Source organism: Gobio gobio, assembly GCF_949357685.1.
Source record: "Gobio gobio genome assembly, chromosome: 3".
Lineage (NCBI taxonomy): Eukaryota > Metazoa > Chordata > Actinopteri > Cypriniformes > Gobionidae > Gobio > Gobio gobio.
This window is the reverse complement of record NC_137099.1, coordinates 16,494,697-16,566,785: the sequence shown is the minus strand read 5'-3', so window position 1 is coordinate 16,566,785 and position 72,089 is coordinate 16,494,697. Positions and strand designations below refer to the sequence as shown.

Genomic DNA, 72,089 nt, shown 5'->3' with positions numbered 1-72,089 from the left:
AAGAGGTTAAGTGCTCACGGAAGAGATTTTGTATGTTGTCAACGAATCAGCGTTTCGGATGGCGGTGGGAAGATCGTTCCACCAGCTGGGAACGTTGAACGTTTTAAGAAGAGCTTATTTAATTTCTAAATAAGTTGATGTAAATCTTAAAATGTAAACAGCACATCATTTCAACATTTACTGTCCTGATCCATCCCTATGCAAAGCATGCATGGGAACTAGAAATCGACTGCCCAGTTTCAGTCAATGCAATAGAAAAGAATCATGTAGTCCCAACACAAATGGTTTATGTTAACTTAACATTTTACTAATTTAATTTAACGTAATACAATTGAGTGTAACTTCAACGATTTTCAACCCACTTTGTATTGTTACAATGTCGGTAATATATTTAACAATGTTTGCTTGTTCTCCGTTGTTACTTGGACCGAGAAATTCACGATTAATTATCAGCAAAAGACTTTTGGGAGTTCCAGGGCTTTCACAAGTTCACACTTGCATATAATTTACGGAGAGTAAATTTAAATGCGTATTTGGCGTGCTGTCCCGGGGGGAGGGCTTCGAGCTTGGAATTTGGACCGAATCCAGAGTACCCCCCGTTTATGTAAATGGTTGTAACTAAAAGTGTGGAGAAGGGGTGGTGGAGGGATGCTGGTAGACTGTCAACGAACAGAGGTAAGACTTCTGCGTAAATATATATACCTCTTATTGTTGATTAGCTGAGTGCTCTCCACTTGTGTCAATTATCTGAACATGCTCCTCCCGAACCTTGTAAATAAAACATCATTTCGTGAAAACTACAGATTGCACTTCCGTATTTTTGTATCACTGCCCAGTGACAGTTGGTTTGACTGAGGGTTATAAACAGAACAATTATTGTAAGGCTGTGTGTCCACCAACACGTTTTTTCGACTAGCAAATTTCTTGCACCCGGGAATGTTAGTCAAAACCACAATGATTAAAAGTTTGCTAAGGAGTATTTTTTACTAAAGCAAGGCTCTATTTGACTCTAGTAAGCTTATCCATAACTAACTGGTGGAGTGGCCTTGGACGGCAAACACACCCAGTGCATTATGGGTGTTGAAGTTTTCCGACCTATTTGCCGAAAGGCAACAGCTTTTTTTCTCTGTTTCCGCTAGTTTAGGCAGCCAAGTTTTATTGGAAGTGCCCCTTTAAGTTATTTTAAATGACATTGAATGTAAAATAATGTATCAAGAATGTGTTTTGCTTGTTTGTTTGGCATACTTTTTGCACGCCTTTTTTAAAAATGTATTGGTTTATCTTTGTATTGCACCTTTCAGAACAAGCTTTTATACCCTCTAACAAAAGTATGAGGCTTTAAACATTTGCTGTAATATAGTTTTGTGTAATTATCTGGCTTAAGTGTGTTTTTTAAAGCTTGTTATCACAAAACTGATAGTGTGTAATAATTGATTGTCTGAGAGAGTAGTTATTGTTTGGATTTTGTCACTTTTTGTGGAAGCTGCTAGAATAGCTGCTGAATGTTTTATTGCATATTTTTAATATGCTCAAACTTTCTTTAAAAGAGTTTCTTTAAAAAAATGAGAAAAATAATGAACTTAATCCATTTTGGAATAAGGCTGTAACATAACAAAATGTGGAAAAAGTAAAGCGCTGTGAATACTTTCCAGATGTACTGTATATGGAAAAGTATCAATTTTTTTTCAACTTGTGTCATGAACGAATAAACAATGTAACTTGGCAGAATACTAGGTTTAAGTTCATTAGCCTAGAACTTTAGTTGTACTGCTAAAAGGACAATTTATATGACACAAGCACCTCAAATAACAAAATAACACATACGACTGTTTTAGCAAAAATAAAAGCTGCATATTTCTGCTAAACCCTGGATAATGCCTTACCAGTCTTCCACAGTAATTGTGTTACTGTAAATGTTTTGTTTTTGCACACACATGTATTTATTGTCTATAATAGTCGACAAGACGCCACAGATGCGATAGAGATTAACCTGTGTTTAACCCCGGAACATTCCTGTGTGGTTGTTTGTTTTGGGTGCGTATCTTTGTTTTGAGGTTGTTTTAGAATCATGACCCTGATATCCTGTTCTGAGGGGCATGATTCAGTATAAATGTTTTGAGGTGAAGATAAAGGGCTTAGGGTTTGGTTTACAGGGACATTGTGAGGGAAGAGAGAGCATCTGGCCTATCAGGAGGACTCCTAGCCTTCTGGTGCGACGGTCAAATCAGTCCCCCTAACAAGGTTGACCTCAGGCGGCAAATTAAGTTCCATAAATCGGATCAGAGGCCCGCCGTCGCTTTGGTGCCTAGAATATTGTAACACGTAATGCTGTCACCAGCTGGATGTACAGTGGGCTCCAAAAGTCTGAAACCACATTTACATTATGGGATTTTTCCTTCTCATTCTCAAGTTAAGGTTTAAAATGCATAAACACACACATATAGGATTCTATGTTTAATGTAATATACTACAATATAATATACAGATATATACACATAATTATTTACATAAGTATTTAGTACAAAAGCACAAAAAGAGAAACATTAGCTTTTGGTATGATGCAATACACAAATAATAACCCAAGCAAGTATGCAGCAACAAAAACATAACACACTTGTGCCTCCCCTAAATGAGAACTTGTTTATTGGCATAATAATTACAAAGGTGAAGGGTCTCTCTCTCTCTCTCTCTCTCTCTCTCTCTCTCTCTCTCTCTCTCTCCCCCTCCCTTTGGGGGGTTTAAATTCTTTGTCCTTGTTACCTCTTTCTCTCTCTCTCACACCCTCTGGGAGGTTTAAATTGTTTGTCCTTGCTCTCTCTCGCTCTCTCTCAGTCATTGGCCTGGCTGTGTTTCTGTATCCCTAATGAGACAGTCCTGTCCTAACCTGACACAGCAACTTACTTCTGGCTAACCACTAATGAGCAATATGAGGTGCTCCACTCGTTTATTTACACCCTCGTTCTCTCTCTCAGTCTCTCTCACCATTGCGCTCTCTCTCTTTCCAGCATCACAGACCCTGCAGAGGTTTTGGTGTGAGGTCAGAGGGACGGGAAATAAAAGGAGGCTGAATAAATGACAGGGCAAGTGGAAGTACCCCAGCAGTCATTACCCATGTGTACTGATACAGTCATCTCTGATTGGCCTGCAGAGATCTCACTCACAGAATGACTTCTAGCGTGTTGTGTTGTTTTTTGTTTGGCAAGCACGAGGCAATAACTCATGCGTTTGCTTTGGCTTAGGGCAGAACTTCATTTGACATGTGGGAAAATTAATTTACTTAAGAAATCTACTTCAGGCTACAGTAAACGCGCACAGAAGGCTGTGTTTTGTTGATTGGTGGAGTCTAAATGATATTGTCGTTATAAGATTGACTTGAAAGTATTCATCTGTAAATGTGTGTTAGGGTTAGCTTTCTGAAAATGTGAAAAACAATGCATGCGATAATTGACACTTGCCTTGATTAATTCAGGCTGAATCAAAAAGTCAATAGAACTCAAATTGGTCTGTTACAGCAGCAGCTCTTACTCTCTTTGAATGTTTGTGTATTGAAGCTGGATGAAAATACACTATATGGCCAAAAGGATGTGGACACCCTAATTAATGAGATTAGCTATTCCAGTCATTTTGGTGAGGTCAAATGTTAGCTTTCTACTTAGCTGCAACATTTTATGGAGGGTCATTTTCTGCTCCAAAATGCTAAGTTGTCATGTTTTTGTTCATCTCGATTTCTCACAACTTTTTAAAAAACTTTTTTTCTGGGCGAGATGGAGTGAACTGCACGACTGTGTCTCAATAATGCAGCCGTGCAGGGAAGACCAACTGCTGAGGTCAAGAATTTTGTTAAATAATACAGTCAATTTTGGTTTGTTTTTCACTAAACCCAATCGTATACTCCTAGAATAGTTGGAATATATACGGCACGTCACATTGGAACATTCTGTGATACTTGCGTCTTTTTTAAAAAGCTTGATGCTTGTCGCTATTCACTGCCATTATATGGACAAGCGCAAGCAATATATTTTTTCTACAAAGCCCCTCCCTCCCAAAAGCACAGTATACTCTGATTGGCTAGCTGATCCTGTGCGTTGTGATTGGCCGAATACCTCAAGGGTGTGACGGAAATGTAACACCCCCAAGCGGCAACCTCCCTAGTTTCTCTTGAAGCCAATACGGAAGGGACTTAAACTGCAGTTCATTGACTGGCCGCTAGAGACTCTCATTAAGCTCCATGTTAAAATGCCCAACTTTACAGCAGAAAAAAAAAACATGTTTACAGCCTGGTACAAATTGTGGTTTTGGTCTATACGGCTAATTTTTCTCTTCACCATCCACCCACATCCTGCCTCTTTGCCCATTTTCAGTTATCCGGGAGTGACGCGCTGCCAAGATAGGGAACGGCCGACTTTGAGGTTTCAAAAACTCTCTTCAGAAACCTATGGGTGACGTCACGGACACTACGTCCATATTTTTTTACAGTCTCTGAACACCGTAATTTCCGTAATTGTGAACTTCAGCTTCCAAAGCAACTAAAGACAGATAATAGGGTGTTTTAGCTTTCACATAGAAACACACAGCGTCTCATGACAACACTACTACGATAACTGAAGCCACGCCTTCTTTCTTTGCATAGGCATTTGGGTGGCATTATGTAAATATTTCCACAGAGTGATGTAGCTCAGTGAGGGAGAATTCAATCGAGGTGTTTTAGCTTGGTCTGCAGCTGGATCTATCTTTTAGATAGAATCAATCTTGTAAGATCTCTTGTGGGATACTTTGAGCTTTGTAACTCTGCAGATCTTATAGCTGCATGCACCAACAGCTACAATAACACACTAAAGAAAAAGGGAAACATGAAAACGCATCATATGACTCATACAATGCTGCATTTGATTAAAAACACAATAAAACTGCAATTTTGTGCAATATTTTTAATCATTTTTAAAGTAAAAAATGTCAATTTAATTTTACATTTTAAATTATATGACTGTTTTCTATTTTAATATATTGTAAAAATTGTATTATTTCTGTGATGGCAATGCTGAATTTTCAGCATCATTACACCAGCACATTTCATATATGCAGAGTTAGACAGACGTCAGTCACTGAGCACTGCGACCGAAACAGCAGTCACCTTTTACAGTTCCTTCTGAACCAAAACAACGAGCTTATGCTTTGTTCATGCCATAACTACTGTGATTTGGAAGAGATAGAAACCGGTGACATTATACTCGGAGCGGATCGTGACACGAATTTATGCGTTTCAATGGCGACACAATCAACGCCAAAATTAATCTGCAGCAGTCACAGGTCAGTGCTCTTTAAGTTTTTTGCGTTCATTATTATTGTAATGTTATGTGCTTTGAGACATGAGGTAACACCTGTCTCTCGTGAGGCTTTTGTTTGCTCCTTGCTAGGGGAGAGCGGGGCACTACCTAACACTTTTTGACATTCTCAGAATACACTTGGGGTTCAGAGTATTTCTTTTTTTCCCACATTCATTTCACACATGTCTAGTACAATTATGTGGTTTTGTTTAATTAATATAGTGTATACTTTTTTCTTGATATACCCCAAAAGAATGGAAGTGAAATGTGACAACATGCCCCATAGGCAGGGTACATTGTAACACGACCATATGACAGCTTTAGGAAGGATTAGTTCACTTCAAAATTAATATTCCCTGATAATGTACTCACCCCATCTCATCCAAGATGTTTATGTCTTTCTTTCTTCAGTCGAAAAGAAATTACGTTTTTTGAGGAAAACATTCCAGGATTTTTCTTCGCATACTGGTTTTCAATTGCAACCAACGGGTTGAAGGTCCAAATCAATGCAGTTTCAAAGTGCTTCGAAGGGCTTCAGACACTCTGCACGATCCCAGCCGAGGAATAGGGTCTTATCTAGTGAAACCATCTGCCATTTTCTAAAAAGAATAAACATTTATATACTTTTTAACCATGAATGCTCGACTTCTGTGTTGTTCTTCTTCACTGCGTATGCCGTCGGAATGTCGGAAAGGTCACGTGTGACGTAGGTGGAAGTACCAAACTAAGGGGTGCCGCTAAGGGGGGGAAGTTAGGACGATTCTAAGGGCCACTTTTGGGGGCACTTTTGGGGCCCCCAGAGATTGTTTTTATTAGTAGTAACAGTACTAGTAGTAATGTTATAGAAATTATAAATGTATAATCTACCAAAGAGTTACAAATATAACAAAATGATGGCTTATTTTTGCCTTTCCGGGAAAATCCAGCAAAACGCTCCACTCACGAGGCGCTCACGCTGACGGGTAAAACGACATTTGCTCAAATCCCACTCGACATGACATTTCTCTGTACTGGAGGCTACTATACTTGTTGTAGCCATTAAGAAAAGGTATTTCGTTTTATATTTATGTTTAAATATTATAATGTTATTTTGTATGTCTATCTATGTTGATTATGAAAAGTGATCAGCATGAGTGAGAAAGGACACATCATAAGATGTGCAATGTCAGGAGTGGGTCAGACAGACATGATTGACCACTTCATTAAGTTTTGTTTTGTAGAAAGCCTTTCTTTAAAGTCAATTTTGTTTTGTATACATTGTATCTTAATTTTAATCAATGTTTCATCAGCCAATTAGAACATTCTGGATTGAGCGAGCAGAGCTTAAATGGTCAGTATTATTAAATTGCAGACAAAGATTTTTGATAGCTAGGTTGGTGTGGTAGGGGGCCCAACATCATATTCTTTCATAGGGCCCAAAATTGCTAGCGGCGACCCTAAGGTCCAACCCAGTGTTGAAACAAACGTGCAAAGACTAAATCAAACGCCCTTTAAAAAAATAAAAGTTCAAAGAACAATGTCAGACAATTTTAAAGTTGGAGGAGAACATGAGATGGAGTTTTTCGGCACTGGGTCGGTACTTCCACCGACATCACGCGTTGGTTGACAACTGAATCAACCCGTGACAATCAACCTGTTGGTTGCAATTGAAATGCATTATGTGAAGAAAAATCCTGAAATATTTTCCTCAAAAAACTCAATTTCTTTTGACTGAAAGAAAGACATGAACATCTTGGATGAGATGGGGGGTGAGTATATTATCAGGAAATTTTCTTTTTAAAGTGAACTAATCCTTTAAAATGTTTAAAAAAATATTAACTAAAATATTTTGTCAATAAAATACAATTATCAACTTTTTCATATAAAATAATGCAATTTTCTAATAATTAATAATAAACTAATTATTGCGTTTGACAACAAACACTGCAAAACACATTAATTAAAAATAATTAATCATTTCTGAACATTGACTCGTCTTTATTCACTTTTTTTCTCGTGGCTTCTCAATAGAATGCATAAAAGTATAGAATAGAATAGCATAGTTCTAATAGTGGCTCATTGTAACAGTGTTACAACATGCCCCACCTGCACAACTGGTATTTAAACAGAGATGAAACATTAACTTCAGTAAGAAATGTACTTTTGCTATGGCTAAATAAATGTTCAGTGACATCTTCCAAAGATTTGTTTAATTTTGGTGCAATTTTTTCTCTATATAGTGTTATATTGTGATATAGTGATATAACAGCTAGTAAACAGTAATGCTGGCATGATGGCATGTGTGGAAAGTTTTAAAGGTCCCGTTTTTCCTGTGTTGTTGAAGCTTTGATTGTGTTTACAATCAATATAACATGTGTTCATGTTTCGCGTGTAAAAAAACACATTATTTTTCACACAATTTACTTATCTGTATACCGCTGTTTTCACTGTCCTAAAAACGGCCAGATGATTTCCTTGTTCTATGAAGTCCCTCCTTTAGAAATACGTAACGAGTTCTGATTGTGCCAGTGGTTCCCGTGTTGTGATTCGACAGCAGCTTAGCGCACGTTGTCACGCCTCTTACCATAACGGGAAGATGCATGCGCTCAATGTTATTGTAAACATGTCTATATTACCGTATCAATTTGAGCCGGAATCAGACCCGGGATGAAAATAACAGCGTCTCGACAACATGGCGACAAACACACTCTACAAACGCAACACTTCCTCTTCTCCACGTGGGAGAGCAACAAGACCACGCCCCCTTTTTTGCGTTTTCTTGTGGGCGGAGGTTAGTCAACAAACTGTTCAATTGACGTCATTAAAGCAGGAAGTACAGGGATGTAGTACAACCTGGCCGTTCGCTGTAGGCTTTGAAAGGGAACTTCTGTTAAATAAACTCGAACTTAAATATCTAAACTTAAATATCTCGCTTGGCATTGAACTTTGAGCTTTATAATTTTACAGGTATTGTTTATGCTCTAACAGCAACATTACACACTAACTAAAGTTTGAAAAATGGGATCACGAAGAACAGGACCTTTAAACCATGTGTGTTTACAACTACACTGTAAAAAAAATTCTTAAAAATAAGGCATAATGTACTGTATAAATATGAAAGAATTTTCCATATTGTTTTTTTACAGGTGTTTTACCTGTATTTTGAATTACACATTGCATTAATTTGTGTTTTAAGGGTTAACGGAAATTGCTTTAAGATTACAGGATAATGTCCTGGCAGAAAATTACCAGTACATTTTCCGTTTTTATTTTTTACAGTGTAAAAAAAAAAATATATATATATATATATATATATATATATATATATATATATATATATATATATATATATATATATATATATATATATATATATATATATATATATATATATATATATATATATATATATATATATATATATATATATATATATATATATATATATATATATATAGGTTGCTCTCCATTAAGTGTTCATGTGTTTTGAAGGAGGCATGGCTTTGGAGACGCACTAGAGGGAGGGTCAGGGTGGGATCTTGTGCTTTCAAATCTAGCTCGCTATTGCTAGCATCTCCTAAATTATTATATTGAATAATGTAAATATAAAAAAATAACATTATAAATGTCTTTGCTATTTTAACCAATTTTATTTTATTTCAAAAGGGGCAACTCCACAGAGACTGCACTACTGTCGGTCACCGAAGCCCTGCGGATAGCTAAAGCTGAGTCCAAATCATCAGTCCTCGTCCTCCTTGATCTATCTGCTGCCTTTGACACGGTCAATCATCAAATTCTTCTGTCCACCCTCTCATCACTGGGCATCACAGGGACTCCGCTCCATTGGTTTGAATCTTATCTCACAGGTAGGTCCTTCAAGGTTGCCTGGAGAGGAATCCCAAGCGCATCAACTGACCACGGGGGTTCCTCAGGGCTCAGTGCTTGGACCTATCCTTTTCTCAATTTACACTACTTCATTAGGTCCCATCATACAGGCACATGGCTTCTCATATCACTGCTATGCTGATGACACTCAGCTCTACCTTTCATTCCAACCAGACGACCCCACAGTAGCTGCACGAATCTCCAGCTGTCTGGCTGACATCTCTGCATGGATGAGTAAAAATCACCTACAGCTCAACCTGGCAAAGACTGAGTTCCTCATCTGTCCCACCAGTCCCACTATGCAACATGACTTCACCATCCAGTTAGGTTGTCCTTCAGAGAACCAGTTGTCCTTCAGAGAACACATTGCTAAGACAGCTCGCTCATGCAGGTTTGCGCTCTACAACATCAGGAAGATCAGACCGTTCCTAACAGAACACGCAACAAAGCTTCTTGTCCAGGCCCTGGTTATTTCTAGACTTGACTACTGCAATGCGCTTCTGGCTGGACTCCCCTCTTGTGCGATCCAAACACTTCGAATGATCCAGAATGCAGCGGCACGTCTGGTCTTCAACGAGCCCAAAAGGACCCACGTCACACCACTCTTCATCTCTCTGCACTGGCTACCACTCGCTGCTCGCATCAAGTTTAAGGCGCTGACGCTTGCCTACAGAGCCACCACGCGCTCAGCTCCTGCATACTTTGACTCGATTCTACAAATCCACAACCCCACTAGAAGCCTTCGTTCAGCCAATGAGCGAAGGCTTGTAGTACCATCACAGAGAGGCAAAAAATCCCTTTCCAGAACATTTTCATTCAACGTTCCCAGCTGGTGGAACGATCTGCCCACCGCCATCCGAAATGCTGATTCGTTGACAACATTCAAAAGTCAACTAAAAACTCATCTCTTCCATGAGCACTTAACCTCTTAAAAAAAAAAAAAAAAATTATTTCCTTTCCTCTTTCTCCTCCTCTTTCCCTCCCTACTCTAGCCTGTGCTACACTGAGAAATGTACACTGACTAAGTGTTTCAGGCACTTGTTGCGCTCACTCGACTCTTCACGACCAATCGCTTATTGTACCCCCAAGTTGTAAGTCGCTTTGGATAAAAGCGTCTGCTAAATGCATAAATGTATGTAAATGTATTTAACCAAGGAACCGGGACGTGTGAGGGAGTCACCTGTCGATGGCGTCATATCTGCGTTCCCCTCGGTTCCCTTTCGTTCAGTCACTACGACGTACGTTAGTGACTAACGAATGGGGGTTTCGCTTAGAAGCCAATCATCTTCATCGTATTCAACAGCGCCCAATGGCAGTGCCAATGCCATGGGCATGCGGAATTTGCATGCGTAACTCCGCCCCACCTCGTGGGTATATAAGGAAGTACGCTGCGAACATCGCATTATGTTTCTGCTTTGGAGCCAAGAGGATCTCTTCACTCCTACAAGCCTGAATTCTGAAGTCTTCTCTTCAGTCTTCGAGAGACCAGCGGTTCTCCAGGGTGTTGGTGTTACGGCGCGTTCCAGCGATCTCATGCTGCCTGCCTGCTGATCTGTGCAGTGATCTGCAACAGCTGTGTGTGTGTTTCCCTGGGCGCTTCGGCACTCTGCAGAGCTTTCCTCTCACAAAAAGAGCTTGCGCGTGGCACGTCTTTTTCAAGACGGTTCGCCCGTGCACTTCCGGGTGCGATCGATCTCCGTTGCTGTCTATGGGCACATTCACTGCTCGATGTGTTTGGGCTTCAGCACGTTCGGGCAGTGTTTGTGGATGCGTCATGTTCCCACTGCGGGAACGTGACCATCGCGATGTTGCGGTCGAGACTCAGTGATCTCCGTGAGGAGAGAGAGTCCCCTCTGCCACACCCCAATCTACCGTCTCCGAGTGAGGCGGTACTTTGGCTGGTGGCCAGGGTGACCTGAGTGCGGTGCCGTGGTATTAAGAACCCCGACGATCATTCCTCGGGCCACGCCCCCTCTTGCACATTGCTTAAACCCGCGAGTGTTGGACTGAAACAGCGGCCCGTCTCTGACGCCTCGTTCGTTTCGTTCACGCTCCAGATAGCAGTGAGATGTCGATCGCCGCATCCCAAGGTGGGCTGGAGTCCTTTGGGGATGACGATTAGGAGTTGTGCTCCGCCTCCGGGTGTGTCAGCGCTGCCTGATCCGACCTAAGGTTGACAGCCATGTTATCTCGGGCAGCCGCGAGTCTCGCGCTGGTGTGGAACTCCGCCCAGTCGCGAGTGCTCGTGGTTGCGCGATTGGTTTTTGGGGACGGCACCCGACAGCTGTTGGGCCCCGCCCCCAATGCCTTTCGCTCCCGAGGTGCATGAGGAGATCACGCGGTCCTGGAAGTCCCCGTGCTTCCCGCGATCGTTTGGTGGCCTCCTCCACCTTCTCTGCCCTTGATGGGGCCGCGGCCTAGGGTACACTGGGGCCCCCTCACCCCCACTGTTGAACTCTCTGTTGCGCACTACGGTGTCCACAGAGGGCTTGACGTGGCGTGGTGCGGCTGTCCTAAGCACCCTCCCAAAGCCTGTGGGCTCGTCTACTTCGGTGGCGTGGTCCTGCAGAGCTACGGGCAGGCCGCCGCCCCGTTGCACATGCACAAGGGTGGAGCCGACCCAGGGCTCTTCATTGAGCTGCGTGCCGCGACTGATCCCGCCCCCGGGCGGTGAAGGTGGCCACACGCTCCCTGGGTCGGGAGATGTCCGCAGCTGTGGTCCGGGAGAACACCTGGCCTTACCTGGTGATTTGGAGGACGTTGAGTGGGCCCGCCCCCTCAACTCACCCATATCCCAGGCTGGCCTCTTCGGCGGCGCGGCTGGGAACTGCGCCCAACAGTTCTCGGCCGCCCCAGAGCAGACTGAGGCTGTAACACGTACTGCCCCGGCGGCCAGCTGCTGCACCAGCCGCCGGCTCAGTCGCCTCAGTCCGCTCGCCGCCGAGGGCGCCCTCCCTCCTCCCGCCCGGCCCCAGCAGCAGCCTTCACCCGGGCCGCGCCGTGGAGGTGGTTGAGGATGACGCCCAGTCCGCTCCCCAGCCTGGTTAAACGCCACGCTGGAAGTGGACAACTCAGAGATGGGTTCCAGTTCTTCCCAGGGGATGGTAGCAGGGCCTCTCCTTCCCCCGGTGGAGGGCCGGGGGAAAATCCTTCCGCTGCTGGCCCCCGGGCTAGCAGCGCTTGGGAAGAACTCATGTTCCTGTCTCTGAGAACCCAGAGACCGGTGATGACAGTGCGCGCCACCCACGGGTCCCGCCACTCGCATCCCTCTCTGTCGCCAGCCTCCTGGCAGAGCAGACCCCAGTGGAACGCGCGTCCTTCCCTGGTCTCCTCTGTCAGGACGCAGCCGTTAACCGCACCCCCACACCGGGACGCCCAACAGCCTCCCTTGTCCGGGTCGGTAACGCTGCATCGCTGCCCCACTCCGGGTACACCTGTAGTCCGATTGACCCCGCTGGTGCAGTTCCTGGGAGCCTGGCTTCAGATTCAAGGGCTGTCCCGCTGGGTCGCGAAGACAGTCAGGTGCGGCTACGCGATTCAGTTCGCGCAGGTTCCTCCCCGCTTTCGGGGAGTCCGTTCCACTATGATCGGGGCTAATGCCCCCGTCATGCGAGCGGAGGTTGCCACCCTACTGGCGAAGGGTGCGATCGAACCTGTCCCTCCAGCCGAGGTGAATTCCGGGTGTTACAGCCCGTACTTCATTGTACCCAATAAGACCGGTGGGCTTGACCGATCCTGGACCTGCGCGTCTTGAACCGTTACCTCCACCGGTTTCCGTTCAAGATGTTGACAGCGAAACGCCTTTTCGAAAGCGTTCGTCCAGTCGATTGGTTGCAGCGATCGACCTGAAGGACGCCTACTTCCATGTCTCCATTCTACCTCGACACAGACCGTTCCTACGGTTTGTTTTCGAGGGGCGGGCATATCAGTACGCAGTTCTACCATTCGGGCTATCTCTGTCCCCTCGCGTCTTTACGAAGATTGCCGAGGCAGCCCTTGCGCCCCTTCGGCAGCACGGGGTTCGCATCCTGAATTACCTCGACAACTGGCTCATACTGGGTCACTCTCGAGAGCAGGTTTGCGGACACAGAGATTTGGTGCTCCATCACCTAGCCCGTCTGGGCCTTCGGGTCAACTGGGAGAAGAGCAAACTTTGCCCCGCGCAGAGGATCTCTTTTCTCGGTATGGATCGACTCGGTCGCCATGTGCGCGCTGCTTTCGAGCGAGCGCGCGCAGTCTCTGCTGACTTCCCTTCGACAAGTCGAGGGCAAGAGTGCGGTTCCACTGAATGGTTTCAGAGGCTCCTGGGGCATATGGCATCTGCAGCCGCGGTAACGCCGCTCAGATTGCTTCATATGAGACCGCTTCAGCACTGGCTACGCGATCGAGTCCCGAGATGGGCATGGCGGTCTGGCACGCTCCGGGTTCAAGTGACTCGGGCCTGCTTACAGACTCTCTCCCCGTGGTCGAACCTCAGTTTTCTACGGACCGGAGTGTCCTTAGAACGAGTTTCCAGGCATCTTGTTGTATCAACAAATGCGTCATCCATGGGCTGGGGTGCCATGTGCAATGGACAAGCAGCCGCGGGCTCCTGGATAGGACCCCAGCGCCTTCTGCATGTCAATTGCCTCGAGTTGCTGGCAGTACGGTTCGCCCTGCACCGCTTCCGAGCATTGCTGAAGGGTCAACATGTACTAGTCAGGACAGACGACACGGCCGGGCGGTCTACGCTCCCGCCGTATGTCTCAACTCGTCCGCCATCTCGTTTTTTGGAGTCAGAAGCATCTGAGGTCCCTTCATGCTGTCCACATCCCGGGAGTCCTGAACCGTGCAGCCTACGAGCTCACGGCTTCAGCCACTTCCTGGAGAATGGTGACTCCATCCCCAGACGGTCCAGCTGATATGGGAACGGTTCGGCGACGCACAGGTAGTCCTGTTGCCTCCCAGGACTCTTCCCATTGCTCCCTGTATTATTCCCTGACCTATGGTCGGCACGGATGCACTGGCGCACAGCTGGTTGTCGGGGCTACGCAATTTTGCGTTTCCCCCAGTGAGCCTTCTCGCACAGGTACTGTGCAAGATCAGGGAGGACAAGGAGCAGGTCATGTTGGTCGCCCCTTTGGCACGGCCGGACCTGGTTCTCAGAACTGCTACTCCTTGCGACAGCCCCTCCCTGGCCTATTCCTCTGAGACTCCTCACTCAGAGACGGGGCACCTTTTGGCACCCGCGTCCAGCGTTCTGGAAGCTCCACGTGTGGCTTCTGGACGGGACGCGGCTGGTTTGAGTAGCCTCCACCTGCGGTGGTCGCTACCATCACTTCCGCTAGGGCAGAGTCTACATGACACCTCTATGCATTGAAGTGGGACCTCTTCGTCACATGGTGCTCTTCCCGCCAGGAAGACCCCTGGAAATGCCCGATCGGGTCTGTGCTTCGTTTCTCCAGGAGGGGGTGGGACGAAGGCTGTCTCCTTCCACCCTTAAGTGTACGTGACCGCAATATCTGCCTACCACGATCTCCTGGGAGACAATAAGGTAAGTAGCAGCACGACCTGATCATCAGGTTCCTGAGGGGGGCGAGGAGACTGAATCTTCCTCGCTCTCCTCTCGTTCCCTCTTGGGACCTCTCAGTAGTCTTAAGTGCTCTGTAGAGGCCTCCCTTGAGCCTTTGCGGTCGGCCGAGATTAAGCTCTTGTCTATGAAGACGGCTCTGCTGACCGCATTGGCCTCGCTTAAGAGGGTCGGGGACCTGCAAGCATTTTCGGTTGACGAAGCGTGCCTTGAGTTCGGGCCGGCTAACTCTCACGTGATCCTGAGACCCCGGCTCGGATATGTGCCCAAGGTTCCTACCACTCCGTTCTGAGATCAGGTGGTGAACCTGCAAGCGCTGCCTTTGGAGGAGGCAGACCCAGCCTTGGCATTGCTCTGTCCAGTACGCGCTCTCCGCGCCTACGTAGACATGACGCAGTGTTTCAGGACCTCAGACCAGCTCTTTGTCTGTTATGGTGGAGAGCGGAAGGGAAGCGCTCTCTCAAAGCAGAGGCTGTCTCACTGGATAGTGGACACCATTGTTTTGGCACACCAGCAGCAAGGCCGACCATGTCCCCTTGGTGTGAGGGCACACTCCACCGGGAGTGTGGCCTCCTCTTGGGCTCTAGCGCATGGCGCCTCGCTAACAGACATCTGCAGAGCTGCAGGCTGGGCGACACCCAACACATTCGCCAGATTCTACAATCTCCGAGTGGAGCCAGTGTCCGACTATGTACTCGCCCCTACGGGTGGCCGGTAATGGGGCAGGCTCAGGTGTCTTCGCTTGCTCGCCATTCCACTCCCATGACTGGATACGTGCGATATTTTCCTCAGGTGAGCTCCCCGAGAGCCCTGAGCTCCTCCAGCACTGTCGACGCCGACATCAGTTCAGTCTGCCCTTTCGAGCCCAGACCCTCATGTCCGGCCAGGTGCTCCGTGTGCATGGTTCCCCTCCGGCGACCCCCACACGAGTATTCCCACCATAAGCCTCCTCAGTGAGCAGGTGTCTTTCCCTTGGCAAGTCCCTGCCACCCCTAGGGTTAAAAATCCACCTTCGGCTGGTACCCTAGAGATTTTCCATATGCAACCCTCAGCGGGTCATATGTGTATTCTCTAAGTCCTCCCTACGGTAGGCATCTTGGCATTCCCTCACTGGGATATGCTTCCCAGTGTACCTTGGTAATCCTGTGATAAGTGGGAGTCCTAGGGCCTTAAGTGGCGGGATCTCACACTTACGCAGGGCACTGGATGACAGCTGAGTGGCGCTGTTTTACAGGTTCCCCCATTCGTTAGTCACTAACGTACGTCGTAGTGACTGAACGAAAGGGAACGTCCGGTTACGTATGTAACCCTCGTTCCCTGAGGAGGGAACGGAGACGTACGTTTCCTTAGCCACGTCAGCTGTGCTGCCTGGAACGCGAGGAGTTCAGTCTTGGCTCCTGCAGCAGTAACATAATGCGATGTTCGCAGCGTACTTCCTTATATACCCACGAGGTGGGGCGGAGTTACGCATGCAAATTCCGCATGCCCATGGCATTGGCACTGCCATTGGGCGCTGTTGAATACGATGAAGATGATTGGCTTCTAAGCGAAACCCCCATTCGTTAGTCACTAACGTACGTCTCCGTTCCCTCCTCAGGGAACGAGGGTTACATACGTAACCGGACGTTTCCGGTTTTATTTTGCAGAAACGCTTTACTCTTACTACAGTGTGCAACAAATGTCATAGCAGCCACCGAGCGGACGCACAGAGTAACGTCATAACATCATTTTCAACACACTCAGATGTATCTAATATGATAAACAGAGCTGCGTTACCTCATACTCATGGCCGGAAAAGCGGAAATGGCGCCGGCGACTGTGGCATAATAAAAGTCCCACCGGCGACTATCCCATAATAAAGGTCCCGCTGCTCGCAAGGCTTGTGTTGCGCTCTTCTTATTAACAATCACTCCTGCTTGCTTCATACTACAGTAACGTTAATAGTCACATCCATGAACATGATTTCTGCCCGAGTCCTATCCCGATTCTTTTCCACCGGCTGTGAGGTGAAGACCACATGTCCCAAGATTCTGCGCTCAAACTTGGCGTCATCAAACTACGGCATTGTTTTGAATAGGCGACCTCTAGTGGACGGAAAAGTTACATAGTGCAGCTTTAATATATGTATGAAATGTGTTGGTTTTTTTCAGTCTAGAATGTGATGTAACTAACTAAAATTCAGAATAAAAATTTAATTAAAAGTCATGGCATGTTTTTCTACATAAATGTTGTTTTTCACTATATTCACCACTATATGGTCTCAAGTGCTTTATTATTTGTATAAAAGTTAACGAAAATATAATTATTTTATAACAAAAATATTAAAGACACATTACAGCATTAGAGCATTCAGCTAGATGAAAATGCTTGTAAACATTACCAGTGCTAACATTAGTAGTTGGTGAATATTGTATATTTTAGCATGACACATCGACCAATTAGCATCCGGGCAGAACTACCCATTTTGTGATTCTCTGAAATGAACATTTTGAAAGAAATTGTTTGCAGAATGAGTGCACATGAATCACAGGATAATGTGGGAGGATCTTTTTTTTTTTTATGCATTTACATCAAATTTTACATGGACAACAAAGTTGATATGAATAGTAAATGTATGAGCTTGCACACGGACACACACACATTGCAAGTCGGTGGATAAAGTGTCTGCTAAATGCATAATTGTAACTGTTCCTGTAACTCAACTGGTGCTAGTGATGCCAAAGCCACAAGTTTAATTTCCAGGAAACCCATCATGATAAAATGCACCGTGAAGGCACTGTAAGTTGCTTTGGATGAAAGCATCTGGTAAGTGTAAATGTACTGATAAATGTTATTGTAATTAATGTGTTTATGAGTTAACATTTATCTCCTGCCCAGCATCGAATGTGTGTTTGTTTTGTGACAGTATCACAGTACATTCTCTTTCCTATGCAAATATATGCATGGAATGATTTAAGTGCATTCAACAGATTGAGAGTTACTACAGCAGCGCAGCGGTTGCCCTACCCTGCTGTATTTCCCACAGAACTGCTGTTTTCCACAATCTCCGCTTTGGTCAGGCTAACAGTCAGAGGCAGGCTTTCATACATCACATCTTTCGGGGGGAGATGTGCTGTGTGTGTGAAAGTATTGCATGAGTGGATTAGGTTTAAATAGAGAGACACGTCTTGTATCTTTTTTGTTTGTTGTGTAATCGTTGTGGAAAGCTGTCAGAGGTGGTTGGAGTTTGTTTAGTTCTTTCATAAGGAGGCAAGACTCCCAGTTTTTATTCTCTCACATTCTTTTTCCTCTATTCCCCTGTTGTTTCTTGTTTATTTTCCCTTTGTCTGTGAGTGTGTGTATATGCATGTGTGAAAATGTAGTTGTTGATGTCACACTTATGGGAAAAAATAGAACTATTGGAATTTGCTCAAGTATGGATGTGGAATGGATGCCGTTATTAAAATAGCATATGTTTGTATATTTTTATGCATTTTATATCATGTGTCCTGGTTTTGTGGGTTTGAACACAATGGACCCTATCATACACCCCGCGCTAGTTTCAGCCCAACGCAGTTATCATTTGCCCATCTGTTCACCCATGGGCGTGCTGGTCTGAAAACAATTTGTGTTCAGGCGCATTGTTGGCCTGTTGCTATTTTGAGGCAACTAAAATCAACTGCGCCAATGACCAACAAAAACCTGGTCTAAAGTCAATTGCTCAGTATTTTTTGTGTTATTTAAAGGGCACATTAGTAATATGCACCTATAGGCGTGTTCACAACACATGTACACTCTACTTATTACACACACAGAGACGCTCAGCAGCACACAAACATTTTTAAATAATAAAAATAAAAGGATTCCTCTCTGGAGAAGCATTCAGTCTTTTCGCTCGCAAATTCTGCCATGATGCAAGCGCAACTGGCTTTTAAAGGGAATGGGAGAAGACACACTGATTTGTTTATTGCACGTTACGCACAAAACACACCATGACTCATTAAGAGACTACACTGTAAAAACGGAAAAAAATAAAATAAAAACGGAAAATGTACTGGTAATTTTCTGCCAGAACATTATCCAGTCATTTTACGGAAATTTCCGTTAAGCCTTAAGACACAAACTAATGCAATGTGTAATTCAAAATACAGGTAAAAACACCTGTAAAAAAACAATATGCAAAATTCCTTCATATTTATACAGTACATTGTGCCCTATTTTCACTGACTTTTTTTACGGTGTAGGTACAACCCTTTTGGACCATGCGCCTGGTGTGCCGACTGTTTTTTTTCCGTCGTTAAACTAGCAAAAGTGGATTCGGACACACCCTAAGTGCACCTGCACAATGCGCTTCCAACCATGCGCTCAGATATGTAAAATAGGGCCCTATGGCTCTGAAGAAGATGTTTCTGAATCAACAACGCCGCCATTTTTACTTCATGGGCACTCAGTTCCTAAATATTAAGAGCATTTATATGTACCTTAAGTTGGATTTCAGTCGAACTAAAGCACTATACAGTATATATATATATATATATATATATATATATATATTTTTTTTTTTTTTTTTTTACAGTATATTGTGTAAACACTTTAGTCTGACTTGGTTTTAGTATTTAGTGTTTAAAAATGTGGCATCACAAAAATACAAAACTAATTAAAAAATAAATAAATCTTTTAATTAGTTTAGTATTTTTGTGATGCCACATTGTGGTAAATGATGCTATTTAATTTTTCATTTGTCACCATGAAATCAAAATTGACAATTCTTAATTTTTATGGAATAGCACAGTATTTATTATGAATGATGTATCCATGCATGTCATTATAAATTTTTTGAATAGTGATCTTTAATCAAAATAACTTCCCCTTACTTTTATTTCAGATTATGAAAATGTTGTTTTAGTTAGCTGCTTTTTGAGCTAGTAGTCGTTGACATAGTGACAAACCACAAATACATTCAGTTCATATAATTATTTATTTTTTTACTTTTATAAAAAAAAAAGCACTCCAGTCCATGCTACATTGTGAGGAAATCTTTTTTTTTTAAACTATATTTTCCCTGAATTTTAATTTTTGCAGTACACATTTTGAATCAACTCGAGACCGAAAAAAACCCCATTAATTTAAGGTTTCTAAATGTGGCTACATGATCTTTGTGACCCTAAAGACAATCAGTTTTGGATGGATGGATGGATGGATGGATGGATGGATGGATGGATGGATGGATGGATGGATGGATGGATGGATGGATGGATGGATGGATGGATGGATGGATGGGTGGGTGGATGGATGGATGGATCGGTGGGTGTGTGGGTGGGTGGTCGGGTGGATGGATGGATGGATGGATGGATGGATGGATGGATGGATGGATGGATGGGTAGTTGTATGGATGGATGAATGGATCCATATGGTTATTATCCATAACCATAACACAGCTTTTAGGAAATTGAAATGGAATTTTTTAATGCAGCGACAGGCCACAAACACATTAAATTCAATCAATCTGACTGAATCCAGAAGATTTAAGCAGTTTATAGACATTTTTGAGGTTTGGGTTCTGTTGCGTGTCTTGGCTAAATCACAATTACTGTGAGTGGAATGCTTAAGTGTTTGTACGTGGATTTTTTTGTGCATATGTTGTTCACACTTCTCTGTCCCTCTGCTGTGTGTGTGTGTGTGTGTGTGAGAGAGAGAGAGATATGACCAGTAATTGTTTCCTGAGAGAAACACAGGCAGGTTTGAACCAAAGCCGTCAGACACTCATAACACATTATCTTGTACAGACAAGCCTTCTGCTCATTAGAGCATGTTGTCATTTTACTGCACGCTCTGATCATTTACAGATGCGCATCTGTGTTTTTGTGTCACAGAAATGCTTTATTCTTGTTCATGAGCGCCTCATACTTTTCTTTCAGCTAATGTTTAGTTGTTTTTGCTTGTGTGTGTTATGTGTCTATCGACTATAGGAGTAATAAAAGGAACGATAATCCAAAAATATTGTTTTGAAAACTCATATTACTGTGTTAAGGTGGTGAGGTTTTCAAAATTATTGCAACACCATGTTTGTACTCTAAAGCATAAAGCAATAATTTTATATTAACCAAGTTTATAAGGTTTATGTTGTTTTGATATGATATCATGATATGTATATCTCTTATCTCTTATCTATAGCTTATTGTTACAGCCTGAAGAACTTTCTGTCCCTCCGTCACCATCCACAGTGAGGAAACATCAGCACAAGTACAGCCAGACTCTCTCTGCATCCGCTGCAGATGTCAGGCGCGTTCATCAACAACAAACTCTAGCTGTTTTTGTTTGTTTGTTTATTTGTTTGGTTCAGATGTCAGGCTGTGCTTAATCTTAACTGGTTGAATTAAAATGTAAACATCACCCATGCATGTCTCTGCAATGTTTGGGGGGGGACAAACAGATTTACACCCCCAAAAGGACACAGTTCCTGCATTTGTCAAGACAGCATTTTGTTGTACCTTGTTTTGTTATTGTTATTGCAAACTATTGTAAACAATACTGTATAATTTTATCTTTTTTTTTCATTTAAAGCTACACTGTGTAACTTTTTTAGTCTATTCTTAGCTAAAAACACTTAGTTCTTTCAAAAATATATGTGCTCATTAATGTATATTTACTTCTTTCAAGTAATAAAGTATTCTCGTAAGTTTATAATATGCCATTGAAAATACATAAGGTAATGGGATCTAACGGTGGTCGCCATGTTGCCCCTCCATCTTGAAAGTACATTAGCCAAAGAGGGACATACCCGTAAATTCAAGCTTCGCTTTTCGCGTTTTAACCGGTTTTAATACTCGATGGCACTGTACAAAATGCTCTGCCTCGCGCATGTGCGCGTCAACTTGTTCAGACTTGTCTGGTGCATGTGCAGAGAGTTTTCATCTCAGCAGCGTCCAGTAACAGAGTTATACAGAGTTTTCCTGGCTTGTTTATTCCTCAAAAGTCTGTTTTTCCTTGTGTGGTATTTCTGTGCGTTAATAACTCCGTAAGTAATAATAGTTATTGTCATTGTAGATGTGTTTCAGAGTGTGTCATCGCGTAATTCAGTTGATGTCACCTCAGAAGTATTTTTGTGTCAACATACAATAGCGTAATGCTCACCTATTTGAATAATCATTCAGTTATTTTGTTATCAACAATGTTTATTCGTTTTTAGAAAATATTTGCTTGTAATGTATGTTGATGGAAATATGTATCAGGTCTGATCGGCATATTAACAATTGTTATACAGAGCGCACTGCAGTGCTAATTTTAAAGCGCCGCACACACTTTTGGAACCCGACACCGCTTGTTAGCAGCGGCAGATCCGCTCCTTTTAATGCAGCTGCATTTAGCGCCTAGATATGGTACAATAAGCTCTGGTTTACGGTTACATTATACAAATGTAACTTATAAGTATAGTTATACAGTTCTTGTATGTATATTTACCATCCTTATTTGTTCTCTCACAGAAACCACATTTATGTACATATCCACGCAAACCTGTTTATGCCTTGCAATTGGATGACTGAATAAACATTACTATCATCAAAGTTCACTCTGGATTAGCTGCAGTTCTTTCTAGCCGAATAATTAGGCCACTTGAGTTCCAACCATCCCACTGCGCACAGAATATCCCACAGGCACCATGTCGAATGTGGACGAGGTCGAACTGGAAGCCATGTTAATCTTGGACTAAATCGGCCACCGTAGGAGTTGACACGAAATCGGAATTGAGAGGAACAGAAACTAAAATTCGTCATATACCTTTTCACCACTAGATGGGGGAAAATATCACACAGTGTAGCTTTAAATAAAGCTGAAATAAAATAAAATATAAATTTTAGATTAAAAACTTTAAAGGGTCATTAGTTACTCACCGTCATGTCGTTCCAAACACGTAAGACATTTGTTCATTTTCAGAACACAAATTAAAGGATTAGTTCACCCCAAAATGAAAATTTCCTGATAATTTACTCACCCCCACCTCCTCCAAGATGTTCATGTCTTTCTTTCTTCAGTCGAAAAGAATATAAGTTTTTTGAAGAAAACGTTCCAGGGTTTTTCATCATATAATAGTTTTCAGTTGCAACCAAAATACTGAAGGTCCAAATAATGTCGTTTCAAAGCGCTTCGATGGGCTTCCAAGGCTCTGTGTGATCCCAGATGAAGAATAGGGTCTTATCTAGCGAAATTACGGGTCATTTTCAAAATAAGTTTTAACTGAATATACTTTTTAACCTAAATTGCTCATCTTGCACAGCTCTGCGAGGTGCTAAGGACGACGTAATCACGTAGGAAAGGTCACGCCAGACGTAGGCAGAAGTACCGCCCCCGTGTTTACAATGTGCTTGTGCGAAGACTAATACAAATGCCCTTTAGCCGAAAAAACCCCAACGATATCGGACAATTTGGAAGTTGAAAATTGAGTGTTTTTGGTAAAGGGCGTTTGTATTAGTCTTTACACGAGCACTTGTAAACACGGGGGTGGTACTTCTGCCTAAGTCTAGTCTGATCTTTCCGACGTGATTACGTCATCCTTAGCACCTCGCAGAGCTGCACAAGATGAGCAATTTAGGTTAAAAAGTATTTTCATTTTTATAAATATTTTTAAATGACCGATCGTTTCGCTAGATAAGACCCTATTCCACAAAAACTATTCTCGTCGCTTCATAAAATTATTGTAGAACCACTGTAGTGAGATGGACTTTGTAATGACGTCTTTAGTACCTTTTATGGGTCTTGTGAGTGCAAATTACATTACAGTGCAAATTACATTGATCGGACTTCAACCAAAATATCTTAATTTGTGTTCCGAAGATGAACAAAGGTCTTACGGGTGTCGAGCGACACAAGGGTAAGTAATTAATGACATCATTTTTGGGTGAACTAACCCTTTAATTTTATGAAGTGACGAGAATACTTTTTGTGCGCAAAAAAACCCGAACAAAAATAACTTTATTCAACAATTTCGTATATTCTGTGTCAGTCTCCTACGCTGTTTACATTGGATTTTAATTTTTGGGTGAATTTAATTTGAAGTGCCAAAGTTACTAAAACTTAAATGGAAATTAAAATATACATGTTAAACAAAATTAATGAAAAGACAAAGCAAAAAAATAAATAATAATAATACTAAAACTTAATAATACAAAAATGAAAAATGACAGAAATATATAAAAAATATTTATAATTTAAAATATTGATAAATACTATAAAATTTTATTCATTATACTAAAATAACACTGTTACTGTCTGGAATAAATTGATAAAACATTGATGTAGACCTAACAGTAAGAAATATTACTTTTTTTCAACAGGGTTTTGGTAAATTATTACTACAAAATGCATATATTCCAATTTTACATAAAATATTTTCTATAATTACCTGATTCAGTTGTGTAAATTTGTTCATCAGCAGACTGATAGGTTGGTAAACAAACTACGGCAGTGAAATAATTCATTATTAGACACCTAAATAACTGATTCCATGCGCTTTCTGTTCTTTGCATCAAGCGCAAGCTTCTAATGTGTAGCTTAATAAATATGAAATTGTCATATTTCATATTATAATATATACCAGCACCTATTATAATATATTCCAATACTTAATAATATTGGTAACACTTTATTTCGAAAGTCCACTTTAGACATTCTAACTATAAGTAACTTTGCAATGCTTAATATCACTTTATTTTGATGGTCCGCCAACAGACAATCTACTGTCTAAGTAACTTTGCAAATACATGTCAACTTATTCGACTAACCCTAACCTTAACCCTAAGCTAACGGTCTACTAAAACTCTAATGAGAGTTACCTTGACATGACATTATCTTTTTTGCTCAATGTGGAAATGGTTTTCGAAAGTTAGCCACTCAACATTTTCACTGGCCTCAATTTTGACATCAATATCATGGGGAAAAACTGCCATATAGATGATTTTAATATTATCTCATAATTTGGCAGCAGGTGTATTAGGCTGCTGTCACTTTAAAACTTGACGCATGGATCTATTCTAGTGTTACACATGTGTTTTCTTTCTCAACTGTTTACGTTCACTTAAAACATAACTGACTGTGTTTACGTGAATGTTCTCGCCAAGACCTGTATTTTGACATTATTTTATGTGTATTTGACTGTTTAAGAGCAATAAGCAGCTAAAGAAAAACAAAAAACTGAGAGGCGGCTTTTTGTGCGCATACTTTGGGTGTGAGCACAAAATATGTGGGAATGGGTAAAATCAAGGTCCTGTAACACCAACAATAGTCATTCATAGCAAATAAATCGAGTGAGTGAGGGGAGGGGAGGGGGGTTTGTGTCAACTCAAAAAAAGAAAGCACTGCTGGTATCATGTAGCCTGACGTCATCATACTCAGATTCTTGTCAGAATATGAGTCTGATACTGCTCCATTGGGCTGTGATTATGGAGGGAAAATGCCTCTGCATTCAATTGGATAGACCTACAACCAATCCGGGGTGCGTTTCCCAAAAGCATCGTTAGCCAACTATGGTCGCAAGTTCCGTCGTTATCAACACAGTTCAACCAGTCAGTGTTTCCCGAAACTGTCGTTCGAACAAACGTTCGCAAACAGCGTCGCAAACTTGTGTGGTTGCAACGACAGCGCTCGACCTGTGGTTAGAAGCATAGTTTCTTGTTTGCATGACATGTGGACTTAATAAATCCTTATCTTGAGCAAAATAAGCAAGCTGACATTCAGTACAACCTATATATTTTATTTAGAATACATACAAATGTCATTAATGTCTTTTAGTTTGTCAAGAGATTTAAAGCACCGTTTTTGAAGAGTGCGCATGTGCGGACGTGCTCTAGTACGTAAAAAGAGCCTATTTGAATCTGGAAATAAAGCAAATTTGAATTATTCCTCAGGTGCCATGTCCATAATGTATAGCAAAACATCTAGCTTGAATTCGATCTCAAAATAATTAATTAAAAGCATTTATTACTCCACCACCTGCGTGACATTAACCAACGTGGTTGAACGACAGATTTGCGACAATACAGTTTCGGGAAACAGTTGTGACTAGCTAGTTGATTTCTTCAACGATGTATCGTACTATGGTAGTTAAGCAGTGAGTTACGTCGTTGAACGGGAAACGCACCCCAGAGCAACGGAGTAAGTGACGTATGTTTAGCGACGCGTAGTTGTCATCAGTTCTCAACTGCACGCACGCTGGAAGAAGTAGACGAAGAAGATGAGTGTAAATGATCTTTGCTGGTGTTGTAAAGATAATTTAAGGATACACAGAGTACTTACCAACACAATCATCAAACCCGCCCTGACAATTTGATTGGTCCGAACAGCTCTGGTTCGAGCATAGTTGCTCCACAACGGATCAAGTCCAGACCGAACTACCCCGACCTCAAATGTTGTGGGCGGGGCTAAGTTCGTCTGGCATCCAGGTATCATGTATCTATTCTGCGGAAAATGATTATTGAGAGTTGTCAGATATTTCAGTACATATAGTAGTACATGAGAGATTACATAAAAAGCTGGAAAAGTTCTCTATCTGCCGTTTTTCTGTCATCGCTTGGAGGTATAATTCAATGTCGATTCCAGCTGGGATTTGACCTCGCGACCCATCCGATTGGCTAACACAGAATCATAAACTTCAGAGTTTGATCTAATACATTTTTTTTTTGCCTTTAAATGAACCATTATTTAATCAGGTTGGTCCCAGTGAGAGTTCAGATGTGTTACAAGAGAGACCTCTGATTTCAGAGATCCACAGTGCAACAGCCTTTACCCTGCAGGAAGCTCTGGTCACCCACAACGCACTGCCTTTTATAGTATTTTAATGTGACAGCGCAGCGGGCTAGTGTCGTAATTTCATTTTGACTGTATAGCAAATTTGTACACTGAGTATGACTAGGTGGAGCCAGAATCAATGTTCAGCGACTGTGCGCTCACCAGCAGGTGTGTGTGAATTAGCTGATGTGTGGGGCCGCAGACTGACTCTGTCGGCACTCTTTCTCTGCTGCCGCTGCTGCTACAGGGCTTATTTCTGCTGCCTGCTCGCTATTCTTGTCCTTGGACAGGCACTGCATCATGGATCTGCTTGTATTTTCCCATGGGATTACTAAAATACAATGTTCAAAGGTTCATCTTTCTCTTGGATAGCCTCTCTGTCCCTCATGTACTCAGTCAAGGTTTGCAAAAACATTGCAAACAACTTAATATTTTTGGAAAAGTGATGACAAGATAGCCGCTCATAACATTAAATCCATTTAAATATGCAAGTATATATACAGTCCATGTGACCCGTGCTGGCAAAAGGAGTCAGAATGTGCTCGTGAAAATTTCGAGCTACAGGCAAAACAAGTGAAAAAGGCAGATTTTGAGGTTTTCACAAAAAGTAGTTCATTAAGCCCTCGTCTAGAGATCCCAAATGCTGCAGATAGCAATGAAACATCTAAAAGTAACTTTATTTGCACAATTTCTGAGAGGAGTACCTTTCCTTTGTCCGTGAAATGCGCTGACTGACAGATCCGATGCTCATGCACAAAAGCTCCTCAGATAAAGCATAAACCCTGTTATTGTATTTCAAAATATCTGTCTTGGAGAGTATTCACACAAACATTATCTCTCATGTCTTAACTTAAGTGAACATTTGGTTAAATGTTGGGGAAAAACATCTAATGTGTGACTATTTTTGATCCGTGCGGTACAGTAGGTCTTCTTTATATGTGTCATTAATGTTAATCAAACAATCGTGGTATCATGGACAAAAAGTTGAATATGTTCCTATTGATATTTGGTGTTGACTTGGTGTGTGTCAAATGTGGTGTTATTATCAGATATTTTAAGGTTGCTAGATGATTTTGTTTTGGAATGTTCATAAAACTGTTTTTTTTTTTGTGCAAAATTTACTTAACTGACTCTATCGACTTCACACAGATGTAGCTCAGTCATTTTTTGTCTGATTCAAACAAATCACATTTTGAAGATTTTTTAAAGGGGTGGTGAATTGAGAAATCAACTTTCCTTTGAGCCTTTGATATATAAAAGCCCGTCATGATATAAGAATATTCTTTAAGTTTCAGAGCTGAAAACGTCCTTGTTAGTCAAAGAAAAGCTTTTATTGACACCAGGCCCAGAAAACGAGAGATCTCACAGTATGCCAACCACTGACGTCATAGAAGCACCAGAAATTATTTGATAATGCAGCAATAAACTAGCTTGTAGGCTAGTTTTTTGTAGAAGGGTTTTTTTTTACTTTAAAAACACTATTTTAAATGACAAAATTTCAAATAAGAGGGCAAGTGAGAAATAACGGTCTCGGTATCGGCCAATAATTGTTTGTTAAAATCGGTATCGTATCGGCCCCAAAAAATCATATCGGTGCATCCCTAGTTAGTATATTATGTAGACTGGAGTAATGACTGCTGAAAAGTCTTTGGGATGTGCTGGAGTAGACTTTACAGAGTGTTTATTTCCAACAAGAGGTGCATACATTTTTGGTCAAGATCTTGTATTGACAATGCAAGAGTCTAGCACTCTGTAAAGTCTCCTCCAGCACATCCCGGGCGGTGTATATTACATTGTTTAATTTAATTTGCATTTTCATTTTGTTTAATAATGTAGAGTCAGCCGCCCATTATCACAAAAAAAAAAAAAACTATGGGTGTTGAGGTGATCCTTGTATCGTCCTAAAGGGTTTTGTTTTGAGATAATGACCAGCTGACAGTGCATTATCCAACTTATTACACGCAGCTACTTAGCTGATAAATAAATAAATGGACATGAAATATTGATTCAAGTCAAAATGATTTTATTAAGAGAGAAGACACAGACTGTATGGTGTACCAGAGACACAAAACTTGCACAGACATTTAAAAAGTCATACGTTATAGAGTTTAACCATCATCATGCAAAAATATTAGACCAGTCAGATATGAGTATTCCAGAAAGCTGTGTATTCATAAATCATTTATCTAGTTAGTCTTCAGTGGTTACAAAGGCTTTGGTCTTTCTAGTGTTTGTTTTTCCTTAAGTTTATATTCTCCAGTTCTCCGTTTCATCTGAAACTCCATTTCCTGAAGTTCTTTGACGAGTCTGTTTTCATTTGCTGTTAATAGCACATTTTCTATTATTAATACAGTGCTTGCTAGGAAAACACTGGATTGAAATCTCTACTTCACAGTAATCTCCATCTGGTGTTATGTAGATTATTTCAGCCTTATGTTTTATGTATTTTTGGTTTCTGTAAACTCTCTTGGCTTTTTAAGAAACTAAAATTAGTTTTAAATCTGTTTGACTTAAACTGATAGAGCTTTCAGCACTGGCAGTGATCTTTGGATACGTGACCTTTGACCCGCCTAACTTTAGCTGCTAATGTTTGCTGCCTTGCAAGCCCGTTATTTCCTTCAAGAAATGCAAATGTGGTTCTTTATGCAGGTTCTCAGAATATATTTGGATATATGTCTCTCTCTCTCTCACTTATTCTCTGTAGAAATGAGGTCCACCCAGGTGTTCATTAAGGCCTGATCGATTCATCTCTGGCTAAGTTCATATCATATTTCCCTCAGAAAGTGCTCCTGATGAGTGGCATTATTGAATAGTGTAGATGTGGATGAGGAGCAGCAGGAGCCTTTTCTGCTTACAGTACAGCATAATGAATGATGTGATATTGCTTTATAAATATGTGCAAAGCCTAGCTGTGCTAGCTGATATGGGATTCTGTGTAACAAACCATCGAGTTTCTGTCAATAATGTTGTGGTGGAGAGTAAAACAGGGTCGGATTTGTTTGACTCATACTCATTGGGAATTGTAGCATTAAATGATGAAGGCATCAATCCTTGCCATAGGGCATTAGTGGTTGTATTCTCTGTTGTTTAGGTTTGTGCATATCTTTGAGCTGGTGTGTCTTATGTTGGTGTTGAAGTTGAGGTTTGGTTTTATTGCTAGAGGTCATCATATCATACCTCTAAGCTGCTGGCGGTCAGTCTAATTGCTATTTGTTTGCAACTGTTATTTAGATATAAATTTCAAAATAGAAATATACCGATAAAAGGAAAATACTGAACTACTAGTGCTTACCAAGGCTGCATTTATTTGATCTGTTTTCTATTTGAATATAATTTAAATTGTAATTTATTCCTGTGATGGTAAAGCTGCATTTTCAACATCATCACTCCAGTCTTCAGTGTCACATGATCCATCAGCAATCATTCTAATATGCATACATACATAGGCCTAGAGCACAAACAAGCACAGGGAAAATTACACCAAAGAAACTGAACAGAAATAAGCATACAGTGGCAAGAATAAGTATGTGAACCCCTTGCAGAATCTGTGAAAATGAGAATAATTTGAACAAAACAAGAGGGATCATACAAAATGCATGTTATTTTTTATTTAGTACTGTCCTGGATATGATATTTTACATAAAAGGTGTCTACATATAGTCCACAGGACAAAAAAAAAGCAGAATTTATAAAAATGTCCCAGTTAAAAAGTTTATAAACCATTGTTTCTTAATACTGTGTGTCATTACCTGGATGGTCCACGGCTGTTTGTTTGTTTTGTGATGGTTGTTCTTGAGTCCCTTGTATGTTCTGAGTAGTTAAACTGCCCAATGTTCTTCAGAAAAATCCTTCTGGTCATGCAAATTCTTCAGTTTTCCAGCATCTTTTGCAAATATGAACCCTCTCCAGCAGTGACTGTTTGATTTTGAGATCCATCTTTTCACACTGAGGACAATTGAGGGACTAAAAAAGGTTCAAACATTCACTGATGCTCCAGAAGGAAACACCACACATTAAGAGCAAAAGAAAACTTCTGAACAGGATACATTTTTTCTTTAAATATCAATTTTTCTTATTTAGTACTGCCCTTCGGAAGCAACAGAAGATACTTGTTTCCCGGAAGACAAATTAAGTACAATTTACCTTCATCTCCAAATTATCCAGTGAATGTTTGGACCTTTTTTAAAAGTTGTGTTTGAGTTCCTCAATTGTCCTCAATGTGAAAATATGGATCTCAAGATCATACAGTCACTGCTGGAAAGGGTTTAAATATGAAAAAGATGCTGGAAAACGGAAGAATTTACAGGAGCCGAGGGATTTTTTGAAGCACATTGGGCAGTTTAACTACTCAGAACAAACAAGGGACTCAAGAACAACCATTACAAAAACAAACAAACAGCCGTGGATCATTCAGGGAAAGACGCACACTATTAAGAATCAAGGGTCAATAAACTTTTGAACGGGGTTTATAAATTCAGCCATTTTCTTTTCTCTTGTGGACTATTTATCAACATCTTAGGGCTTTGAACTCGGAATTTGGCCCGGACCCAGAGTTCAATTATCTGAACATGCTCCTCCCGAACCTTGTTGATAAAACCATTTGTTGTGGGTACTCTTGACCTGTGAAATATTTTGTGGGACTCTTTTGTCTTTAAAAAAAGCGGGGGAGAAGGAGGGGAATGAGACATTATACAGGCCAAATCTGTTCTCCTTCACATTCCTCCCCCTATCCCTCTATCACATGCTTTCACACTGTTCTGTCTTTCTAGTTAGTGGTTTGTCTTGTGACGAACTCCAGAATGAAAGGAGATAAGAAGAGCTCAACCTCCTACAATCACTTACTTGTTGGTATGATCTTCTCCAGCTCTGGCAGTGTCTGTGTGGAGCATTCGGGCCCAGAGGAGGGGGCAGGTTGGCTGATAACATGTCTTTGTCTGTGGTCATTCAGTGTTTCGCTGATATCTCTTGACCTCGTTTTTATCTGGGTGCTATGCCTGTCTGACATTTCATGGTTCCGACCCCCTCTTTAACCCAACCCCCCCCCCCCCCCCCCCCCCCCGGCTGCCGTGTGACTTGAGAGAAAGCAGATATCTTATTCTTGGTATTTGGAGAATTTTGAAAATGAACTCAGTGGTTTCCACTGGTCACATTACAAACTCAAAATTACAGTGATGTGTGCAGACACCCCCGGAGACGTAATAGCCAGAACCTCAAACAACACAGGCATGTCCTGAAAGAAATGATCGTAAATGTAAATGTGTCTCTAAGCTCTTTAAATCACTAGAATACTTCAGTGATAAATATAAATTGCGCTTTATATTTTAAACAAGGATTTTTACAAAATATTTACAAATACAAAATGTTATTTTAAAATGTAGATAACCCATTATCAATATGCTATAGTTTAAATGTATCAATTTATTTACCTCAATTTACATAATAAATTGTGCCTAAATATTTTTTCAAAAAGTTGGACAACCTATAATCAGGTCTGTAGTTTTTTTTTCTGTTTCTATTCTATTCTATTCTATTCTATTCTATTCTATTCTATTCTATTCTATTCTATTCTATTCTATTCTATTCTATTCTATTCTATTCTATTTTCTATTTTAAAAAATGTAATTCATTCCAGTGATGGCAAAGCTGATCTTCTGTCTTCGTTTGATCCTGCAGAAATCATTCTAATATGCTGATTTGATGATCAAGAAACATCTTATATTATTATTATTATTATTATTATTATTATTATTATTATTATTATTATTATTATTATTATTATTATTAATGTGGAAAAAAGTTTTGCTGCCCTCTTTTATTTTGGAAACTGTGATACATTACCATTCATAATAAAGTAAGTAATATTTTTTTTTTAAGAAAGTAATTAATACTTTTTATTCAGCAAGTACACATTTAATTGATAAAAAGTTTCAGTAAAAAAAATAAAAAATAAAAAAAAAATTTATAATGTTACAAAAGTTTTATATTTCAAATAAATGCTTTTCTTTCCAATGTTCTATTCATTAAATAATCCTGTAAACATGTATCATGGTTCCCACAAAAATATTAAGCAGCAAAACATTGATAGTTTTCAACATTGATAATAATATAAGAAATGTTCCTTCATCATATCATCATAATAGAATGATTCTGAATGATCATGTGACACTGAAGACTGGAGTAATAGTGCTGAAAATTCAGCTTCGCCATCACAGGAATAAATTACCTTTTAAAATACATTAAATAGTAAAGTAAAATTAAAAACCACAACAAGAAGAAAAAAAAAAACTTACTAAATTATTAAAGATCTTATTATTCAGTGGTGTGGATAAACCCCACAGGGATGCTGGTCTAAATGGAGACCACATCTTTACTTAAAAGCCCTCATTCTGTTATTGTGAGGACTCATTGTGTCCATTTTGTGCAAGTGAAAAGTAATTTCTACCATATTTGTCCTCTTAGTAAAAGGAGTGCTTGATGTTTGTCTCTTGCTGATTATTCATGCGGGAGTTTTCAATTCAAAGCCTTGTTTTTACATGCTGATTTTACCCATGACATAAAACGTTTTTTTTTTTTTTTTTTTTTTTCCTCTCTTTTCTAATGGCCAATCAGGAATACTGGAGAAAAGGCCAGAGAAGTTTAATGTTCAAAACAGCTCTCTAATCATAGTCAGTGTGGCAGGACTGAATAAACATCCGCAATCAAAGTCTTTCATTCTCGTGCTTATCATTTCGGGCCAAGAAGTAAAAGATGTTCTGAATTGCTTTGAATGAAACTATGAAGCCTGTGAGCTAATGTGTGTTTATATATAGAGACCGGGCGAGTTGTTACAGAATACTATCTCAGTAAGTTTTGAGTCCAAAGTCTAATCACAAAAAAAAACTATTGTTTTGTTCATCTTCAACAATAAAGGGTACATAACACACACACAGTTTCTGCCAGTCTCATGTTAATCTTGAGTCTATATCTCTGATATCTCCGAAGAGTCTTAAGTTTTATCATTTTACTAAAGACAGATACACTGTACCGATTCTTTCTGAAAACAGCCGAGCTCATGCAGGTGTGCAGTGGGCGGAGCTAAAGAGTCACGAGTGCTCATGCGCACACACACACACACACACACACACACACACACTCACAGGTTTGTTGTATCTGAGTGAGGACATTCAATAGGCGTAGTGGTTTTTATACTGTACAAATTGTACAATCTATCCCCCTACACTAGCCCTACCCCTAAACCTATCTATCACAGGAAACATTCTGTGTTTTTATATTTTTATTAAAACATTATTTAGTATGTTTTTAAAGCTATTTTAAATATATATCATGTGTACGTCATAATACCAGTGTAATACCAGTGTCATTATACAAATGTGTGTCCTCATAAATCACTAAAACAAACACACAGACACACACACACACACACAAACAAATTTTTGATTCACTATAAGTACACTATATGTACTTAAGTTCCGATTGCCAACAAAACACAGACATTTGATGCAGTTTCACTCACCGCCTGCGGTTTCGACTCATGACCAAGAACAAACAAACACACTTGCAGAACTCTGTTGTTGCTCCGGAAAAACAAACTGCATCCACTGTTTCCTTAACGCTGGAGTTTGGGAAGCTGAAAAAGGTTATCTTTCCCTCACAACCAAAAACACACTTCTTTAGTGACATTGTTGATTTCGTGGTCAAAATGACAGCGCTGCCGACGGCTTCTGTAAACCGAATGAAGCTCGTTGATGGGCGTGCTCTTGCTCTCGCTCTGGTTGATGTGCACACGCGCTCATCAGGGAGAAGTGCCCATACAAGCAATTCTGCCCTTTATGACGTCATACAGGGCCATACTCAAAAAAACTAAACAAAAAACAAAACATTCAGAAACGAATTCGAATCTTGAAGGAGTGTATTTGGCACATAAATACTCTGTCATACGTGCAACTCGTTTTTTTTACATTTTGGCCATGTTTAGCACGCGATTCCAACTCTTTAACAGTGTAAATAAGTCAGAATGCATGAAATAGCGTTACCCCCCCCCCCCCCCCCCGTTTTATAGATTGTATCTGTATGCAAAACCACTGGTTACTGGTTAAATTGAAGGGTGCCATGTGAATGTTTAAACCGTGTGAATGTAAGACAGATTTGACAAGTAGTCCCAGTCTCACCTATATATTGAATGTAATCTGCTATGCATGTGTTTGAGAGAGAATAATGTCAAATGACCACAGCATAAAACAAATTCTGCACTTACAGACAGAGAGGCCACACAATTTGAAGCCCCAATTTTAATGCAAGTCTTTTCAGCACTTTGTATTGGTTTATGGCAATATGGTGTTTAGGAAACTATCCAATGGGCTACACAGGTTCAGAAAAAAAGTATATTTATATATTATATATATATATATATGTTTATATATATATATAGATTTATAGTTATTTGAAGCTTTAAAAGAGAACAGTACACACTTGCACACGTGAAGATAACCACAATGTCAGATGAAGTAACCTTAGGCCAATGAGAGGACAGAATCGTCTTTTTTTTTTTTTTTTTACTTTTTTTGTCCCCTGCATCCACACTTTTTCTAAAGATAGTAACTTCAGAAGAACACTTGACCACACTGATTAAGAAGAAAAAAATAAACGACTATAGAAAACAGTCAAGTCTAAAACGGATAGTTGAGTTTATAATGCACATAGTTTGGGCTGCTCTTTGTACAGTACGTTTGTACACTTTGTATGTGTGTGTGTGCGTGTGTGTGTCGAAACGGGTAAAGGGCTCAGATAGTTGGTATAGTTTACAGTGGACTGTAAACAGAGACACATTGATCACAGAGCGGAGAGAGTGAGGAAACAACCGTGTCCATTGATCATCCATTTTTCTCCTTTTGTCTCTCCATCACTCCTAATCCCCTTTTTGAGCTCTCTCCCTCTGTTCTTCCCTCTTCTCATCCAGCTTTCAGGAGGAGATTTGGCGAGGTTTCTCAGTCCTGCTGAGAATTCTCAGGGTCCTTACGTCATCGGATCGCATCCGATTTAATCTGTTTCAGACGTCCGACAGAGCTGGGAACGACCAGATAGGCCGTGATTGAGTTCAGTAAAAAAAAAAAGAGACGAAGGAAGATTTAAAAAAGAAACCCTTGATGCTTTTGGCCGGTTGCATCACTGTGCAAACTCACGCTTTTTCAGGAATGTCCACACGGAAGGTGCTAGGAAATCCTTTTGCGTGCTATAGGGCAAAGAACAGGCAGAGAACATATGGATCGTTAAAATCATGATCAATCCTTACATTTATTTTCCCAGATTGAGTCTGATCTCACAAGGAAAAGTATTGCTGTGGCTATGTTAATTCATGCACTACTAAAACATCGCTCTGTAAGTGTTAGTGTTCAGACAATTACATAAATCTATCTTTAGATCTTGCGTTTAAGTGAGATAATGTATAAATAATCTTTAGGTGAACGTTACATTTATTTTCTGTGACTGTAGATATTAAAGATGAGTATAAAATCAAGTTATTAAATACATAGCACATAAACACATTTTATATAGCATGTAAAGTGTGATATTATGATAACTTACAGTAACTTTAACACTTAAGTTACATTAATTTAAATTAAAATGTAATTGGAATAAACCAATACAAAGAAATTTTACATTTTACTTGCATGTAAAATTTTATTAAAATGTATTTATTATAAATCAATTTGGCTACACTATATTTTAAGGTGACCGTTACATTGTACTTACTCAAAGTAATATTTATGTACTTACTATAGAATTAGGGTTTGGTTAAGGATTAGTTACTTATAATTATACATAATTTACTGTTATGACTATAGTAAGTAAATGTAGTAATGTGTAACTATGTCACCTTACATTTAAGTGTTACCATTCATTTTAATATTATATATTTTCATTTTCTTAATAATTTTATATATTAAAATACAATCAAATCACATGAAAAGCCACACCTGGCATCAAAAAGTAACCAAGGATTTACAGAACCTTCTGAAACACAGCAAAACATTTCTAGAGCGACATTTTGGTGATGTGCTGATAAACACCAGTGTTGTGCCGTTTTCTTGTGAGAGGCGGGGCTTGTGGATATAAGGTCCATCATATTCACCCCCGCGGTCCCATGATTTTTGCCAAGTAAGACGTGTTCCTGGATCAACATCTTTTGTTGATCCTGGAACAACATTCCTGACCAAAAACATAGTCCTAACCATATCCCTATCCCTAAACCTAATCCTGCCCATAATTTATCCCTAATATCAGTGAGAAGTGATAGGTGAATAAGAATGTTGTAGAAGCACCTAACCCTTGTTGTAAGACTAACTGTAAACTTGTCCCTCAAATCTGGTTGGTTAATTGGAATGTTGTTCTAGGATCAACTATGTTGATCCAAGAAAATGTTCTACTTGGTAAAATCATGAGTCACTGTGATTTTGCCAAGTACAATGTGTTCCTGGATCAACATATTTTGTTGATCCTAGAACAATATTTCTGTCAAGAAATTTAGTCTTATCACTAAACGTAACCCTACCCATAACTAATCCCTAAAGGGATAGAGGTAAGTGATAGGTGAATAACACTGATGTAGGAGCACATAACCCAGGTTGTAAGCCTAAACTTGACATAAACTCTAAACGTGTCCCTCAAATCTGATTGGTTGATTGGAATGTTGTTCCGAGATCAACCAATATGTTGATCCAAGAGCATTTTCTACTTGGTGAAATCACGGGTCACCATGATTTTGTCAAGTACAATGTGTTCCTGGATCAACATATTAGTTGATCCTAGAACAATATTCCTGTCGAAAAATGTAGTCCCATCCCTAAACCTAACCCTACCCATAACGTATCCCCTAATATCAGAGGGAAGTGATAGGTGAATAACACTGATGTAGGAGCACATAACCCAGGTTGTAAGCCTAAACTTGACATAAACTCTAAACTTGTCCCTCAAATCTGATTGGTTGATTGGAATGTTGTTTCAGGATCAACTAATATGTTGATCCAAGAACATTTTCTACTTGGGGAAATCACGGGTCACCATGATTTTGTCAAGTACAATGTGTTGCTGGATCAACATATTAGTTCATCCTAGAACAATATTCCTGTCCAAAAATGTAATCCCATACCTAAACCTAACCCTACCCATAATTGATCCCCTAAAATCAGCGGGAAATGATAGGGGAATAACAATATTCCTGTCAATAATATTCCAGGACAATATTCATGTCAAAAAATGTTGTTTTGCCAAGTACGATGTGTTCCTGGATGAACATATTTAGTTAATCCTAGAACAATATTTATGTCCAAAAAAAATTTCCTATCACTAAACCTAACACTACCCATAACTTTTCCCTAAAATCAGAGGAAAATGATTGAGGAATAACAATGATGTGTTAGAACTTAACTGGGTTGTAAGCCTAAACTTGACATGAACTCTAAACTTGTCCCTCAAATCTGATTGGTTGATTGGAATGTTGTTCCAGAATCAACAAAAATGTTGATCCAGGAACATGTTGTACTTGGTGAAATCACATTCACCCATATCCACATGTCCGGAAGGATACAAACACATGCACATGCACACTTAGTCTCTGCCCACAGGAGAACACACAGTGTACACTTGCACTTGCTTTAGTGCAGTAGTAGCAATACTGCATTAAAACAGGCGTAACAAAGTGCTGGATGTTTCAGTGACCGTGAGCGTTTACACCACCACAGTTTGCATGCTATAATCAGAGGCGAGGAGGCAAGGCGCTATGACTGTCACAAGTGTGATTACAGTAGATCTGTGGCATATGGTGATTAGAACAGACATGGATACAGTGCATGATGAAAGACACAGGTAGATGATGTAGGAATTTGTAGGATGTGTGTGAAAGCTGCGAAACAACCGCAGCCATTCCATATGGCATGCTGTGTATTTCTGTTTATTATGACATAAACGGTCGCCATGATGTATGCAACCACTGAAATGTGCTAAATCATGATTATAAGAGAGGCAGAAGCATGTGATGAGATATAGACATGTTGTACAAACATACAATGTGTCTAACATGATTATGATGAAGATAGATTTCAGCTTAAGGAAAAGTCACAGCACAAAAGTATGTGTCATGTAGGTTTGAATGACAAATTAGTTGCAAATTCAGCATTGATTTGCCAAATTTGTAATACGATGTTTTCACCAGTGTCTTCAGATGCTTTGGGTGGGAGAATTTAGAGGGCAGGGGAAGGACAAAATGTTGAACACAACTCCACAATTTCACTCAAAAAAATCCTTTATTGATATGTCCATATATTATACATTTATTGTTTTTGTTTTTTTGTCATTTTGCTTTTAAAGGAAAGGGGAAAGCAAATTGGAAAGTGAGAGAATAGGTCAAGAAAGGGTGTTTTGAGAAATTGGAGTACAATTTTTTTTTAGAAATATAAATAGTTCTATACAAACAGAGCCATGGGTTAGATTTGGAACAGATGACGGCAGTGGATCAGATCTTGAGGGGGTGGTGTTGGGGGGTCAGAAATCGTACATTTTGACCGAGTACTCACACAGATAGTTGGGTTTGTAAGGCGCTCTGGCGCTTGGTAAGAGTGTGTGTAGCTCGTGGCGTGTGAGCGTGCCGTGGTGTGACTTGTCTTTGCCGAACGTAGAGAATGATCTATCATCGGCCCGATTGCACGCATCGCCCGGAACCACGCTCTCCTGTACCTCAGTGTCCGGCACCGCATCCATTCCTGGGACATGCAGGTTGCTACGGTAATCTGCGCCCTGGCGACTGTCACCAGGCATGAAGGAGGGCATCCAGCAACGGTCGGAGTGACCCAGAGCCTTGCACTCTTCAGTGCAGTTGGAGAAAAGATCAGCTCCTGAGGAAGACAGAAGAAAGATGGGAAGAAAATGTTAGCTTTATTCTAGTCAAACGTAATGTAGATTAGAATAAATAGAGTAATGTTACTATATTTACTATAATGAATATTCTCATTCCATCAGGGGTGTTCCCTCCAAGCAGGCAAGGGAGGCAGTGCCTCATCAAAAAAAATAGGGTGAGAAAATAATCCATATTACAAAAATAAAACAACGCAAATATTTCAAAAAGTGACTTTAAAAAGTGTATCACTCAATTTTCTAAAGTCCAACAGCGACACCAGCAGGTAAAGTTACAGCAGGAGTCCTCATCTCTCTTTCCTCCCCTGAGCCCATTGACTTTTAACAGACACCCTAAAGTGTGCGGGGGCTTTGGATGGGGGGTAATTGAAAATGAATGGAGGAAAGTCATGTGAGAGGAGGCAATGCCTCCATCATGCTATGATTGGATGTGACTGGTTATAATTGACTATGATTGGTTCACACGATAAATCACACCTCTTGTTTTTGTGCGTGTTCCACATTCGCGAATCAGTCTGAATTAACAAAATGAAGGCGTTAATGGCGTTAAAAAGTAAGTAATCAGCTCACCTACTTAGATGTCACACTTTATGTCATGTCAAAATCAAACTTGAAATGGCCTGAAAACATGATGACAGTGGGAGAAATTAAAGCTAGATCTCTGTGTCTGTGACCAGTATTTACCGAGCTTGAACTCTGATGATCCAAAAATATGTTGACTATTAAAGGTGACCTATTATGCACAATTCACTTTTACATGGAGTTTGAATATACATGTGTCAGCAATGTGTGTTCACAACCACCCTATAATGGCAAAAATCCACCCACTCCTCTTTTTGTAATCCCCATAAAACCATAAGTGTCTCAGAACAAGCCGTTTGCAGATTCTAGCAGTGTGACATCATATATGCGTAGGCCCCGCCCACAACTGCTGATGGACTCCGCCCTATTAGCATAGACCCTGCCCTGAATGAACAGCAGCATTCAAAAAAAAATATTCTTATTAAAGCTACTAAAGTTATTTAATCAAGAGCAGTGTTATTTTTCATATTAACAGCATATATAGCAGTAGGTTCTGTATATTACACTGCTTTCACTTTAATACATAGATCTAATACACACATGCAATTTCTTTCCCTGCTGTTTATGTTCACAGATATAACCGACTGTGTTTATGTGAACTTTGTGTGTTTTACATAACTTTGCGTGTATTTGACAGTTTAAGCGCAATATGAGGTAAACTTAGTTTAATACTGACAGCCAGCTTTCTGTGTGCGTGCTTCGGATGTGTGCGCTCAGAAAACCATATATCAGAAGCTTAGACTGATATGGCTTCAAAACGCATGCTGATAATAAACTTCCATGATGATGAAGAACTGCACATGAGCGTGACTGCGATAGAGATAATCAGAGAGTGTAAAGGCTCCGCCCTCTTCTGGAAAGCGGGGTGGGGAGCAGCAGCTCATTTGCATTTAAAGATACATGCATAAAAACAGCATGTTTTTCCTTCCACTCAAAAATGGCCATTAGCAGCATGGTATAATAAATAATTTGTGGGGTATTTTGAACTGGAACTTCACAGACATATTCTGGGGACTTATATTACATCTTGTAAAAAAAAAGGCATAATAGGTGCCCTTTAAAAAGAACAGCTGAACATCAGTTCACAAATAAAATGTATTATTTAAATTGTTACTGCCATCTGTGTGAGTGTGTGTGTGTGTGTGTGTGTGAGTGTGTGTGTGTGTGTGTGTGTGTGTGTGTGTGTGTGTGTGTGTGTGTGTGTGTGTGTGTGTGTGTGTGTGTGTGTGTGTGTGTGTGTGTGTGTGTGAGCGAGCGCCAATGTCCTTGTGTTCGCGTTACGAGATCAATTTAACAAAAAAGATGTTTTGTGGAGGCTACATATTTCTTCACACTCTGAGATCTTCTGCTTTCACTTCATCCGCTGCTCTTCTGTGTAACAATCCAATGTCAACAGTGACACAAAGGCAAAATTACTATGAATTATCCAAAGCGCGGAGTCTGAAATTATTCATATTTAAATGAAGATGATTATTTAACCAGACAGATTGCGAGCTTTTTACTCGTTTTATAATCAGCTGCAGTCATTGTCAGGCTTCAGCAAAGCATGGTAATTGACTGGAAGGCGGCCGACTGAAAGAAGGATAGTTATATACACAAAGCAGTGAACTCTCCAGCCCTTTGTTTCTCCATCTCTGCCTCTCCATGTCCCTCCCACTAACCGATATTAAACGAATCTGCTGTGATGTTTTCATGCTCTTTTCATGCTGTTAATTTCACCGTCTCTCATCGTCCGTTCTCTCAAGTCCTTCGCACAAACACTAGGCAAGGCAGCCAAAACTAACAACAGGAGAAACCGTCCTCCAAACACACACGCTCACACGTACACACTCTTGCTTTCTGACTAATGACTACACAGAGCATGATAATTAGCCGGTTTCAGAGGAAAAGAACGAAAGGAAAGCTTGAAAGGGAAATAAATGAAAGAGAAGGGCAGAGAGCAGTGTGGCGTCACACTGAACTCTAATAAAGGCCTCTGGATACAACCCCAACATGAGGCTCAGTGTTTTAAAGAGCGTAAAGAATTAGGAAGGAGAAGATATCACCACGTGAATAAAGAAATCACAGTCATGGCTTATGGTTATGTGCTTGACAGCATAATCTCATGACAATTTGAAACTATTTTAAGTTTTGTCGAATTGATGGCTAATTCGTATTTGTACTCCTTTGTATGATCTGCGACAGACGGTTATGTTTAGGGGTGGGCCTTCATGCTTACATTTTTCTAAAAATCGTACATTTGTTTTATGATTTAAATCATATGAATTCATACGAATTCTTCCCACAGATGGTTATGTTTTAATGGTGGACCTGAATGATTTCTTTAAAAAAAAAGATGCCTTTTTATACAGCTCCAACGCTATCTCACGACCGATTCGTGTTCATTTTACAAGGTGGCTAATTTGTACGAATTTGTATGATCTCACTCATACGAATTTGTACGTTTCGTCTAAACCCCAGTGGTCAGTGTTGGGGCAACGCATTACAAGTAACATGATGGTTATTGTAGTTCTAGACTAAATGTGAGCATTTATTTATCTTACTTGCACAATAAAGATTCTGTACTCCTCAAAATGAATAAGATCCGTCAAATGCAAAATCAGAGTACTATGCAAACCTCCAATAATTAAATGTTAAATAAAACAAATATTTTTATGCATAATCTACCTTTATATTTAATTTACCAATGTCTTGCTGCTGACCTTTGATGATGAAAATTACTAGATTTTTTGTTTTTATTGGTGAAACTTTTTTCTCCTGCATCCTATTCCTCCATTATCCAGAATGGCAGCACAGCAGAGCTGCACCCTCTACTGTTCATGCGTGAATGTGCATTTTTACCTCAGCCTGGGGCTTATTATTTCAATTTTGGTATGAAGAGGTCTTTACCGTTGCACAAAAATATAACTTTTTTGTTATAAACAAAAACAAAAGCAAAAAAAAGCCCAGCCCAGGTGAGAAAAAGTAACGCAAAAGTAACGTAACGCATAACTTTTCTTAAAAAGTAACTAAGTAACTCAATTAGTTACTTTTAAGGGAGTAACGCAATATTGTAATGCAGTACTTTTCAAAGTAACTTTCCCCAACACTGCCAGTGGTGGGTAGGTTTAGGTGCGGACTTTGAGGTAGGTAATTCGTACAAATTCATAAGAATTTGGCAACTCGTCAAATATGTACGATTTCTCAAAAATCGCACGGATTCGTGAGGTTGTACAAATTCGTACGAATTAGCCATCTCGTAAAATATGTACGAATTGCCATGAGATCGGGTTGACAGTTGATAAAATCATACAAAATTGCCACCTTATAAATAGAGCTTTGTTGGTAGTTAATGGTTATGTATCTTACCTGTGGGTCCTAGTTGACAGACTAAGAACAACACTATAGTAAAATGTGTGCTAAGTTTGGAATCAAGGTTAGGGATTTGGACGTTTGAACTAGGAGAAAAGGTAAGAGTAATCAGGGTTAAGCCTTGTTTATATTGACGCATTCAGCCTGGTGTGAACATCACGGATGCACGTGCAAATCCGTGTTTAAACTTAATTTGCACTGCATTGCACGATTCTCTGATAAAGCGTATTAGTACGCGTATTCATGAACATGCTGGCAATTTCACAGATGCTTTCACAGAAACATGGTGCTTTTAAAATTATTTGCAGTCATTGTCTGCCTTAAAAAGTCCAACACAGGTCCATCTTCTTACAACCTTTCCTCAAGTTTGGATTGCCACATACAAAAATTGCATGCACTGTGATGACGTCACTGTTGGTCTGCACTTTTTTTGTTTTTTAACTTGATAATACTAAAACAAAATATTCCAGGAGTAAAATCACAGTCAAGGTGAGCAGGATAATATGGTATTGTATGATCTATTATGCAGCACCTGCATGTCCTGTCTTAATATATTACATGAAATATTAAACTCCTAATTTTTTATTGAAGATGGGAATCTTATTAGTTCTTTTATCACAATTAAATAAGGCATTACTATGTATGTCACTAGGTGGTCTGCACTAACGTCTAATGCTAATGAATTATTTTAGAGTTTTTGCCTCTGTTCGTAATATCACGTTCCAACATTTTAGTCTTTTTTTTTTTAATGGACTCTATTACGTTTTTCTGCTAAAATCTCAGTGCTACGTGAGCTTCCGTGTGTTACTAGCAAATAAATTCTGTCATATTTCTTGTGTTGAGCACAACAAACTATATTGTAATATAGTATAGTCTATATTATTAAGTATAGTAAACATAACATTTTGGTCATGAGATCAAGAAGCTTTAAGTACCTTAGCGCATCAATATTGCTTTGTCCTGTCATGTGATACTTCCTCAAGATTAAATTTTCACATAATTTCCATCCACCTCCTGTACCAGAAGTTGTGGTGACCACCAAGGTTTTGTAATGGATCATAGTCCATTACAAAATCCAGGTCCTTAATGATATTGTCATGCAGAAAATGACAAAATTTTGGAATGAAAGGAGTAGCACAAACATCAGTAAGTATTAGCAATGAATTTGATTAACTTTGTGGTGTTTTGTGGCATTCATTTCACTTTACAATATCCTTTTCTGTTTGAGAAAATTGCAGCAATCGCTGTTATAAATCATTTTTTAAAAATGTTATATATCAAAAGTAACATGTATGAGTGTGTAAGCTAACTCTCAGTCCTTCACTGAGCAATGGCTAACCTTCAATCCTGTTGCGTAATAAATAATTAAGTTATAATTGACAAAAATGCCTGAGCCTGACCAGAGTCACCTGATTCATACTGCACGTCTTCTATAGCATATGCCTAAAGAAATTCTTTCTTAAAATTCAACACAAGTTCATTCATTTTGTACAAGTTACAGAGTTCCATAAGAGAAATGACCTATATAAGAATGAAAGAGAGGGAGCAGATACAGTACTGTTGAAATGAGTGAAGCACCAAGGTCAGATTCAAACAAGAGTAATAAAATAAAAAAGAGGACATGTGAAGTGAAGGAAAAAAGAGGAGAGGATGAAAGAGTCTGTAGGCTGATATGGGAAATTTGAGACCAAGGTAAAGACAAAGGCCCACAGAGAAGGAGAGGGAGGGGGTGGATGCATGTCAGGCCAATCTCTAATCTCTAATTCCTTGTGGCACAAGCTTTTCTGAGTGAGATCAAAGGACAAATCTTTGCTACTGATAAACCTGACCATACTATACGCGTGTGTGTATTGATGCTTCAATGAACACACAGGGGCATAATGTTTTATTAGTGTAGAGCTGTTGTAATGATTTGCATAAGTGACCAGGAAACATGTTATTAGTGTGGCTTTGGGACCCGCAGATATATGCATAAAAGGCTGTAGATTAAATGCACTGACCCAGAATACCTGTGCTTGTTAGAATCGCTATAGGGGACTTTGATAGATGATGACGCCGCGTAATTGAGTGATCAAAGTGTCTGGTTATGTTGGGCACAGAGAAATCAGCTTGTTTGTAACGCCTCTTTCATTTACTGGACGGCATAGAAAACTCAAGATACCCAAGATAATTGCTGCTGGCTTGTGTGTATCAAGATACACTCTTAAAAATAAAGGTTCAAAAAGGGGGTTTTCACAGCGATGCCATAGAAGAACCATTTTTGGTACCTCAAAAAAACCTTTCAAGAACATCTAAAGAAACTTTTTCCACCATAAACAACACTTTGTGGAATGAAAAGGCTCCAAGGTTCTTCAATGAACCATTGATTCCAAAAAAAAACTTTATTTTTAAGTGTAGTTACTCTCCAGCCATAAACATACACTTTGAGCAAGATGCGATACACCTCTACCTGCATTTTATTGCTCATAGGTTGCTCTTTTAATGCTCAAAAAGTATTAAAAAAAATCAAATAATTGAAAAATTTTGCCTCAGATCTCCTAAAAAAAATAACAGTAGAGCTATGAAGTTAAGACACTTTGGTTCATCTTGAAATCTTTGGTTTTTGAATGCAGACTTTGGTGCCTAAGCAGTTTTTGACATTGCCGAGATCTCTTCTGAAACTCTAGAGGAGACGTGAGATTACAAGTGTATTTCTCTCAGGAGAGATCTGAGCAGCTTAAGCAAAAGTCTCCATTCTCTCTATGTATCATTGCTGTCAAGGATAAGCAAAGTTAAAGAGATTTCTTATGTGATTCTTCTTTCCTACGTGCTACTCTGTGCTTCTAATCTTACAGACTCAACATCTGAATCCACACTCAGCTCACATCTCTGCTCAGATGTTTTGTGAAATCCATAGATCACTTCCACAAGCTGTCCACTTTGTTATTTCACTATTATATCAGGGTGATATATATGGACAGAGATACGCGGGTGTACACAGAGGCATAAATCTCGTTAAAGCAGGGATCCAAGGCCATTGTGACATCATCAATATTAAGTACACAGATAAACCTGACTGCATACAATCAAACTCAATGTAATTAGAACAGCAGTCTCTAAATAGCCCCAACCGAGCGAGTAGACAGAAGCTCACAGCATGACTTTCATATCGATATCACAGTCACATGCAGAGACTTGTGTAGAACATGTAGGACATGATACCGTCTCATATGACTGAGGTCTACTTTTGTATGTGAAAAGTAACATAAAACATAATAAAGTCATCTTTATTTCTATAGTGATCATACAATATATCAAAAGAAAGAACAGAGTGTTATTATCAACACTTGAATGTGGGTAAGCTTCATAAAAACACAACTTTTTAAACAAAAAGCTGCGAAGATTGCGTTTTTGTCAAAGACTGCGTCCGGATCGGATTCAGAACAGTGGTCAAAACATAGATGGAGTAGACTGAGTCCATTAACACCCCCAAAGCTTCACAGTCCTATACCTCGTCCTGGGTTCGACATTTCATTCGGTAATGTTATATGCTGTTTAATGTTTGATGGTTGCATTATTTTACATATGCATAAGCAATGCTTCTATCGCTTGTTTCTGCTTCTTCTTCGCCTGTTTTGATCTGGAGATCTGTACTCTTTCAGAAAAACGTAATAGCGCCCCTTACCGTATAACAGTGAAAACATGGAAACAAAGAAAACACAGAAAATTCTGTCAATGGTGGGGAAAGAATTAAAGGGATAGTTCACCCAAAAAATGAAAATGACCCCATGATGTACTCACCCTCAAGCCAACCTAGGTGTATATGGCATTCTTCTTTCAGACAAATTCAATCAGAGTTATATGGTAACACTTTACAATAAGTTACATTAGTTAACATTGAGTGCATCCATTCATTAAAAAGTAATCCATTCGGCTCTGGGGGTTTAATAAAAGCCTTCTGAAGCGAAGCGATGGGTTTGTGTAAGAAAAAATATACATATTTTATAACGTAAGACTGCCTTCCATATTCAATTTACGCAGAAAGTGTAATGCCTCTCGCAGTTCAAAATGCTGTTGCTACGTCCGATGTCATACGTGACGTTGACTTGACTCAGTAATAGTGTTGTTTTGTGAATTTAATGAACATGAATTGATGTAATTTAGTGGTAGAATAATATTCTTTAATGTAGACTTTAACCACCAGATCCTAGTCACAGCACCCACATTTGGTGGAGATTGCAGGAACAAATTAGATGGGATTTTTAATTTTGTCACAATTATTTACACAGAACATATGGGATTTCATGTATTGATTTGGGCAGGATTTGGATCTCTGTAGCTTTAACTTCCATTTAAAACCAATTAAAATTAGCATAGAATTATATATATATAAATCATTATTATAGGTATAGATACATTTACAGCGAAATTTAGCTATGGTATTAGAGGCTCAAAATTAAAAAAAAAATGAAGAGAAACATTGTGAAAAAGTAATATACTGCAATCACTGATGTTCCTATACAAACAGAATTACATTTCTCAAAGGACCCTGAGTTCACTTAAAAACAGCAACGGTTGTGGAAGAAAAACAGATATTTTCAATTTGAACGGGATTAAAGTCACAAAGTATGCCTGAGAAACACAAAATTACCATCCTCAGGGAAAACGAGTCCTATTCGAATGAGGATTCAGGTTAAAATGATCTAGAAAACAAAGTTTAAATGCAGTCAATAAATGATTTAATCTGAAATGTGGGCCGATAGTTCAGTATTAGTGTTCTTTGGATAAAAAGAACATGACAATGTGGCATCTATTATGCATTGCGAGTGGGAGACCTTAAGGATTTTTATGATTTTTTAGCCATCAAGAGAAATTTGAGCTGTCATAAAAATTGTGTTTAAAACCTAAAAGCGATATGGTTCATGAAATTGCATTTGCACAGTTCATTCCATTGTTCTGCAATACAATACATCCTCGCAGTGACAAAATTAGTTTAGCATGTTGTATGCTACAGTTTAACACCTTCAGTTCATGGCCAATAAATATATAAAGAAATACAAATATCTGCATAATTGCTCATAAAACCCTATAATTGCAGACCTGTATTCGATTAGACATTAGATATCCTCAGTGAGTCTGGGAGATTTATTGAAAACATTAATGATCTAAGTAGATGCTGGACTCTGGGGTTACTTCTAGAAGAAAAAAAAAAGGATGCTTTGTTGAGTACACTGACTAACTAAGCTGTTCTCTATCAGGAAGCGCTCTGCATCCCACTGTGTGTGTTATTTTCGTCTCTTTCCGCTTCTCTTGCATTTTCTCTTCTGGAGACCTCATCACATCTTTTATCAATGGTGTGCAAAAGCATCCGAATGAAAAGGGAAAAACACTGCCAAAGCCCTGATGAGCAGAATTTTCCTTCAGAACACCTGTCGTCGGGCTGACCAAAGACCTGAGCTCACATGCTGAGGACAAGCATTTTTTGCTAGGGTTGGGAGGAAACTATGGAAAATTTGCTTGGAAGAACAAGAGTGGAAGTAATGGCGATTTGCTGGAAATCTGGGTGGGCTTTCACTCAAATCAACTAGCCACCATATGAAATTACCTATATAGTCACTACTGTCTTGGGAAGTGATTAACTAGCATTACTAACTTAACTGCATTTTTTCAGTAATGCTTGTATAAGTTGTTAGATACCAAGATAACAAGCTTGTTCTAATAAGTGCTGATGTAGTGTGACAAAACACTGCATCACTGCTTTTTGTCACATTGTATTGAATACAGAACTTCATATTGAGTGAGCTAAGGCAATAATGCAAACAATTAAAAGGGCTGTTCATGTATGCAAATCTTTTTTTTATATTTTATTACTGATTAATTTGAGTTGTAGCATGTTATTGTTTTCCATAGCAAAACATGGTAAATGCTGTTGTTTATGCCTATATTTTGAACTGTATTTCACGCTGTTTTGCATTGTAATTGTACTTTGAATTCATTGGTTGTATAAAATATAAAATTATATCATCCGATATATATTTGAAAAGACATTACTCCCTGAAATAGCCTCAGTTTATTCAGCTACCTTTTGTTAGTAGCTTGTAGGAAAGCTTACAATTTCAAGATGTAGCTTTACTCTACTTTAAATTATTAATAGCTTGAAACTAGTTTCAAAGTTATTCTCCCAGCATTGACTTTCACTACAGCTATTTGTATGTGTGTGTGTGTGTGTGTGTGTGTGTGTGTGTGTGTGTGTGTGTGTGTGTGTGTGTGTGTGTGTGTGTGTGTGTGTGTGTGCGTGCAGAGCAAATGGAGTTGCTCTGATTGGGATCTGATAGCATTAAATTACAGCGACAGGAGTGATTTGATTAACGTCATCACCACACATCCCTCATTTACAGATAATCATCAATCTATCGCTCACTCATGTTAATCTAATTGTGCAATTTGTCACGCCTGTGTCTCTTTGCAAACAAATGCAGATGTAACAGTCTAATTCACGAAAAAAGGGCCGTTCTCTGACCCCAGCTCTTCTAGCTTGACCCTCATGCTCACCTGAGAGGCCATTTAAATAGCTTGAAAGATATACTTTAAAGTACCATGCTTCAAACATGCCCCTTAAAATGTTACATTACTTACATCAATGCATATACAACTTTTTTTTCTATTGTTCATGTGTTTTGAAGAGATCGAATGAAGCCTAAACAGAAGCAGATACCACTCACTTTTTTTTTCTTTCAAAAGTGCATGCATAGTGTGTGGTAAAAAGGATAACACTCAGGCAGACGATACACTCTTAAAAATACATTTTCTAAAGGTGATTTTCACAGTGATGCCACAGAGGGACTATTTTGGGTTTCCCAAATAACCTTTCAGTGAACAATAAAAAATATATTTTTTCATTTTAAAAGAAACATTTTTTCTTTGTGTGATCATATATATATATTTTTTTAAATCAAAAGAACATTTTTTCCACTCTAAATAACCTTTTTGTGCAATGGAAAGGTTCCATGGGTGTTAAAGGTTTTACATAGAACCATATATTGCAATAAAGAACCTTTATTTTTAAGACTGCTTTACGTTTTTAATGAGGTCCAATGTACATTAAAGAATTTGAAAAGAAGATTTTTTTGGGAAATTACTATTATTATTTGGTGACGCTTTTCAAGAGCAATATATTTTTATCAATGAAGTACAATCTTTGTTAGCAAAAACAACTGTTCACTGTTAGTTCATGTTAGCTCAAGTCCAATAAATATGAACAGATATAACGTTTGAAGTTAATAATATGTTGATAATTTGGTGTATAAGATCAATAAATGCATTAGGAGTATTTTTCATTGTTAGTTCATGTAAGCTAATATAGTTAACCGCTAACAAATGGAACTTTATTGTGAAGTGTATATGAGGGTTATGAGGGTTAAAACGCTTCTTTATCCTCCTATCTTTTGGCTAGGCTTATCTTAATTTAGACTAATATCTCCAAATTGACGCTGTAAGAACAAAGGGAGGTGAGGTAGGGATGTGTGAAGGAGAGAGTGTGTGTGTGTGTGTGTGTGTGTGTGTGTGTGTGTGTGTGTGTGTGTGTGTGTGTGTGTGTGTGTGTGTGTGTGTGTGTGTGTGTGTGTGTGTGTGTGTGTGTGTGTGTGTGTGTGTGTGTGTGTGTGTGTGTGTGTGTGTAAGTGGTTGTTAATGCAGTGGCGCTACCCCTGTCAGTGTCCCAGGCCTTCATCTTAACCTTGCTGTGATAATTGGCTATGCGGAGACAGGCACTGAAATGGGAGTGCAGAAACTGCGGGCTTGCCAACACACAACCAGAGGAGAGCAGGGAAGGAAAGGACACACACACACACACACACACACACACATATATCCACTCATTTTACCTATTTGATGCTCTAATAAGTTTTCCCAAAAAATCTCAATCCCTCTGCCTCTTTCCCTTCCTCCTTCTGTGATTTCCTACCCAGAAAGGATCTGTTCTACAGTAGTTCCTTCATTCTGTAGTTACCTAAAATGCGAAACCATGCTCGTTTCAAAAATTTGTATTCCATTGTGTGCAGCGCATACGTAATATCTGGCAACCCGTCATCTAACTGTTTGCCAAACCGAAGGCTGAATGTCACGATTCTTTGGAGAGAAAGGTCAAAGCCTTATCCAGTCGAAGCCGTAAGGCTCCACCTTGATCAATAAACCAGCAGAAATGAAATGTAGAACTTGAAAGTAAAAAAGCTCATCAAATTGAATATAAATAAAGAATAAACAAAATGAAATCAAATCAATCTCCAACAAACTATTGCCATTTCGCTCAAACGTTTATGGCATTTGATATGAATGGGGAAATAATTGTGTTTGGGGGGTGTGGGTGGGGTGGTGGGTAGCTGTTTGGGTTTGTTACCGTGGAAGCTTTCAAATACTCATTAAATGCTTCAGAAAGCCTGTCGATCAGACAAGTCAGACTCGTTCGCGGCACTGACTGAAATCCGTTTAGCTCTGTTGACAGATGTATAATTTCCACGCAATCCCTGTATTGATCCACTGTTGGAATCGGTTGAAGGCTTGTCGCGTTTCTTTCAAAGCCAAAATGAGAACAGTTTCCCAATGTCTATCGCTGTTTCTCCTCAGCATTCATTCCCCAGAGGGCCTTTCACCCGTCTACGCTTCTTTCAGATCTACTGTTAGGTCGACAGTAGGTGAGAAACGCGTAATCAACTCACCTGCTGTGTGGCCCCGGTTGGTGGCGTCATGGTCGCTGTCTCCCTGCTCGCTGTCTCCATGTCCGCTGTCTTTAGAACTGACGATATCTGCCTCTTGAAACGCTGAACTATAAAGAAATGTTCATTGTTTAGTAGTCATTTGGTAATTGGAGCTTTGTACTGCCTTTTTCCATTAGAAGTATTGATTGTTTTGGTTATTTAACACTTTTGGCGCAGTTTTACATTTGAGACTGCTGATTAAATTCGATATCAAATTCTGAATCAGACGTGCTGTGTAGGTTGAAACATTCCGATGACACATGCGACGCCGAGTCAAATTTGTGGATTTTGGCTTGGGGCCACATCAATTAAACGGCTCGTTCTTGATATATCAGTGTGTCTGTACCTATTTAACCATATCTTGGGCACAGATTTGTACACAGAAGTTAGCTAAATCTGTCATTTTGGGGACATCCTCATTTGAAAACAAACAAACAAAAAAACAATAAAAATACAAGTTTTCTGAAAACGATAAAAATGCAGAAAGATTTCTGTTTGAGTTAGAGTTTCTGTGGGTTAGGTGTAGGTCATAGAATATATAATGTAAATAAAAATAATACAAGTCTACGCAATGTCCCTATTTAGATAGCTAAGTGAATTTGTGTGTGGTCCTGGTAAACACTACGTTATGGGGACAAAATGTCCCCACAAAGATGACAATATCCAAAAGTCTTGATCCCCATGAGGAAAACAGCTTATAAATCATACACACTCTAAAAAATGCTAGGTTAAAAATAACCCAAGTTGTGTTGAAAATGGACTAACCCAGCAATTGGGTTGTTTTAAGCAAACATTTAACCCAACCGCTGGGTTAAAACAACCCAATTGCTGGGTTAGTCCATTTTCAACCCAACTTTAGAGTGGGTTGCACCCATTTTTTAGAGTGCAGAATTATGTTTTTGGAAAATGTAAAAATGCAGAGAGTTTTGTGTGATGGGTAGGTTTAGGGGTAGGGTTAGTGTAGGGAAATATACAGTTTTAACAGTACAAAAATAAAAAAATGCATGTGTGTGTGTCAGTGTGTTTGTGTGTGTCAGTGTGTGTGTGTGTGTGTGTGTGTGTGTGTGTGTGTGTGTGTGTGTGTGTGTGTGTGTGTGTGTGTGTGTGTGTGTGTGTGTGTGTGTGTGTGTGTGTGTGTGTGTGTGTGTGTGTGTGTGTGTGTACAGTGAATTTGAGAAGTAATCTCACCTGTTAACACGACGGGGTCTATCCACAAGGTAGCTGAGCTCAGTTCTCTGGTGCTTGGTCTAAAAGACATATACAATAATAATAATTAAATATGACATTCTAAGTATGACATTCTACATTTGTCATTAAAACACTGGTCAGGCTTCTGTTCTGCTCTGTCCATGCACTAGAGCACCTCAACCATAGAACCGCCTTTGTTCCACTGATACCCAGCGACTGTGTGCTTAGCATACTTAAACCCTTGTCCAATACACTCCCCCCCTCCCTACTCAGTCTTGACTCCAGAGGGCTACACCCTTTCAGAGAATGCCAGGGGATAGTAAAGTATACCTTGTTGGATGGCGGGGGCTCACTTAAGATAAAATGGCTTGTCTCAGAGGCAAAATGCAAAGATGTTAGAATAAGAGTAGAAATGTAACCACCACCAATATCCACTTTCCTCATATATTCCAATTATTGGTCAAGCGATGTAGTATTTCCATATATCTTTTCTGAAATGTTTACATTTGGATTCCCTCCAGTCTTGACTATGTGGTTACATCCTATGTAACTGACCCTAACGTGTTGTAGTGTAATTAAAGGATCTGGAAAAAAGCACTACAGCTCCGAGCTACCTTTAAAAGCACTATGTGAGTCATAAGCAAGAAGATGATTACAATCTGACATTACAAACACAGGAAGCTGAAAGATCATGACTGAAGGGACTTTTAAGGAGCATATTTGCATAGAGATATATTTAGGTGCACTGTTTCCATCCACTGAGCTTGTTACAATAATTTCCATCATTTTTACTCACTTTATGAGTTTTCAGAGTCCCAGTTTTCTGCATCAGTAATTACAGTTGAAGTGTTTGAAAATGTGCAATGAAGTTAAGAGTGAATATTGTACATTTGGCACCACTTTGATTTTACTTAAATCAATTAAACAATTTTTTTTACAATGTTAAATTGGATTGTTTGTCTCCTATAAATGGCAATACTTAATATACACATACAAACACACACACACACACACACACACACACACACACACACACACACACACACACTCTCTCTCTCTCTCTCTCTCTCTCTCTCTCTCTCTCTCTCTCTCTCTCTCTCTCTCTCTATATATATATATATATATATATATATATATATATATATAATGCTTAACACATTAGAAGTTCCTTTGAATTCTTATATGAAAATATATATTAAGTTATAGAAATCAAAGATTTTAACGTTTCTTGACATTTTGAATATGTTAATGATTTATGTTAATCTGGTAATGCGATGCTATCGATGTACGCATTTCATACTAAATTCAGATAAAGTGTTGCCCGTACAGGTAATAAAATGTGTTTTCACCTCGCTCGATAAAATGCTCCCGTTAGAGATGATATCTGGTTGCTGATCCGCGTATCCGGTGACGATTGCCCCGCACGGGTTGTGCTCTGTGTCTGTGCTCCGGGATGGGCTGCATGGTTTGAGAAACATCAGGTCGGTTTTGGCAGACTCCGGTGTCAGGCACACCTGGTAGCAGTAGTTTTGGTTTTGATGGTGCGAGCCGAAGCTGCCCGACTCTTCCACCGGCACCTGTGCGGTACTGGCCACATTAGTGCTCTGAACGAGCATGATGTCCGATTTACTGAGCTTCTTCTTGCGCCCGCGCGCTTGGCGACTGCAACACTGACAGCACGAGTCTCCGGTCATGCACGTGTAGATGTTCAGTTTCTTCTCCTTCTGACAGCGCACCGCCAGCACGATCATGGCGAGGAGGAAGATGAAGGACACGGAGCCGAGAGCGATGATGAGGATGAGTGTGAGGTCCAGCGAGCCCTCTTTGGACTTCACCGACCCTCGGTCGCCGCTCCGGCCCTCCACTACGCTGTCCACGAGCAATACGTTGACGCTCGCGGAGGACGAGAGCGGTGGCTGGCCGTGGTCGCGCACCTCGATCAACAGGTCGTACGGGTGCGGCGGGTCCCGTTTGCTGGATACCCGGCGCGCGGTACGTAGCTCGCCGGTTCTCCAGTCCATCCGGAACATCCCGAGCTCGTTTCCCCGAAGGATGCTGTACGACAGGCGCGCGTTCTCACCATCATCAGCATCCGTGGCAACAATACGGGTCACCAGGTATCCCGGCTCGGCTGAGCGGGGCAAATGTTCCCTCGCGGTGCCGTTTTTGCCCAAAGGTGCAATTATAGACGGGGCATTGTCATTCTGGTCCACTATGATGACATTAACGGTGGCGTTGGCAGTTAACTCGGGCGCACCGGAGTCCTTGGCGTGCACCATGAAACTGAAATCTTTTATTTGCTCGTAATCAAAAGAGCGCAGAGCGTACAAGTAGCCGTTCTCGGAGTTGATTGACACGTAGGTTAAGATGGACATACCCTGTATTTCGCACTCCAATATGGAGTAAGTGACATAGGCGTTCTGTCCAACATCGGGGTCCACGGCGCTCACCGCGTAAATGTAAGCGCCCGGGACGTTATTCTCTGTCACGTACACGTCGTAAACCGACTGCATGAATCTAGGGGCATTGTCGTTTTCGTCCGAAACGTGCACTTTGATGGACTTGCTTGTGGAGAGAGAGGGCACCCCCTTGTCTTTGGCGACCACCGTGAGCGTGTACGACTCCGCTTTCTCGCGATCGAGCGGACCGTCCGTAACGATCGTGTAATAGTTTTTAAAAGACGACTTGAGTTTGAACGGAACCTCGCCGTGCAGCTCGCAGGTCATCTGTCCGTTCTCGCCGGAGTCCCGGTCAGTGACGCTTAGCAGAGCGATCACCGTGCCCGGGGCAGCCTGCTCGCTTACCGACTCCGTTACCGTGCTGAAACTTATCTCTGGCGTGTTGTCGTTCACGTCGATGAGTTTGACCAGAACTTTGCAGTGCGCGGGCACAGCGTTCGGCCCCATGTCTTTCGCCTGCACGTAGATCTGATGCGTGCTGCTCTCCTCGTAATCCACCTCGCCGGTCACTTCAATCCTCCCGGTGCGCGAGTCGATGTTAAACAGATCCCGAATCCGCGGCGGATTGTGACTACTTAGAGAGTAAACAATCTCTCCGTTCTGGCCCTCGTCCATATCGGTGGCATTGAGCTGAATAACGAGCGTGCCAACTGGAGAGTTCTCGCGCAAGCTCACAGAGTAAACGGATTGATCGAACGTGGGCGCGTTGTCGTTTGAGTCCAGTACTTTAACCACAAGCAGTGCGGTGCCGGTCCTCTGCGGCTGCCCTCCGTCCACGGCGGTGAGCACGTACCTGTGCACCGCCTGCTGCTCTCGGTCCAAGGGTTTATCCAGCACAAGCTCCGCGAAGCGGTTGCCATCGCCCTGCGTCTGTACGTCCAAATAAAAGTAGTTGTTGGTGGTGATGGCGTATGTGTTCAAGGCATTAGTCCCCACATCAGGGTCGAAGGCGTTCTCCACCGGGAAGCGGGTGCCCGGTGTGGCGCTCTCGGTGATCTCCACGGTGATGTCCGTCTCTGGGAAACTCGGAGGATTGTCGTTAATATCCATGACCTCGATCTCGACGCGGAACAGCTCGAGCGGGCTCTCCAAAAATACTTCGAGGTGCAGGAGGCACGGGACGGTCTGGCGACATATCTCCTCTCGGTCGATGCGCTCGTTCACCACCAGCGCTCCGTTCTCTAAGTTGACCTCCAGGTACGGCGTGCGCGAGCTAGGCACGGTCTGGAAACGGCGCGCGGAAAGTTTGGTGATGTCCAGCCCCAGATCTTCGGCGATATTTCCCACAACCGTCCCGCGCTCCTGCTCCTCCGGTACCGAGAAGTGCAGCTGCGATAACCCTCCATCCAAGATAGAGAAAAAGAGAAATATCAAAATCATCTCCAAACAACAAGTGCACTCCTCTTTATTCCCTCGCTCTGTCTTGACACCGTTTCTTCTCCAGTCACAGCTTAGGAATTACCCATCGCTTTGGTCTAAGAAAACATATGCACTGTGCAATTTCCCAAGTGAACAAGAAAGCTCCTGTGTTGCTCGGTGTCAGCCTGAAACCATGTCGCCATATGCGCAAGATCTATAGCCATTTGATATAATGCTGCCTCAAGGAGAGCAGAATTTAGTAGTCCGTGCGTCACAGAAAGACATTGCAGAACCTATAGATACCCCGATCCTTAATACTTAGAAGCAAAACCTCACCAAAACTCTTTTGCTTAACAAGTGGATAGGCTAGATCAATTTAAAATAAAATCCGGAACGCGACCTATTGCAGGCAAATAACACTTTTTTACATGTAGTTGTCTAATGGTCCATAATAACTGCGGGATGCTTAGAAATCCGTAGGTCCCCTCTTCTCGAGTTCTGCAAGGAGAGTGAGCATCAGTGCGTTGTTTTGCGCAGAGCTCTTGCCACCAGCAGCCAATGGACGCTCCGGACTGCCAGCGCTGCGTCACCTGATTAGAGCGTGGGGATGTCAATCAGACGCTCCCTCCCTCCTCGGTGCGCCCTTACATCCCCACTCCAGCTCACTTTATAAGACATGTGAATCAATTCTCATTCTCCGTTTAAAGTCAAACAGTCGCATTCAAGGTAAATATTAGCACGGGAGAACACGATTCCCGGTGTTCTGAAATCCGTCTACCGTTGTTTTTTTGTCTGTCAGTCTTGACCAATTAATGTATTTATTTTTAGCGTTTTATTATAAGTAGGATGTGTTTGGCTGTATTTGACAAAATGATGAATGTATTACTTATTTAAGAATCAATTCCTAATGATGACATCTGAATGTTTTGAATCTGAATCACAGAAAGTGTAGCCTACTCTTTAGTATGCAGTTCACGAGCGCGCATGCTGAGAGCGCGTGTATGTGGAGGAATCTCTGAAAAAAAAACATGCTAGTAATTTCAATGGGGGAAAAGGATAAAAAAAATCTTCAGTACATGTTTACTAGAAGTCACCTTACAGTAGGATATATAAGGTAAAAATAGGCTACGTCTTATTACGGTAGAATATGCTATTGTAAATATGTTTTACACAAAGGAATAATGTAGGCTATTCATATATGGGGAAATGTATCAGGCCAGGCCTACTTTTACAGTAGCCTACAACATTGTTTAAAGTATATGCTTTTAAGTAGCCCATGAATCTCCTTATAATTGATGAGCCCAAATAGCATTCCCAAAATTCCATGCGTGACATTTTTGTGATCATTTTTGTACATTTAAGTGTTTAATGCTATATGTTTTGCATTATTTAAGCGTCACTCTGATGGTGTCTTGTGTTATTGTGAGTAACTGGGCTGTCTTTGTTATTGGTTTCAGGCCGACTTTGAATGATGTGGCCTTCTATTATACCACCAGATTTTTCATCAGTAGCTACATTTTACACCAACAAACAGCTCAAATTGTTGGGTATACTAGACTTAACTACACAATTTCATGACACAGACCTGCAAAATATATGCAATCACTGTTTCCAGTTAAGAAGGCAGGGTTTTTAATCGAGAATGTAACATTTTACAGCGTGGCTTTTTGTGAAGGACCCGTTTGCAGCTAATGAGATTTTGTCATACGATTGTTTACCAGCGAGCCTCATATCAGTAACAAGATTTATCTCTCCGTGTTTCCTTCCGTTTTATCTCCTTCTCCAGACTAGCCTACTGTATGCCTGCGATAGACTAAACTGATTGTTTGATATCAAGAAACAAACTCTCATTTCAGCATGCAGTCCTCTCTTTTCCCTCTGTTATTAACACGGTAATGTGTGGGTGCTGTGTTAAGCTCTTGTCACACGGCTACCAAGTTCTCTTCGTGTCGCAATGAGTTGAAAGCTCTCGCGCTGTTCGTCTCTTATACGTGCACTATGCACCCTCTAGCGGAAGTACAACGAACTACTGGTCTGTCATGTAACTGGGAAAGGAGAGATTTTGGGGATAAGGCAGATACCGTTTTATTATCTATTTTAATCGTCACATCAAGGGTAAATGCACTAAATAATGCATATTATAATGTTGTATTGATTTGGGCTACGGTTTTGTTGACTATTGTAAACAACCGACAGTGTTTTGCTCCCAGTAGTGATTTTGACTGGACGCTCTCATTAACAACAAGACACGGAAATATTCAAAAACAGCACCTGTATTTCTGAAACGTGTAACATGACACGAGAGTTTGCTTTTTGCCCTTTATAATTTACGATTATCCTCACAATAGACAACTCCTCACAGGAGTTAGTTTCTCGACATCAGAGGAATTTCAGCAAACAACAGCGCCTCCAAGCGGCTTGTTCTTTCTTCTGATCATCCGTCATGCTTCTGGAGATGATTATCTGGGCTATAAGGAGATGTGTATAATTAAGAAGCTTTAATGCCAAAGTAATTTTGAGGAGCTGTAAAATAAGCATATATGATTAACACTGTTACTATGCAAGTGTGGAGATCATAGTAGAGTTTTAGAGAGATACAGATACAGGAACAGATACAGGAACTCTTTGATGGAAATAATGAGTTATTTCTTTCTAAAGTAACTCAGCTGGGATTTGGATTTGCACAAAATATGTAATGGACAATGTACAGTCAGATGGTCATTAACCTTCATGGCCTTTGGGGTCTGTTCGGACCCCTTTTGATGTTTTCCTCATTTAAAAAAAAAAAAAAAAACTTTATTTTTCATTTTTCAATGAAATCAATAAATCCAGCATAACTCTGAAAACATTCACACAGAAATGAAGGCATGGTTCTAGAGAACAAATGCAATGTGGAACAAACATGCTCACTCAAACACAAACACACAGATGTGTGACTGCAACAGACAGCATTTGTATCGAATTTGCCAAAACAAAATCAGTAAATAAAATCATGCACACACACACACACACACACACACACACACACACACACGCACACACACGCACGCACGCACGCACGCACGCACGCCTGTTGATTTATACTTATTGGTTCTATTTACATTTTTTTTTTTTTTTTACATTTTCTTATTCTAAAGTTAGTGATTTTTTACATTTGGTTTATTGAAATAAATCATTTGTGAATACACACAAAAAAAGGGTTCTATATGGCACCAAAAATGGTTCTTGGCTAATCATAGGGGAACCTTTTTAAGTGCTATATAGCACCAATTTTGGTGCTTCAGTGGTTCTTCAGAGGTTCTTCAGAGGTTCTTCACCGGTTCTTTGACTAAGGTGCTATATAGCACCGCTAACTAAGGTGCTATATAGCACCGCTACCATATACAGAACATGTTAAGATATGGTGCTATATAGCACCAAAAGTGGTTCCTCTATGATTACGACGAAGAACCATTTTTGGTGCCATATAACCTTTTCTTTTAGAGTGTACAATCTGACTATTTTTGCAAATGTAGCCTATGTGGCATTATTGCAAAAACAGGCACTTCAAAACACCACAAAAAACAACTAATTCTAACCTTTCACAAAAATACTGATTTTAATGTATTTTATACTGTTTAAATATACAGTATATTCACAAAATACAATTTTTTTTTAAAGTTGTGATAGGAGTAGTTAGCCACATCTAGCAATATGAATGGATCTATATTGCCCTCTTCTGGATATACATGTATATGGCTAAAATACTTTATTTCTAAAACTGTAATTCCTACAGATTTTCTTCTAACCAGCAGATGGCAGAAATCAATATCCAAAAATAACTCATATTAATTTAGATCATCATTTAAGTAATGTTTTTCAGAAAGAAAAAATCATATGCAAGCTAGTGGTGACGTTGAGTAACGTTGTGGTAAATAGGTAAAATAAAAGTACCACATATCACCAAAAAAAAAAAAAACAGCATAAATGTACAGTTGAGAAGCAAATTAAAAAAGTATATTATTTATACAATCGCTCTGTAAATGTGTGGGGTCCGAATGGAAAATTCTGTCATCATTTATTCACACTCACTTCAGTCCTGAATGTCTGACTTTCTTTCTGTACAAACTAGATTTTGTCCCTTTAGTGAAAATCAATGGGGTCCAACACTGGTATGGACAAAAAAACATTTTTTGGAAATATATATTTCTTTGTGCTCCACAGAAGAAAGAAAGACGTGTGTGAGTAATGGTGAAATTATTTCCTTTTGAACTATGCCTTTAATATCTTAAAATGGAATATTTGTAGGTTTTATTTGTTTTACAACATGTCTCTGTCTCTCTCACTCTCAGATGGAGTGATTTGTGTTCCATTCATCAATCAGCACGTCACGGCAGGAGGATGATGGGTGTCAGACTATACCACTCTCTCTCTTCCTCCTTGACCTTACAGGCTAAACACATTTATTACTTAAAATCAGTGTGCGTGTGTGTTTGAATCAGAGAGGAGGACAGAGGTAATGATATTGTGCCAGTTTGAGAAATGAAATGACGGTTGCCAGGAAAAGACATGATGAGCATCTGCCGATTCTGCCGGCAGCCAACCAATAATTGTTCTCATTTCATCTCTGTCTCACTTTCTCTTTCTCAGCAACATTACTGTGCGAACGATGATGTCTGGAATGAGATGGGCCTTGGCGTGTTTGATTTTGTGCAGCGACTATCAAACCCTTTAAAAGATTTAAACCTCACTCATCCCTTCCAAATCCCACCTCACACTACCCAACGTGGAATAACGCTGTTGTTCAAATATGATGTGAGAACAATGAGATTGAAGTCAAAGTTTACTGACACTAAGCCGGACCAATTCTCTGTTAAATGGGCTATTACACACACAACTGCCAGCGAGTGTTTGACCGGGTAAGACTTCATTACAGATTTCATTCTCGCTCAAGGTGTAGGATCTGTATAGCTGTCATTGATTGCATGAATGTGCGGGTTAATTGGCTTTTGGAGTGGGTTCTCTGTGATTTCACTCGGCATAAGTGAGATGTTGATGAATAGCGAATCCTCTTTTGGATGCATGCTGGTGTAGGCACGAGAGTGTGGGTGATCTTGATGCTCAATATGACTGTTGCGCCATTGTGATTCCTACACAGTGACCCTGAACACCCAACAATTAGAGGAATTAGTTTGGATCAAGAATGAATGTAACCAATGATTAACATGTAGCTCAAGGTCATCTGCCATCTCACAAGCATGCCATGTTACTTTTAGATAAAGATGGTACGTTTTAATTCCAGGTGATTTGACACTTTCCCTTTGAAGTGGTCTTCGTTATTTGAAAGACTCCAGTTTCTGGCTGTAGATTTAAGAATGTAACTGGGTCATTCCTACAGACTGAGCCAAATTACAATTTCTAATATTTTTTCATCAATATCTGTCTATCAGAAACACTGGTCTGGTCAGGCTCAGGCTAGCAATCCTTATATTTCACGTGTTCAGGGAAATTTGTCCACCGCTGTTACATGACATTTTAACAGTGCAATGTGTGGGTGGACGCTTTAAGCTAATTAAGCCCATATAGCTGTGAAAGAACAACATTTAGGAAGGATTTTAATAGATGTATAAAATCTATATGAACAAACATTTCCATGTCCAGTGTAAATAAATATTCTAAAAATGAAGCTGCTGTCCCTCCAAGGAAATTATGTTACTTCTAGCAAGTCATGTGATTTAGAGCATACTTATTCAGATTTTAAGGGGAAAGTAAATACAATAAATTGTATTTTATGTCAAAGAGAATGAGTAAATGTACTAAATGTACTGTGTCAAGTGCTTCAAAAAAACATTTACCCCTTAATTATTCATATACTAATCATTATAAATGTGTGTTAATGGGGCACATTTATGCATGGCAAACCATATGGCATGAACATTTTATGTAAAACATACAGTAGGCTATTGTTGCATGGGGACATAAAATCTACCAAACTGTAGGAATGGTATATGCCTATGAAAATCATAAGAGTTCCAAAAAGTTTCTAGTGTGTGTGTGTGTGTGTGTGTGTGTGTGTGTGTGTGTGTGTGTGTGTGTGTGTGTGTGTGTGTGTGTGTGTGTGTGTGTGTGTGTGTGTGCGTGGTCCTGGTAAACCCTATGATATTAGGACAAAATGTCCCCACAAAGATGGCAATATCCGAAATGTTCTTGTCTTTGTGGGGACATTTTTGGTCCCCATAAGGAATCTTATAAATCATACTAAGTGATGTTTTTTGAAAATGTTAAAATGCTGATTTTTTTCTGTGATGGTTAGGTTTATGGGATAAAATATACAGTATACAAATCAGCGTCTATGGAATGTCCCCAGAAAACATGAAACACAACGTGTGTGTGTGTGTTCATGCTTTTCTATCCTGGTTCCCTCTTGTCACCGTGGGAACCTAAATTGAGGTCCCCATGAGGGTACAAGCTTTTAAATCATACAAAATTTGTTTTTTTGAAAATGTAAAAATGCAGAAAGTTTTCTGTTATGGGTAGGGTTAGTGTAAGGGGATATAATATACAGTTTGTACGTCTATGGAGAGTCCCCACAAAGTGTGTGTATGTGTGTGTGTGTGTTTGGGGGGGGGGGGGGGGGGGCGTTTTTTAATGTTTTTCTTTAATGAAGTGACTCCAGCTTTAAGTCTCTTACAGACTTCGATGCTGACGTGACAATACATATATAGAGAGTGAGGCAGGCGGCTTCAGGGGGAAACGCTACTCTGCGATTACCACCGAAGCTTTAACAAACAAGAAGGAACAATCCATCAAGCGTCAACGCCTCTCCAGATTTTAATTAATTACACTAACTTATAGGACAAGGTCAGGGGCGCGCCGCGGGAGCAGCAGGGGGATGGATCGATTCGAGCATGCGCGATCTCGACCCCGAGACGCAGAGCTTTTGGCTGAAGTCATTAAGAAGTTTGAGTCCTTTTGTGTCCAGCTTTTGTTCCAGGCGCCCCACCGTTTAATTATCCCACGTAGGCATGGAGGTGGATTTAATGCATGCGCATAATACAAACATATTCATCGAGTTTAACATCTCCATTATGATGAAACAATGCACTTTTTTGCGCCCGGATCCTGTGTGTGCTGCAGGGAAGACAAAGCGAAGGAGAGGCAGGAAGAGCGCGTGAAACACATTTCTCATGCTATTGGAAGGAACTCTAAGCAATCGACTTAATGGAAATACGATTCTTATCTTTGGCCCACGGAGACCCGCTCTTTAATTTACTCATAGATCATCGTGCTACGCAGACTATCCCTATTTACTCCCATTTACAGTCATAATGTAAAAGACTCCCTCATACACCACTGGATTAAACGGACGAAACATTGGCAGGCATTGTGGACACTCCCTGACCACATGAGAGAGGCGATTACAGTAGGCTACTAACAGACATGTTAAACAGTTCAATGTGACATATTAATCCATATATTGCACTGTAAGTCAAGGAAATCCTAAATTTCCCCAAACACGTTAGATATGTTCCAAACCTTTCATACAGCATCTTCTGTGGAACACAAAATAATAGACTACATTTGAAAGAATGTGAGAGAGAGAGAGAGAGAGAGAGAGAGAGAGAGAGAGAGAGAGAGAGAGAGAGAGAGAGAGATCCAGTCAATAAAAATCAGTACAATAAATGGGCCAGAATCTGATATTCATCAGAATAACAGAGACATTTTACACTACAATTTTCTACATACATTTACTTTGAACACACATCTGTGAACACGTTATTTTATGTTCCACAGATGAAAGAAATTCATACCGTCTTGGAACCATAACAGTGAGTAAATGATGATATAATTTTGATTTCTGGAAAGTACACTCAAAAAAATTGTTTCAACCCATGTTTGGGTCAAATATGGACAAACCCAACCGTTGGTTTAAATTTTCAAATTAAAATTTAATTAAAATTAAATTAATTAATTTAAATTTTAAACCCAATGTTAAACCAAATGAACATTTAGCAAACCAATGTGCCATTGGGCAAATATTGCAATCTCTGAAACTGTCAGCAATACTTATAAATAACATTTCAAAACATGTATATGTGTGCGGGTGTGTCAGGGCCGTGCACGGACATTTTGAGGGGCAGTGGCCCAAACCAATAAAAGGGGCACTGGGGTGGGGTGGCATTGGGGGCAAGGATTGGGTGCTTGTCCATACAAACTATCCATCTTACTCTTACTAGTCAGTCAAAACAGTTTTGATCTTATTTTGTGTCTATCGAAAATAGTGATATATGACATTGTATTATGTTGAATATCAAAGTTTTTGTGTCATTTATTAATGAGGGATTTGTGGACACAATGTTTTTGGTTTTGTGGAGTAAATGTTATAGCTTTTATTTTGAAGTAAAAAGAGAAAATTAGACTCTTAGGAAGATGACCCAGCCATATTTGGCACAGAAGGCCCCAAGTGGCATTTTTTTAATGGTGTTATTGTTTTTAAACGTAATACTTATTGTAATTAACGGGGCTATTATTTCATATTTTCATGATTTAGATGTACATTTCAGGCATCTTCACTTTCATTAAAACATATAGTTTAATTGAGTGAATTCTATGGAAACAAAATCTATTATGTTTTTATTTTATTTTATTAACATATCTTCAATTAAAATATGGGCAATTAAATAAGTAAATATTGATATGCTTGTACATAAGTCATAAAACAATTACTTTTCAGATGATTATCTTTTAATGGGATTCAGATTTTTATGTTATCAGTTATTCAATTATTCTACTAAATTGTCAAAATAAATAATTTGAATATTTTTAGTATTTTACATTAATGACACTTTCAAATATAAATAAATAGTAATACGAATTATATCAAAAGTAATTTATACATTCTGTAACAGTTTATGGGCTATTATATGAAATTAGGCCTATATATATTCTACAAAGTGTGCCCTCAACAGCAAAGTTTGTGTTATTTATATTTGATCAGATCGGGTATACAAAAACTTGATTAGACAAGAATTATGAATCTCTTCCAAGAATGTGTATTTTGTACAATTCGTTAACACTATTTGAAGATCAGGAGCAAAATAATACCGACAGAAATACAAAAACAAACTACCAAATTACTAATTCCGCGGATTGTGACGCACACTGTTAATGTGACGACATTCTGGAACTGTTGTCTGCACTTGAGTTTTCCGCGCACAGACTCTGAGTGACGCTGGGGAGCGAGCCGGAAAACACGGGAGCGGATTCACAGAATCGGTGGATCTTTAGCGGAGGGAAAACAGAACACTTTTAGCGGGGATGGATTGCGACAATAGACTGCAAGAGGGGCACCTCAGCTGATGAGGATGGAGGGGCAGCCAGTGGGCCACCCCCCTGTGCACGGCCCTGGTGTGTGTGTGTGTGTGTGTGTGTGTTTGTGATTTATGAGGACACAAATTTGTATAATGACACGGGTATTACACTGGTATTACGACGTAAACATGAAATATGAGGACATTTCAAAAATAGCTTTAAAGGTCCCATGGCATGAAATTTTCATTTTATGAGGTTTTTCAACATTAATATGAGTTCCCCTAGCCTGAATATTGTCCCCAAGTGGATAGAAATGTTGATCGGTGTAAAACCGAGTTGTGGCTGTCTTTCTCTGCCTTTGAGAAAATGACAGGCCAGACTAGCCAATCCTGAAGTCGCCTGGTTTGACGTCCAAGCAGGCACGGTTTCCTCCCTTTCCTCCACCCAGAGAATCTGGCACGCCCATGCAAACGCTCGAGAGATCATTGCATCATTGCTTGTGAACGAGTGAACGCTGGCAGTTTCTCAGTGTTTGGATGTACAAATGAAAACAGAAGTCTTTTTTCAGTTCCTTCTGATCTGTGATCAGTGATTTCTGATGTGTAGCTAATTATTTATTATTCGTGCACACAATGCGGCTTCTCTCTCTCCAGACAGAACGGTGTTTTCGTGTTTTATATCTTGTGAGTCAGTGTTTTTGTACGTCCTCGTCGCGTCTATCGGTTCTAAAATGTGCATACAGTCATGAGTTTCTGCTCAACATCAGCAGAGATAAACCTCACACACGCCGAAGCTCGGCCTTCAACATCCCCGACCCACAGTACTGCATCTGGCCCACAGCGGAGGCACCAAACGCGGCGTGAGATTAAGCAGAAGGGGGGTAAGCTTGAGCATATCCGGGCTAGCCAGCCTAGCCCCACAATAAACTGGACTACATTCGATTACTGCTGTTGTGTCTTTGTTTGCGCTGTGTACTCAACGCGCGTCACTGACGCTTTTATTTTATTTTAAAAATAATGCTATTATCAACACTTACTTTTAACTCGTTCATCTCGACAGCTGTAATGGTACTTTGCATGTGTTACAAAGTTGGTAGAATAATGATGAAGAGGACTCGGTGTGACTGGGACTCGTGTTTATTCAGAACTCTCAGATACAAACACAATAAACTCGCGCTGACTGACAGCGCTCTCATAACTCAGTAGTTACTATAAATAACTTTGTTAGCAATCGCTGAGCTCAGTCTCTGATACATTAGTGATGTCCGGTTCGCGAACGATCTTTCTTTTGAACCAGTTCTTTTTAGTGAACCGAATCAGTTCACCAAATCGGACTGAATCGTTCTAAACGGTTCGCGTCTCCAGTCAGCGCTGATCCATAATTTACTAAAGTTACTAACTTTCTGACATGAGTGACAGTCCCTCCGACTAGAAATAGACTAATAACCTAAAGTATATGCTGTAACTAAAACAGTTCAGACATGCTGAGAACTGATGTGAAGTGAACTCAGGTCCATCCGTCTCCCTGGCAGACTCGTGCCTGCTCGTGCCTCGATAAACCACGCCCCCTCCGCTCATATAAAATGCAAAGATGTCAGCCAATCACAACAGTGGGCGTTTTTACTGAAGTCTCACAGCAGACACGCCTCTTGAAGCAGGGCATTCAGCCACAGGGCAAACAGCAGTATAGAACAAATGCCTTTTATTTCTAAATTATGACATTTTATGATGTAAAAGTCATACTAACAATATAAGTACAGCTCAGGAAACATTATAAAATAATAGAAAAATGCCATGCCATGGGACCTTTAAAAACATACTAAACAATGCTTTATAAAAAAATGTAAAAATGCAGAATGTTTCCTGTGATTGATAGGTTTAGGGGTAGGGGTAGTGTAGGGGAATAGAATGTACAGTTTGTACAGTATAGAAACCATTACGCCTATGGAATGTCCTCACTTAGATAGCAAAAACCAGGGCTTAAAAACGGAAAAAAATATCAATCGGTTCACTCCGAGCAGAATCGATATTATAGCGTTTCCGTTTTTGCGTTCCTCAATAAACATTACTGTTCCGAAAACGGTTTGATGTGAAAAAATACCGGTTAATAACGTTATTTTAATTTAGCCTATACTTTAAACAAATATGTATAAATAGACTTATTTTGCACTCAATAATAATATAACGCATGGTAATTAAACTTGAATATTTATTTCATAACATTTTTAAAACCACAACAGAAATACATGCATTAGAATTACAAAGCTTAAACAGCGGACCTGTTTTAATGGAGCGTTAGACAATCTAAAGTGGCCTTATGCCTAATTCTTTTCAGAAGAGTGATAACATTCTTTGTACAAAACTTTTTTTCAACACGACTTGTTTTAAAAATTGCATGAATAAAGAATAAATAAACTGGATAACCATTGCTCTTTTAATACACCGTCAACTGGTAATTTCAAAGCAAACACTGCGCAACACTTCCTTGCATCACATAATCAAATTCAGTCAGCTAATAAAGCTTGATCATTTAATGCAATATAACATACCATTTAATACGAAGCATCAACCGTCTATATAGAAAACATTGACCTGTCCTGTATTGGCAATCTGAAAGACTATAGGAAAAATGTTTGATAGATGCTATAGCCTACTTGGACAGGCTTAAACAAAATCCATAAACTAGCCTAAATCAGTCTATTTGAGTTTAAAGTCCATACTGCTTATTTAAACGTTCGAAAAGAATGTCCTCCAATACCTGCGCTTTCATTGTAGACCTCAGTGGAGAAAGAAATGTACTTGAGGCATGAAAATGCGCGCTCATACTGACTTACGTACCGGTAGATTCATAGATGGCATTTCACTCACGCTTGATCCGTCAACGTCACATGCTGTACTACTCTATTTATGATTGGTCACTGCCAAATTAAAATATTAAAAGAACGATAAAATAACGTTATTAACCGGTTAATGGTCATTTCAAATTAACGTTTCTGTTCAGAACGATTCAAATTGATTTTGATTTCGTTTTCGTTTTTGTTCCTCTTAAAATTTCGTTCGTTTCCGGTTTTCGTTTTCGTTCCTTGAACCGGTTCAGAGCCCTGGCAAAAACAAACCTGTGTGTTTGTGTGTGTGTGTGTGTGTGTGTGTGTCTCTTTAGCCCAAATAGTCTTCATGCTAATAGCTAATATTCATGCACATTCAAGAGTGAAAAAAGGTGATGCTTCTATTAATATTAAAAGACTTCAACTACATTAATTCTTGTGATATCATTACTCAGAACAAATGGCACTCAATGCTTTCATTCAAATGCAATGACATTCATACATTTTACATGTGGTGTGGGTGTCACTGCATGTCACTCATGGATGTGCTAAGTTACATCAGACACAGTACTGTTTGTTTGCCATTTATTATTAACACCGTTTGTGCAATGAGATTTACTGAAGAGTTCATCGAATGATCATTTTAGCAAAGACCCAAAATGGAAATGTGGAGTCATAGAAAAGCAGACAATATTTACTGTATGTAGTCAGAGAAGATTCTCTTTGGTAGCGCTGCAGATCTCATGCCAAATATGGACGAGAGAAAGAGAGAGGAAAAAAAGAGAGGAAGTCCTTTGATCCCACAGGATGAAGAGGTGGTGTGTAGGTGGACCATGGTAAAAAGAACATAGTGTTGGCACACACAGCAACACACAACGTGAACAAATCCAGGCAGCGCACACCAAGCACACTGTATTCACTGTAGCAATAACTCAATTTATGAATAAAATAATAAAAAGTGGCTGTATCACGGTTAACCACGGGCTTCCTCAAATGTCAGACCAGGTAACTCTCACACAGAGAATATCAGAGAAGTGCACACTTACTAATGCATGTTCTGTGGATCAGTTTGACCAAGACAGATGATAGATAGATATACTCTATAACTAATCAATATTGTATTGGTTTCTGAGTGGAAGTTCAGGCGCAAGACAGCAGAAGCACCAAATGTGAAGTGTGCCGCATTCAAACACACATAATAGTGCAAGTCATTATGCAAAGTGCAAGACAGACACAGATTACAGAATGCAAATAATGTTCAGCATATTTGAAATAAATTAGAAATTAATTAGACAGGCTCAACAGATTGCAGTGAATATAAATGTGGGCATGACAACCAGGAACATGTATTAACTGCAGAAAAATGTGCCTGCAATCACATTTCAGAGACAGTAAGGTGTGTATGAGGTATTTTTTGAAGCACAGAGCACTGAGGTTTCTCGATATACTCTTTTTATGTGGATTATATGAAAGTATTATGAATCCCCACATCGATAACTACATTTTTAGAAGAAAACTCTGCCCCGACGTGGCTGTCCTCAGGCACACTGTATTATCTTCAAGAATGTGTTTCAGTACGTGTGAGACTCAAATTCGCTTTTTTAGGAGGTTGGAGTGTTGAGTTCCTCTGTGCGTCATGCCACACATTGAATACATAAACACACATTTACAGCAGCATCTGAATATCGGCATCAATTTATTTCATTTTTCATTTCTGACAAACCTCACTAAACCCATAATTTATCAGCTCTGTGGAGCTTTAGATTGGGGAGACACCATCTCAGAAGTTCTTCATTACCCCTGATGTTTTGTAAAAGTCATATTTAAGCCTGACTTCTATGTGTGGATTTTATTTTTTGAAGATTGCATGAAATAATTTAATGAACCATGTTTTCTTGTCTATGTTGATGTTTGTCCTATTAAAGTAGGAAGTTAGGATGAGACAAATTGATGGGCTTGTTCTTTATTTGAATAGCCAATAGCCTTTAGTGTATTTCTTTTTATAGAATACTCGCTACTGGAGGTATTATTTCTGAGAGCATTGTATATTTGTATACACTCTTGCCAACAAGATGAGTCATCAATATTTTGGGCCTATTTTCCCAGAAGAGAAAACGTGTAAAATGTGGGATGTTTTCACAAAGGTTCATTTTATTTTTACTCTGTTTGTGAATTCTGACTTACAGTAAGTATTTTATTGTATGTTATTTATGCAAAAAAGTATATATTTTTCATAGAGGTGTGTGATAATATAGTTTACATTTTGCAAGGAATCAAGCAGTTGATTTATGCTATACACTGTAAACCCGAATAAGTTGGCAAAACTAAAAAAAAAAAAAAATTGGTAGATTTTTGAGAAATGTAATGTTTAAGTAAGCAGAAGTGGCAGAATTTTATTTAGTACTTGTATATTTTAATTGCTCTTAACCTGAAATATTTGAGTAAACTCATACATTTAACTGAAAATTATCATGTAATCTCAATTTAAATATTTTTAGAAGTGAAAACATGCACTGTAAACCCTAATGCTCAAAATAATGAATTAGTTTGAGTAGAGCCAACTACAAATTAGTTCAAACAAATTAACTTTTATGAGTATTTATAACTATCTTTTTCTTTTGAGTTCTCAAAACTGACACATTTTAAGTAATCTGAATTGTTTCATTGTTTTGAGTTTCATGAACTTGTTTCTTTTAGAAACAACCGAAACTGGGCTGGATTCTATTTCCCAGCATGCTTTGCCACGACACTCAAAAGGGACAGTAAATGGCAAAATTAAGTGTTATAATAAGTTTTTTTTTTTTAAATGCAAGATTAATGTTAAGTGTGAGATTTAGTAGTGATTGATTTTTTGTTATCCTTAGAAGAGTTTCTGTTATG

The 72,089-nt window shown here is 39.8% G+C and overlaps 1 protein-coding gene across 3 annotated transcripts; it reads right to left on the bottom strand.

The window, feature by feature from the left end:
- Window positions 1–35,080: 35,080 nt before the first annotated feature.
- Window positions 35,081–57,609, bottom strand: pcdh10a (protocadherin 10a). Of its 3 annotated transcripts, none has more exons than XM_079811438.1 (5): window positions 54,626–57,609; window positions 53,277–53,335; window positions 52,050–52,156; window positions 39,087–39,404; window positions 35,081–35,746 (listed from the first exon to the last, which is right to left on the bottom strand). In XM_079811438.1, exons 1-5 carry the CDS (start codon window positions 57,113–57,115, stop codon window positions 35,727–35,729), a joined length of 2,994 nt encoding a protein of 997 aa, XP_079667564.1. In that variant the 5' UTR covers window positions 57,116–57,609; the 3' UTR covers window positions 35,081–35,726. The 3 variants fall into 3 exon arrangements, with proteins under 3 accessions (XP_079667564.1, XP_079667565.1, XP_079667563.1); XM_079811439.1 differs by having other exon boundaries at window positions 39,247–39,404; XM_079811437.1 differs by lacking the exon at window positions 35,081–35,746 and having other exon boundaries at window positions 38,801–39,404.
- Window positions 57,610–72,089: the final 14,480 nt, after the last annotated feature.

Coding starts and splice junctions, on each gene's coding strand:
- pcdh10a (XM_079811437.1), bottom strand. CDS start 57,115: ATGATTTTGATATTTCTCTTTTTCTCTATCTTGGATGGAGGGTTATCG. Junction 52,157..53,276: donor AGACCCCGTCGTGTTAACAG/GTGAGATTACTT, acceptor ATTTCTTTATAG/TTCAGCGTTTCAAGAGGCAG. Junction 39,405..52,049: donor CAACCGGGGCCACACAGCAG/GTGAGTTGATTA, acceptor TGTCTTCCTCAG/GAGCTGATCTTTTCTCCAAC.